At 22.2% G+C, this 72,089-nt stretch overlaps 5 protein-coding genes and 1 long non-coding RNA gene across 7 annotated transcripts; 1 reads left to right on the top strand and 5 right to left on the bottom strand.

Moving 5' to 3' along the window:
• Positions 1-527: 527 nt before the first annotated feature.
• LOC135120705 (uncharacterized) lies at positions 528-1,698 on the bottom strand (the record flags this gene model as incomplete). The annotated part of the gene is made up of 1 exon (XM_064045044.1): positions 528-1,698. A coding segment is annotated over exon 1 (1,171 nt), but the record flags the coding sequence as incomplete, so codon positions are not given.
• A 9,321-nt stretch (positions 1,699-11,019) lies between these two features.
• Positions 11,020-13,195, bottom strand: LOC135120708 (uncharacterized). Of its 2 annotated transcripts, none has more exons than XM_064045049.1 (10): positions 13,156-13,195; positions 13,032-13,105; positions 12,887-12,980; positions 12,772-12,804; positions 11,863-11,930; positions 11,759-11,808; positions 11,450-11,513; positions 11,327-11,377; positions 11,147-11,195; positions 11,020-11,092 (listed from the first exon to the last, which is right to left on the bottom strand). In XM_064045049.1, exons 1-10 carry the CDS (start codon positions 13,184-13,186, stop codon positions 11,034-11,036), a joined length of 573 nt encoding a protein of 190 aa, XP_063901119.1. In that variant the 5' UTR covers positions 13,187-13,195; the 3' UTR covers positions 11,020-11,033. The 2 variants fall into 2 exon arrangements, with proteins under 2 accessions (XP_063901119.1, XP_063901118.1); XM_064045048.1 differs by having other exon boundaries at positions 11,863-11,933.
• An 8,776-nt stretch (positions 13,196-21,971) lies between these two features.
• On the top strand, positions 21,972-37,170 carry LOC135120709 (serine/threonine-protein kinase polo-like). The gene is made up of 16 exons (XM_064045050.1): positions 21,972-22,033; positions 22,123-22,265; positions 22,928-22,988; positions 23,296-23,426; positions 24,046-24,141; positions 25,575-25,669; positions 27,837-27,975; positions 28,114-28,199; positions 28,605-28,907; positions 28,963-29,103; positions 30,251-30,331; positions 31,261-31,324; positions 31,858-31,981; positions 33,484-33,609; positions 35,007-35,116; positions 37,098-37,170. The coding sequence occupies exons 2-16, from the start codon at positions 22,123-22,125 to the stop codon at positions 37,168-37,170; spliced, it is 1,773 nt and encodes a 590-aa protein (XP_063901120.1). The 5' UTR covers positions 21,972-22,033.
• A 2,189-nt stretch (positions 37,171-39,359) lies between these two features.
• LOC135120707 (adenylyl cyclase-associated protein 1-like) lies at positions 39,360-51,102 on the bottom strand. The gene is made up of 12 exons (XM_064045046.1): positions 51,088-51,102; positions 50,703-50,790; positions 50,510-50,643; positions 50,205-50,400; positions 48,618-48,827; positions 48,497-48,565; positions 48,143-48,271; positions 46,802-46,956; positions 46,028-46,105; positions 43,946-44,021; positions 42,699-42,824; positions 39,360-39,472 (listed from the first exon to the last, which is right to left on the bottom strand). Exons 2-12 carry the CDS (start codon positions 50,779-50,781, stop codon positions 39,369-39,371), a joined length of 1,356 nt encoding a protein of 451 aa, XP_063901116.1. The 5' UTR covers positions 50,782-50,790; positions 51,088-51,102; the 3' UTR covers positions 39,360-39,368.
• A 3,891-nt stretch (positions 51,103-54,993) lies between these two features.
• On the bottom strand, positions 54,994-68,891 carry LOC135120710 (uncharacterized). Its single transcript, XM_064045051.1, has 13 exons — positions 68,789-68,891; positions 68,569-68,684; positions 67,343-67,450; positions 63,974-64,063; positions 62,189-62,301; positions 61,284-61,353; positions 59,702-59,798; positions 58,104-58,198; positions 56,579-56,626; positions 56,441-56,530; positions 55,537-55,668; positions 55,144-55,268; positions 54,994-55,059 (listed from the first exon to the last, which is right to left on the bottom strand). Exons 3-13 carry the CDS (start codon positions 67,431-67,433, stop codon positions 54,994-54,996), a joined length of 1,017 nt encoding a protein of 338 aa, XP_063901121.1. The 5' UTR covers positions 67,434-67,450; positions 68,569-68,684; positions 68,789-68,891.
• A 97-nt stretch (positions 68,892-68,988) lies between these two features.
• On the bottom strand, positions 68,989-69,632 carry LOC135120702 (uncharacterized). Its single transcript, XR_010278698.1, has 4 exons — positions 69,586-69,632; positions 69,382-69,509; positions 69,260-69,307; positions 68,989-69,065 (listed from the first exon to the last, which is right to left on the bottom strand). It is a non-coding gene; the product is annotated as an uncharacterized LOC135120702 (long non-coding RNA).
• Positions 69,633-72,089: the final 2,457 nt, after the last annotated feature.

The raw sequence follows: 72,089 nt of genomic DNA on the forward strand, positions 1-72,089 counted from the left end.
GTTTTTTATTTAAAATACTACTCACGTTATTTGGACCGCAGAGTTGGTGCGCCAGCCCGTTGATCTTTTTTTAAACTTTTATGTATACATTATTTTAATAAGCAACTTTTTTTGGTAAATATATAAAAGGTAAAATTTAATTACTTATTTTTTTCATTAAGATACTGAAGCCCAGTGAAAAAAAGATTAAATCTTTTAATTACTTGCAGCAAATAAATCCGCCCACACCTCCTAGAAAATAAACATAAACACTTACATTTCACGAAACATTGCTCACAACTTGTTTTTTATAAATAAACACTTTCTAACTTATATTACTTTTAATATGTCTATAAAAAGCCACTAACGTTTATAACAAATTAAAACCAACTGTAAACTACATAAAACCAATTTTAAATTTTTACTTAAATTAAACGTTTTTAGTATTAACTAAAACCAGTATTATTGTTTCGCAAGTTTTCTTTATAAAAAAGTTAAGTATAACTAAGGCTATTGAATACTTTATTTAGCTGTTTTCCTTTTTTTACCTTTAACTGTGGAACTTGGATTTTTTATAATATATTCATCACCGTTTAAAGAACCTTTATCCCGCTTTACTGTTTCTTTTTTCTTTAAATTTTCAACCACTTCCTTCACGTTAATTTCTGAAGCGAGTTCAGCTTGGGCTATTTTAAATTCTTTGTTATACTTTTTCTGAACATCCATTGTTTCTGGCGGCTGAAAAACTCGTTCGCGTTCTTCTTTCTTTTCTTTAATTTTCTCCAGTTGTTTATTTTTCTTAGCTAAAATTTTAGCTTTTTTTCTTTCTTCCTCACGCATAAAGTATTCTCCGCTCTCTAGTTGCAAGTCCACCTTACTTAAGGTCGGAGCTGGTGGAAACGGCGAATATTTCTTCTTTTCTGTTATAGTATTATTGTTCTTTTTAGAGTTTTTTTTCTTAGAAGTAACGTTCTTCTTCTTAAATTTTGGAAGAAATCTATCCCAATTTTCATTTTTTAAATTAGGATCCTTGGCAAGTTCACGTTTAATCATTAACGCCTTAATGTTATATATAGGATGGATATTCCTCATACAATCTTCTACAATTCGTCGAACTTGCTTTAATCCTTGATAAGATCCGATACTTGATACAGTGTTTCCCTGGATTAGTACATAACAGTTAGTCAGCAGTTCAATGGCCTTTAAAGTAGAGCCTGATGGACCGAGGAGACGCTGCCGTCGTTTAACAAATCTTTCTTTGTTTCCCACAATATTACCAATCTTAATTATATCACAAGCGTAATCATCATTTAAAATTTTCACAGCATTTTGGAAAGGGACGGAACGAGCTAATAACTTTATAAGGTCTCTGGCTTTAAGAATGATAAAAGGGTCAAAAGTTTTCCTACTTGTTCTAACTGTCATGCTCCCTTCCACCAAGTCAAGCTCACATAATATACCGTATGGTTTCAGCGCCGCAGTAACAGCAGGCCATACTTCTCTTAAATATTTTTCTCTGTATTTTGGAAATAAAGTTGCAAACGAAGATTCTTCAAGCAAAGGATATTTACTATCTTCTTCTGTCCATGGCGTGATTTTCCAGTGATCAATCCCTTCGGTGTCCCAAGGCTTATCCTTCCTGTATTTCTTATTGCCTAAAGATTGAGAATCATTATGTTCACCATTTATACTTTTTTTAACTTCACATGAAATGCCCATGACGGCCTTAGTCTATTGCCGGCTTTAATTATTACAAAAAGCTTAAATTTCAAGAGAGTGGGTAGCTGCACGTGAACAAATTTATTTTCTAAATACAGGGTTAAATAAGACTTGCAAAATAAGTAAAAATATAGCACCTTATTTTTATTTTTTTAGCCCGTTTTAAAGGGAAACTACGGTCTCTTAGAATTTTAATTTGTAGACTTACATTCATTTTTTTCTGAACGCTTATTTTTACGATAATTGTAATTTCACTGGCTTTAATTCAAGTCTAATTACCACATATCGTATTTAACCTTACCTTAATACCAATTTTTTTTGTTAATACTATTATCACGTTACTACTATTGTTTTTAAATTATAGTGGAAAAAGTTTTTTTTTAAAATCTTTAAAAAACTCGGCCGTTTTCGTCGCTGGCTAAATAGTATTATTTGGAAGGTACTAAATATTTTATAGGTTTGTTTAGGGACATACATTAAAACAAAATTATATTTATGTCAAAGAAAAAAGAACCTTTATTAAACTCTGAGGCCTTTGTACAGTAAATAAAGACGATTTTTTGGAATCTTTATTAAATCGAAAACAAAAAACAGTAGTAAGATACTTAATTTTCGAAATATTAAAAAAATCGTAGTTATAAAAATTGGTATTGGTAAAATTTTCGCTTTACGCCAGATTTAAATTATATTTTTTACTTGTATGAACTTTTATTAATTAAACACTTAAGTAAAAGTTTTATTATCGTAAAGCTTAAACTATTAGATGAAAGCAACGAAGTGACAAAGTATTTGTTATAAGTCTTAAATGTTAACTTTTAAATTGTCACATAAAAAAAAAATTTTTAGTAAATAGTTTAATTTGAAACTCTTAGATTTGTTAATAACTAAGTTATAGAATAAAACAAATTACTATGAAGGTAGAGACAGCTATTTGAGTCAATAGACAACTGTAACTTTTTTTTCACAGGGAGAACAACTTTAAAGAATAAGTATAAAATCTTATTTTGATTTAATATTTAGTATGGTAACGAAAGAATAATATAAGTAAAAAACTAAAAACTTATAGTTTTAAATTAGGAATTTAAGTTGCTTGAAAACGAAAAGTCAAAGGAAAGAAGGTAATAAACAAGTGCATTAGTATATATATTAAGATAAGTAACAGAAAGGAGACTTAATTAGCAATATAAATGTTTTATAGAATGGAAACTTATTTTTATTAATACTATTACATCACATAGACTTGTTCTGAGAATATTGTAAACGCCTTATACGTAGAACACAGGGCATTAAAGTATTTTGACAATTTTAAACCACACTATATAAGAAGCTTATATAAAACAAGGGGAAATTTTTAAAACGACACAATCAAAGAAATATAATGAAGTAAGAATTTATTATAAAAGTTCAGGTTCTTATTATAATTTTAACTAATTTATGTACCACGCGCAGCAGCATATAAAACGAATGAAGTTTTTCGTGATAAGCATTTTTCCATGCATATAGTTATTTATTGTTTTTACTTACCTAAAATCAAATTATTACTAGTGACCTTTTGTAATAAAAAATCAGTTATGTAGAGCTATAATCCTAATTAACTACTAATAAAATATTTAATAATAATTTATTTTTAAAACATAACTTAAAATACTGAAAGTATACAAAAATATTTGTCAAATTATATATTCACACTTTATTAACAACAGAAAATTTTTCTTGTATTATTATTTTTGTTATATATATATTTTTAAACATCTGATATACTGCTATACCGCCAAGCATTTTCATTACCAGTTTAGTCAACCTGGTCTTCCATAACGTTTGCTGAGTAGTTTACTAAACGAAACCATGTTAAGCCAAGAGAAAGGGCAAAGAGTTAATTGGGGCTCGCTATTAATATTTCAAAGTTTGTAGCTCTTTTAGTACTAATTAATGTAAAACCTTGCTTAACATTTACAAGCTTTTAATAAATTCAAAAACTTTATTGCTTGACTCCTTTTCTTTTAAAAAAGATGATTGCGATGTGCACTAAGAAATTTCACGTACCTTTAAAGAGTTTTGGTTGCTTTTATTTAGTAACAAGAAAACTGAAAAACTGTAATGAGATAAAATATTCTGATACATTAATTCAGTGTCATAGCAAGTGTTATAGGTACAGTAGTTAAGAAAATTTCACTCATGTTATATTAAGAATAACAGCTAAACTTCGTAGGATACTCAATAAGAACTTAAATTTAAGCGCGTCGAATTCGGAGGATTCTTGTAAACGATTTGGTATAAAGCAACTTTTTAAAGTTTACAGTGTAACCGCTTTGGGTAAGCTAAATAGTGGTATCCTATTTAAATATTTTTATTAATAAATATTATCCATCTGAAAGAAACTTATAGTTTGTTATACCTTTTTACTTTTGGTTGTATTTATGCGTCCATAAAATTTGGACTGGGCATTGAAAATTGGATTAAGAATATGAGCGCGGTAATAAAACTTTTATCTTGTTACTTAGCCACTTTAGTACTTATTATGAAAAATTAAGGCCTCCAATTTTTTTAAAATGATAGAAGATATTTTTAAGGAACATTTAAATTTTGATTTGCAGCTTCGGCCTGATTTTATATTAACTTTCATTATTACAAGGTTTTTAAAAAAATGTATAGTAAATTAGTAGTTTTTCTTAAATGATTATATTATTAGCTTTACGGGGCCTTTTCGAATCTGGATTACTGCAATAATAACTCCTTCCATCTATCGCAAAAAAAACTTAATTAAAAATTTTTTTAAATCAAAAAAATAAACGTTTTTTGTTTGCTTATGTTCGTCAACGCTACTCTCGCCCGCTCAGCCAATCCGAAAATCCTTTGTTATTTACCATGGAGTAATTTTAAATATATTGTAATACTAGATTTTGTTGGCGCCTTTTATATACTAACTAAAATAAAATCAATTTAAAAAAAATAAGCTTTTGTACATTTCGAAATTAACAAATTCAGTAACTCCTTAAATATACTAAAGTTTATTTAATATTATAAATTTCTTTAATAATTCTGAGAGGCGCAAAAGAAATTTATTTATAAGCTGCTTACGCTAATGATCTTTCGCAGCGAATTAAACTCATCTTAATAACATTAATGAATTTACAAAAACTGAGAAAAATTTAAACAACTAGAAAAGCTGAAGCTGAATTGATGGATGAGAGGATTTGAAATTTCATAGTTTTAAGCTTCTTTTTTGTCTTCTCTATAATTTCTATTTTCTTTAACTTTCCCATAAGTTTTTTATATACCATAAGTTTTGTAAGTTTTTCTAACAAGTGTAATTAATCTAAAGGAGACGTGGCAGTTGGTTAAGCCAGTAAGCACAATTTTTAAACAATTTAAGAGTAAATTTTATCCTTATTACGCATATATCTAAATGTTTTTTTTATTTTATTTCATATTATAAATAAGTAAAAGATAGGCTATAATTTAAATCTTAAATGTTTAGTGGTTTATTTATATATGTTTATATACAAAAAAAGTCTTAATTTATTGTTATCACTATTTAACTGGAGAGAATAACAAACTAGTAGGACAATGGATATTAAGTTGAGGTTTAATAAAATCCTCATTTAATAAAAATTATTACTTGATACTTTTTTAAGAAAAAATAGTAAACTGATAGGACAATAGATACTCATCATAAGTAAGAAAAACTTTTAAACCCATATTTTAGCTACTTTATAAGACTAAAAAAAAACCTGGAATTTCAATAAATTAATTATTTTTTCGAAAAGGTTTCAGTAATTTCGTTGCTCTATTTAAAATATAATACACACACCATTTTTCTACTGTTGAGATTAGAAACAATTGAGTTAGCACAGATGTCAACGGTAAAAACCCGAAGATATTTATATTTAAGAGTGTCTTTCATAAATAAGTCTCCTTCCTCTTTCGTGCACCTATTTAGTTTCAAAAGGTTTATACTGACTAGCTTGATATTTAGCAAAGGCCTTCGCTCTTCCTAAATTATCGTGAATAATTTTAAGCGCTAGAAGGAATTGCCGAAGTTATGTTCTACTATTAAAATTTTTAATATTAAATAACAACGATTTCGAAAATATTAAAAAACCGAATTAAATATATTTTTTAGGTGCCGTACTTTACGTGTAATTTAACATTTTTTATTACGAAATTATGATAATATAATATATTTTTCCATGCTTTCGCCTCATCGCGATCAGTATATGCAGTTCTAATGCATGTTATACAATATCTAATAAATATTATACATATTTTTACCCTATACATATATTTACGCTCCTTACAGCCACTACCTGGGATATTACCAACAATATGTTCAAGCTGCCGATGTTAGGCCTTTATAGGGCGCACGCATACTTTTATAAGCGATGTTTATAGTGCAGGGTTCAATGTATTCTTCGCACACAACCAGTGATAAAGCATTTAAGTCACAGCTCTGTAATCTTAACCGCAGAAATTGTACATGTTGTTACTAGTCGCTTATGTTGACGTCCAAATACTTGGCCAGTCCTAGGAGATATTAACCAAGGTTAGAGGAGGGGTAGTGCAGTGCTTTCTTTTGATGAGAATTTACTTTGCTTTTCTTTCCATTAATGCCAGCACTAGTTGGCAAATGTTTCCAGCTATTAAAGCGTAAAATGTAGTATTAATTGGCGTTGTAATCGATGAGGATGTAAGGATTTATAGGAAGTGTAATGTCACGAGCACTGCGCTGCTTTTAACTTTTCGCGCCTGAGTCCGCGCTCACGTAGGTGCAAAAGATAACTGATAATTTTTTCGACAAAGCTAGAAAACCATATTCAGAGTCTCCAGTTGTTTGTTTCAACGAATTTAATGCAAATCCAGAGCTAATACCTTTAGCATACTTTATATAATTTTTGCTAAAGTCACGGAACCTTTCGACTCAAGAGGGTTACTATATCGGTCTTTAGGCCATTCAGCGGTGTTTCCCTAAGCTCCAAGCTAATTGGTCGATAAAATTGCCCCTCGGGGATAGCTGTATGTTAGCCCCCACCGAACTGCTTGGTGTGAACACATAACTATCCGCCTTTGTGTTAGTCCAAGGAAGGATTGGATGCTGAGTCCAATAACCTAAAAACTCAGTAGTGTCTAGTAACCCTTCATAGTACCTTGCGTTAACCTTGAGAGGATTCCTGAAGCCTTTGTATAGCTAGAAGAGTGAGTCTGTAGAATGGCAGTCAGCTTATTAGTATCGCAGTGGTACTTTTTTATTAGTTTAATTACTATGACTAAAAAGCGCGTGGTGTATTATGTACTAGATTAAGGTACGCTGGGAGTTATAGTGATGCTGTAACTCACGCTTCACTAGCGAAGCAATTGTTCAGAGTACAGTTCACCACCCTTGAAGTTATGGTGATGCTGTGGCTCAACACGAAGGAGATTCATAAAGAGGTAGCAAAAACTCCATTTTAACTATTGCCAAAGTTAGAAAACCAAGATTACTTCTATCTAGGGGAAGACAAGAATTTAACTTAAATTAGATAAATTTCTCTAATTTAAGTATAATTTATTAGCGCTTTAAAATTTTGATTAGTTGTACAGCTAAGAAGGATGTGAGCCAAACTTATAAGCCTAAGAGGGAGCCTAAGTGCAATTCGCCAAGAGCTTTTTCACCTTAAATTTTCTCTCGAAATACAATGGTGCCAGCTAACAATTAAATTCAACTTTAATACAATTTTAACACAAGTTTAGTATTTGGCGAAAAAAAGGTGAGTTTTAGCAACTTTAGATAAAGTTATCGTAGGTGCTAAAACTCCCCTCAAAGCCAATGTTTACAATAATGGATCTGCTGACTTGTTGGTTAGAGTGTAGTTGCGACAGGCAGTACAGCTGACTGTTAGCTTAGTCAAAAGCTTTCGTCCATAGTAACCCGCTACTTTTTTTGTAGAATCTAGTAGAAACTTTCAAGTAGGCTATCAGTTCTCTGGATTGTATACAAAACAAGCAACGTGCGCGTGAGCTACACAGCAGGATTCAGTAGGGTAAAATTTTACTCTAAGTCACTAGGCGCGAAGCGCATGGGGGTAAACGAGTGGTCGATAGGTCTGGACAGCGATTTTTAGACTTTTTAACTTACTTGAAGCTATAATAATGCTGTAGCTCACGCTTCGCTACCGAAGCAATGGCTCTTTAAATGAGTTTAAGCTCAAGGTAATCCGGAGAATTAAACAATAAACACCTCTGACTAGGGCTACTAACTTAGACTTTACTCGGTCAGCTGGCAATCTGTCTAACTGAAAACCACCCTAACAAGGCCCAGCCTTGGCTCCTAATATTAACCTTCTTGACGAACCATGCGTGAGCAATTTACAACTTTAGATAAATGTTGGTTGAGGTTTCATTGAATAAGTAGAGCATTTCCCGTGAACTAACCTTTTTAGATTGTTAGTTCATTATTTTGTTCTACTAAAGTAACAATTTTTCATCATTTTTACCATAGTTAACATCTACATTCGCTACCACTTTAGCAATTTCCTTAGCTTTGAAGAGCCGTGGTGAGAGCAAGGAGCTCTGTGGAACAGCAGCTGTTGGTGGATGGTATGGCGATGGCGCGGTCCCGACCTTCACTAAGAAGATGCGTACGCAAAGAAACGACGTTATTACCTCGTGGAGGGCTAGCGTACCCAGTGCCCGTAATTTGTGTAAAAAAAAACCATCGTGCTATACGCGGTCGAAGGCCTACTTCGAGAAAACGACACCGGGGATTTCTTTTAATTAAAATCCAAAAGCAGTTTGTGCGTTTATTTAAACTTCCCGTCGGTGTAGTAAAACATTCTCCACTATTTTACTTTCTACTAAAATTAGGCTAATGGCACGATACTCGCTAATAGCCTAAGATCTTTGTTCCTGAAAAAAAGCTTTTTATTTGCAAACTCTTCACTACTTAGACACCTTTAGTTCAGATTTAAGTAGCATCACGACAGTTGCTGTATTTTGATTGTGTTAGGAAGAAGTTAAGAGACATTTCAGAAGTTGCAAAACTGGAAAGATGGTTTCCTTAACCAACACCGGCAACTTTTTTAACATTTCATTAGTATTGCCGTTGGGATCGCGTGCTTTCCGTCGTGAAAGTGCAGAAGTATAACAGTGATCGCAACAGCTATACTCGGTTTAGAAGTTCGTTGCTATCAATTAAGGAGGCTTGCCATATAATGCCTTCGTCTTCTTCCCTAAGGTAGCCCAAGTTAAAGGAACGCACTAAACTTCAAGGTAACCGGCAAAGGGCGTCGCCATATCTTCGTCAGCTGCTACAGTTTCGCCTCCCAGCCACCGTTGTGAAGTCGCCAGCTCTTTTCAACCGGGCATTTTAGTCAATACGCAAGCTCGTGGCTTGCTGTCGCGTTATGAGCAATCGTCGGTGTGTCCTCAAACTATCAATCGCATCTTCTAATAGGGGAAAGGAGGGGGAGAGACGGTTTGAAGGAAAGCGATGCTTTAACCGCAGCTGTAAATTTAGTCCTGCCCGTGAACATCCGGTTCAGAGTTTTGCCGTAGTTTCGCCCTCACCTGATCTTAATAAGACGTATAGATGATCCAATGAGAGCTCATTCAGCTCGCCGATCAGTACTGGCTGGCAGTTGTCTTTAAAACGACTATGCCGAGCATATCCGAAGTTCTCGTTAATGCCATGGCGTGGACGTTGAAGCTAAAGGATATATTTTTGTGTAAGGCTAAATATTGTCTGTCCTTAATGCCCATTTGGATTCATAACCTATTACAGTCAAATGGTTCTGTAACGCATATCTCTCTAAATAGCGGACTACCTCATTTTCGGTTTTACTATTCCATGGAGGATGTGCGCAATAAAATCATCCACTGCAGGTACCTAAGAAGGATTTTTAATTATGATAATCAAGTCTACGCAACTTTATGCTTTATTTGGTGGTTAATGTACCGAAATAAAATTAACATTCGCACAAAAAAATATAGAAGATAACTTCATTAGCTTCAAGGGGTTGCCGCCTTTTAGGCATAGTTTTGTTCAATATAAGAGATAAAATTTAAAAATAGGACAGTGTTTTACCATCCTTGTGACTTTTTCTGTTGTTTAATTACAAGAAAATCAACAGTTATTGTATTTAGATATTAAAAAAGCGTTGATACAGTACGGTATGGAGGACTCATTTATAAATTAATTATATACAAGTTGACAAAATACCTTATGCGCGTACTGTATATAATGCTTTGCAATAGATCATTGTTGTACGAATAGGAGAAGAGTTGTCCGCCATAGGATCCTTAAAGCAGAAGTCCCTTAAAGCTCTCCCACTGTCATCTTTCTTTTTCTCTCTTTGTGCATTCCACATTCCCCTCCTACCGACAGAGCTCCATACGCTGACGGCACTGCATTGTATTGTTGTTAAAATCAACTTGCACTAGCTATTAAATATTTGTAGGCCTATCTTTATACACTTGAAAATGATTTGCAAAGTGAAAATTTTCGATGAACTCTACCGAATGCCTTGCGTTGATCATAAGAAAAGGAAAAAAAGAGTAAAATTTTAAAGCCCTAAAGCTATCGCAAACAGATTTCCTTGGTGCAAGCAAATAAAATACCTTGGTGTAGTTATTAACTCTAGACTTACCTAGAAGCCTCATATTAATTATCTTGTTAAAAAATTGAGTATATCTTCTGCTTTATATCCTTTATATGCAAAAGAAGCCATTTGTATATTAATAACAAACTTCTCATATATAAAACTGTTCATACCTGTTATAAGCTACTCATCTGCCTCATGGTTTTACTGCTCGACTTTTTTGCCTATAAACAGACATCAGATTTTTCAAAACAATCTCTTTATAGGTTTACAGACACATCTTGCTTTCTGCGAAATTTTCAACTACTTCATGCAAATTTTTTTTTAGAACCTCTTTTAGGGCGATAAAAATGACTTATTCTCAAGGAAGAACACCCACCAATATAAAAATTAACGCTTTAAACTATATACACGCATATTACAAAAATATTAACGACCTAAACATTTTTTGTTTAAATTTAAGAAAACGAGTATTGTAACGACTTTAGAACATTTACCAGATGATAATGATGTTTTAAATTTCAGGAAAAAAAAAATTGTTAACGCCAAAGTTACAAAAACATCGCTAACTTTATGTTATGAGAGACGATCAGAAAGGCCTTTGTAAAGGGGGCCGCCCACCTCAATGCTTTTCTTCCATTATAACGACTGTAGTATGTCAAAACGATAAATCAATAAAATAAATATTATAATAATAAGGAACTGTTTTTTTTTTATTATATCGTATATTAATAAAATTGTTTTTCTTTTCATCTTATGGCATTACTGGCTGTTGACTAAATTTTTAATCATCGCACAAGTTATTAAGTGAAACAAACTCGCTAAAAAATTGAATTTTTAGTAAAATTTGTACAACTGGGAACAACAAAGCTCACAAGAATTTGAACTTTTACAGTGATTCCGGGCCTCATTTAATTGTACATCCTTAAAAGACGTTTTTATTAATTAGCTTAAGAAAAAAATAAATTTTTATAGAAAAATGAAATTAAGACTATTTTCTAAAGGGAATCCTCATTTACGTTATATTTACAATAACTATAAAATGATATACTTACAATTTCAGTTCCGTTTAATTTTGAGCAGTTGGATACCATTAACGTCGTGCGCTATTATTATTATTATATGTATAATAATTACATCTTTCTTTTTATTACTAATTATTGAGTATAATAGCTCACAGATTTGTTTCTTTTCGTTATTATAGCAGACAATTGTGGATTGCCAATCAGCGTAAGATGACCTCTAAAATATAGTAATAAAAATACATATTATAAAATTTTTACTTTATTATTATTACTATATATACGTATTAAATATATTAATTATTTTATATTTTTAATTTATTATTATTATAATTATTATTTATTAAAGTAATTAATTAAATTTTTATAATATTTTTAATTAATTATTATAATCATTATAATTATTATTTATAAGAGTAATAAATATATTTATTTTTATAATAATAATAATTATATATAATATACCTTTTAAACTTTGGCACGGAAACTTTATTTAAGTTTTTGCAGTTTTTTATCTATAAGAAATTCATTTAAATTGCGTACAAAAGTTACATTAAAATTAAGAAAACCATAACCCCTCCCGATTCCAAAGACTGTAGCTTTAAAGACTTTAAAGCAATATTATGCCTCAAGGAAACTACTATAACATAAATAAGAAAACAGCCGATTTAATTACGTTGACTTCTTGGTTTTATACAAATTTTCTATTTTTTTAAAATAATAGAAAATATATAGTTTTATACTTTTTAGAACTAATCAGTTATTAAAATTCTATTATATAACCAAGTAAACAACCGTTTCAAATTCGTTGAGTTTTGATTTTATAGAGGTTGTTATATGTAGTGGAAATTAAAATTATTTACAGTTATTATTTAGACAAAAATAATAATTATACTTTTTCATAATTTTTAATACTAATTATTTATATAGATTATTAATTAATTATATATATTTATACTTTTTTAAACTAATTTATTGCTGATTTAGTTAGTTAGTTGACCTTTTAATTTTATACAGTTTTCTATAATATAATAATTAAGAATAAAAAATTTTTTATAAAATAATTATTATATATTCTTAAACATTTTAAAACAAATTATTTTTATTAAATTAGTGTTAAAATATATTTTTCCAAACTAATTTATTATCGATTTATTATGTTGACTTTTCCAATTATTCCGGCTTTTTAAAGTATAATAGTTATCAAAATTAATAACTATCATCTTTATTAGCTTATATTACTTTAAAATTTTCATACTTATCTAAATAATTTATAGTTAGGAATTACTAAAGTATAAATAAATATACAGGCGTTTCAGCTAAGTTGAACTTTGTTGTATTATGTAGCTTTTTTAGATAGTAGTAAATAAAAGTGTAATAATCTTAATTATAACTTATAGTATCTTATATAATTTCACAAATTTTAAATTAAAAAATATATATTATCAAATAATACTATAATTGTAATGTTAATATACCTGAAAATTTCAGTTGTAAAAGCTCTATACCTTCTATTATATTAAAGTTTAAAATAATTAAAAACAATAAAAATTGATAGTAAAAATGGAAAAGTAAGAGCGTTACATAAATTACTCAAATCCGTATTATGCAAAAAAGTAGCATGACGAACAGTTTTTGCGTTAGAGCTGAAATTATGAAGCCCAATTGTGTTTATTATGTTAACTCGCTATAAAATATACATAATGAAAATAATAACTATTTAAAAATTTATAAATACTTCTATAGCTTGAGTCTTTGGAAGGTTGATAGTATGAAGATTTTTAGTATTTGTTATTTGAATAATTTCTACAGCTGTAATTAAAATTTACTAAACTGTCGTTACTGCCATAAATTGGGCTAACAATTTAGATTGGACATCTGTATATTTCCCATTGTAAAGGTTGTTTGGTCTACATAAAGACTTCTCACTTTTTTAAGCTTCGGAAGAGCCACTTTTTTAAGCCCTGTTTAAAATTTATTCATTTCTATTAAATTTATATCCTATCAATAGTCAAATTTCCTTTGGAATTGGTAATCGATAAAGTATCGCACATCCGTAATTGGGGCATTTGAAGACTTATATTACCCTTAGATCGTATTCTGTCAAAGTTTAGTTTCTCTAAATTTTCTAAAGCCGAGGCGTATAAATTTGAAATACTCGAGTCTGAAATTGAAATCGTATTCGCATTTTTTATGGAAGTCAAATTTACATCCCTTAAAAAGTGGAAGTTATTAAAAAATAGTAATAAAATTTTTTTATATTATATAGTATATATAAATACTCAAAAGTGGATCCGATAATATTCATATGTTTTATATAATTAAGTGAGTTAAAATTTAATGACTTCATTAGTTCGGAGTGAAATCCTTTAATCCGAAGAATTTCTATAACTTCGACGCCAGGAAAACTGAAATAAGAATCAATATAGATTAAAATCTTGCTTGGCCGTTCATGATAATGCTAAGATGAAATCAAAACTTTCTTTTTAAAGTAATAAGAAATTAAACAGTTTCTTATATATATAATATGAAGTATTACTCGCGTAACTGCTAACGAATCTTCGATTTAAAATTAAAAGAAAAATTATATTATATTTCAATAGAATAATATATGGATTTGACGAGACCTTAAAAATAAAAATATTAATGTTCTGCTCAATGAATTGTTCTCAATCGAAATTATTAACATTCCCAATTCTTTAAGAACCGGACAGGATATGTTTGTGTATCCAGTAATTCCTTGAAATATAATATTACTCATATAGCACTTATTCGTACTATAAAGTAACCAAATTATTTTTTAGTTCAGTTACAGCTCACTTTGAAAGTTTTTTTAAACAAGTTATCAATTCAACTGTTAATTAATTTAACTATATACTTAACTATATATTTGTCTCCTACACTTAATTTTTACTTCATCTCTGATAGTTTGTCTTATAAACTTTTAATATTACTAAATGTGAACCTGAATTAACAATTTCAAGTTCTTGGATCTTTCTAACGAGAGGCAACTCACTACATATATTTATAAAAATTAAAGATAATTAAAAAATTAGTAACAGTAAGAAACTCCACATAAATCCTTTGACATTACTAATCGTCAACTTTTCGAATCGGCTGCACAAACAATTTTTACAAAAAGCCTTGGTTTCAATCATTGTAAAATCGCAATTAATAGTTGCTTGAAGCAACGGCGTTAAGTCAATATTGCTTAAAGTACATAAATGTATGTTTATATTGTAAGTCCCTCCATAAATCCAAAACAACTTACTTTAATAGAGTAGAAACCATAAATAAAACAACAAAGTATAGACTCAACATAAAAGTTATGGAGTGGTCTTTAAGGACTACTTCACCAAATAGTTGTAATACTTTCCTCACATACTTTCTAGAATTAAACTTTTCACTATCTTATAAATTAAGGTTAATTAAGATTTATAGTAATACTCACATAAAAACTTACTGCTTTCTATAAAAGCTAACTTTTCTAACATTCTATCCCGTTCACATATTCTTTCGGTAAATAATTTACGCCACAATCCGTCCTGCGTCATCTGTACGGGTAGAGAACTATTTTACAAAACTGGTAATTAATCAATCAAAAAGAAGCAAGGTTACACAAGCGTTTCTTAAAAATTCATATAAGAATAGTTAAATATATATATAATACAAAAAAAATTTTAATTGTAATTAATTACTCCCTCGTAACTTCTTATTTTACAGTAATCTGACCTTTAAATAAATCGCTCTGAACGATTTGGTTATAACTTAATATAGCCTATTGATGATAAATTTAGAAAAATACTTAGACTTTGAATAAAAAACGCTGCGCAACAAAGCAGGGACGCCCTGTCGGGATACAAAAGGATACGATATAGTTTATAACGCACTACACCTCCACCCCCTTTGCAGTTCACCGATATATCTTTAACTGATAATTGCTTGTCATATCACGAATTATAATAAAACTGATTGGCTATAGAAATTTTTACCATTTACTATCAGCGATTGGTATAAAAAAAGTTGATCTTTTAGTAGTTATATATATGTTACGTAATTATTATTAAAATGTAATATATTCATGTTATCCGCTACGTAATATAGATATAATTATTAAATCTTTAACTACTAAGTTTTCATTTTTATATATATATTTTTTGTTTATGTATAGTTTGTGTACAAGGCTAAAATATTTTATCAAATATTTTAAGTAACAGTAAAAATAGTTAGCATTTTGAGCCTTACCAACCTTTTTTTAAAGACCTTATTATTAGTCTCATCAATAAAGATCTTACTAATCGAAGTCATTTCTCTGAAAGTTAAAAATTGACTACAGTCAATTTTTTGATTAGAAGAATTGTTTAAAAGAATAAAGCTTTACAAAGTTAAAAGTGGTTCAAGAAGATTTGTACATAAATAATTGTGTAACTGGCACAACAGTGTGAAAACTAATTATGAATATAAGCTTTTTTTGTTGTATTTATTATGGCAAAACATAAAATTAACTTTATACGCCTTTACAAAGATAAATTGTCACTATATCACCTTTTAAAAATATAGATCCAACCACTACTGTTACACTAACTACGACAAACCTAAGAGCATAATCTTATTTGTTGCATCTGTCTTAAGCATGGTTTAACCTTAAAGGTTGTCATGACGATTGCAGTCAGTGCGCGTAGTCGAATGAAAGATTAATAGTTAGTTAAAAAGTATAGTTTAACGTTATATTTTTTTTTTTTACGAGCGTTATTTTGTAAAAGACCGAGTTTGTAGAAAATGGCTTATGCTAAGTATTAAGCAATAAAATTTTCTTAAAAGATAAGGATTTAATTTAAATAATATATCTAATAAAACAATACTAATCAAATATATAATTTATTGCATAAATGCAATCAACTGGGAGCTGTTGAATGCTAGGCAAATTTGTCATTTCTTTTCTCACGCTTTTTCTTTTGTTTTTTTCCTTATTTTTCTGTGGTTATTTTAATCTTGTTTCCTTAATTTATTTATTTATTTTTTTTATTCCTATTTCATTCTATATATTTACTTAATTCAAAGCTTGAAGAAACCAACACTAAGCTTGCACTTTTGGTGTCCGCGTGGTACTTTATCGTAGTCTTTTTTTTTGGCTCAGCTAAAGAGAGCTGAAGCCTAACATATTCTCTGTTCGTGTCCCTCTTTCTTGCTTTTAAAATTTTTTGCGAATTTTATTTATTACTTTTTAACTTTGAAGGCTAAGCTATATAGTTAAGGTAGTTACTTTTAATAAAAAAAATTTTTTAATAGCATCTTTACTCGAATTTATTTAATTTTATACATACATTTTTTTAAAGTTTATTAATTTGCTTTTAAAGAGGGTTATAATTTAACTTTAACTTCAACTCTTACGTTTTGAAAATTTAACTTTCATTTTCTGGGTCACACCTAAGTTTCTTTAATTATTCCTAGTAAATTTTTTTAATATATTTTGGCTTTATTGAATTAACATTGTATGTCTTAAGTCTAAAAAATTGTTTTAAGTAGTAATTTTGTCTATAATGTAATTCTTTGTGTTGCGAAAAAAATTTTAAAGGGCGTTAACTTACTTTCATTCTAACGTTTACAATAAAACATGATTTAAGTTCTTCTCCTACGCAGTTTTCCACCTTTTTTAAATCTTTATTTTTGATAAAGTAACTTATATGCTAATTTTTAAGGACTTCTATAAGTATAGTTGTTATATATGTTTAATTCCTCTTTTATTTAGTTAGCAGTTTTGTTGTTTCACCAAAAAATATCATGCAAGTAGTAAATTACAATAATGAATTAGTTATACTGTTAAAAACATTATGTACTACAATTAATTTTTTTAAAGAGATTTCTTTCCTTGTGTAAAAAAATTGATTTTTCTTTTTCTTAAATATGACTTTAATAATATTCAAGATAACTTCTTAATAAGAAAGATTGCATTTTTTATATATGACTAAATTACGTTTTATTTTAAAATTCATAAATTAAGCTTCACCCAAAAGCGATCTTATACAGCTAAAAATAATTACTATTTATAAATATAAGTATAACAATATTTATAACCTACTGTTAACTAGTAAAGGTTAAATTTTTTTTTAATTAAAATTATAGTACGTTAATTAACTCACTTGTGTGTCTCAATTATCAGACAATAATAGTGAAGGGGCCTCATACAAGCAAATAAGTATATCGTATCTAAAACGTTAAGAATTTTAGACCCTTAGCAATTTTTAAAAGTTTCAATAAAAGTAGAACATTGCAATCTTTCATTTACAACTAAAGATAGAGGCTGAAAGCTCAAAAGTACCACTTTGTATATATGAATGCTGAGTAAGAAAAAATAAGTGAAAGTTAAAGTTTAGCTTAACCCAAGAATTTCCGTAACAACGCATTTACGTTCCACAAAAACCGCAAAATGTAAAAAAGTAGGTTTCAATTTTAATCTATATATAAATTAAATTCAAGTAAGTTGAATAACCTTTACTTCGAAACTTATTCAGTTAGGTTTTTCTAAGTACTAAATAATTGTCTTGGCTTTAACCACTATTAGCTTAAAATTTTATCAAAAAGAATTTCATCATCAAAAATGTTAAAATTTTAACCTTTAAATTGTTAACATTTTATGATATAAAAATTTATTTTTTTTTAAGTTAGAGAGGGTATATATTTTTTTTAAATATTAAAAGGTTCATTAGTTAATTTTCGGCTATGTTTCCGGAAAATAAGGCAGAATGCTGTTTTTATAAAGTTAAACACCTTCAATTTTTCGTAATTTGCAAACATGGTATGGTAGAAAAATGGAGGGAAGATAAAAGCATCCCTATAGTGGACGTCCTAGCTAAGCATCAAATTTTATGTTTCAGAGGAAACATTAAAGGGGAGCCTCAAAAACCTGAAAAATCTGAACTTTTGTATAATATTGTAGAAATGTTTTATTGTTGTAGTTATTAAACCAATATTATTATATAATTTTAGATCTTATTTCCGTACTACTAACAATGACGTTGTTATCCGAACAATTCTCGAAAACGGGCGCCTGTCTTATGAGGCATTTGAAAAAAACCAATTTGAAAAGGTTTAAGGCTATCACTATTTCGTCAAATAATCTTTTTTGAAGGAAACTAATTTTTTGTATTACAAATAAATGTCTTTATAATGATTAACTTAATTTACTTGCAAAAAACTAAAATAGGCATTATTGATTTCTGTACTTCATGTTAACAATTAAATCATTAAAATTTTATGTTCTCCAGTAGCATAAAACTGAATGAATAGACTAGAGCTTGTACCATTTTTTTTTAAAATAACTACAGTTAAAGTCTTTTAAAAATTAATAAAATTAAATAAATTAAAAAAGTAAGAGAAGCTTTCACCTCTAAAAATTTTTTAATCAACAAAAATTTTACTTTTGAAAAGTTATAGTATACATTTAAAGAGAAAAAAGAATCTATAGAATAACAAGAGACCGATTTTTTTTTTTTAACAAGAAAGGAAAGAAAATTTTAAGTTTTTGGTTGTATGAAAAGGCAAGAAACGGTAAAATTTTTAAAATTTCATTATTTTTTAAAATTTATATTATAGTAAACATCGAATATACCAATATTTTTGCAAGAACAATTCTTGGTTTAAATTAACTTCAAACTGTTTAAAATAATGAATAATTTCATTTGTTAGTAACCATTCATATTCATTTTTTTAAAACCAACTGAGTATATAAGACCGAAATCCTAGTAACGAGCATACGTGAAAAGTTTATATGCAATTAAAAACTTTTTTATGTAATTTTTTACTTTCCTAATAATTCTTTATTAAGTTCTTAACATTTATAAAACGACTTTATAAGATAAGAAAATAGTGATATTTAGAAAACTGTTCTATATAATTTTAGCTAAATATTTTAATAGTTAAACAAAAATTTTTAATATGTGCAAGAAAAAATATGGAATGTTCGCAAAAATTAAAGAGAATCTTAACAAATTTTAGGCACGATTCTACTCTTTATACAAACAAAACACCATAACTATTTTTTTTTTTCAATGAACTGGGGATAAAGTTAATAATAGAAGCCTTTACACTTCAGCTATGCATAATAAAATATTTAAACTGAAAAATTAAAAAAAATTAATCATGCTTTTTCATTTGATATAAATTATAACAACGTAGCCATATTAGGCAATAAGGTTTCGCCAATAACAAATCGTATTAAAAAAAATTTATGTCGTTGGTATCATTTTAATTATAGCCAACTAGTGAGTTTTTGCTAATGGTTGATTGATAATTAACATAATAAAAATTAAATATAGTTAATAGTGCTACTATACTTTATTACTATATAAAGTACTAATTTATTACCACCTTTGTCCTTAGTTTGCTCAGTTTATGCTAATATCGATTCAACTACTCTTTTTCTCCGTCACTCTGACTCATCCTTAATATTATAAAATAAAAAACTATTTTAAGTAATAAGTTGTACCCTATTTAGCGATTTCCTATTGCGGAGGCTTAGATTTTTCGCTTTGATAAACATCGCATTAAAAAAAGGTGAAATTATTATTTAGGACTCAGAAACAACTCTTTTAACAGAATATATTATTTATTAATTTTAACAATAATTATTATATAGTAATAGTAAAATTAATATTAATACTACCAGTTTTAGAAATTATGTATTAGTGTATTAGTTTAAGCGCAAGATTGCACGGTCACTCTGCTTAGAATTCGTAAATTTTTGATGAAAATTATTTTGAAGGGCCTGCCATCTTTAACAATTTCATTAGAACCGTAAGCAATCTTTATAGTTATATAACCATATTTACATTCATTATTCCGCTTTAAATGTTCTGCGATTCATGCCATAATTATTGGGCCCGGGACGCTGACGCTAGTGGATCTGGCTTTCAGCTTCAACTTGTGTTTTTAAGATAATTATAGCGTGTTTCAGTAAAACGGATGTTGCGTTTATTTTTAAGCAACTCAGTTATTTTAGTATGGGGGACCCAGTGGGTGTCTACGAGATCTCTTTTGCTTAATTTTTATATCAAATAATATTGGGAGGTTTTACATAAAATTTTTTTAAGCGCCTCAATTGCCATCGTAATATTTTTTCTCTGATCAATATTCAGTAGATAAAACGTGTCCGTAGTCTTCGCCATGTAACTTGATTTGTTTTACGCAGGGTTTTTGGCACTTAAATATTTACGTAGCACGATTAAGCAAGTCGAACTGCTAGTAGGGCATGAATCTTAGAAAGTAAAAGTGGCTCCCTAGGAAACGCTGGTAAATCGTGTTTCCTCACGTTGTTCCATCTAGTTATATAAAAACTTTGAAGAACTATGGTAATGTAAGATGGTATTAGTACAATAGCAATGCTTTTTCCAGTTGCGAAGTTGCGAGAGTTAAATGTGACGTAAGAAAAGACAAGAGTTTTCTTAACAGAGTACGCCTAATTTTCGGAAAGCATTAAGAAAGTACTTAAACCTTTCATAGACTTAACGTGGTCCGTTATGTGGATAGCTAAAAATTACCGCAATGATGTTAAAATGTTGCAGTTGGTGCTGAATAACTTTTTTTACCCGTGTGACGGAAGTAATTTAGAAATAACGGTAAATTTATGCTAAGAAATGTCAGGCCTTTTGAGAAATATTTGTAGATAAGTTAGAGGGGCCTCTCATCAGACGAAGTTTGCATGTGTCAAAAATCTATAAGCTAGGGCTAGTAGAAGGTATTACTTTTTTCTTGCTCCTCCATTGTAACTTAGCTAAGAAGGTCTCTTCTTATATATTCCACTAGCGTCAAAGTATATTAACGAGGATAATAGGTGATGAGCGCGTCGTGAAGTATTTCTGCGCACGACAGGGCGCATGTCTGCCGCGACGCCTCCAAAATTTAGAGGAAAGTCAAAGTGGCTTATTGGTATATAAAACGGTACAGTTCCTCGTAACTCACAGGCGCAATATTAATAAGATAGTACAGTTGTCTATGCTCCTTTTAGCATATCTTCTTCGACCTCGAAATTTCTGCATTCGTAAGAGTAAATAGTGCATGACTGCCCTCGTTTGAAATATTAGTGTTTAGCCTTACCTTAATTTGCGCGCGCGCCCTACCCAATGTAGCGCAATTATCCTATAACTACCGAGCTCAACAGGCGTATAGTTCATTCTACTAACTTTTATATAATAACAACGCGGGTGGGCTCCCGGCCCTATTTCTGTTCTATCTACAGAAAATACCAATTCGAGCTAATTTTTATTTTCAGTGGAAGCATTTTATTATTTTTGTAAATAAAATGCCTAAACAACTGGATATCGAGTGCCCCGATATTTTGTACAATGAAAAAGATGGGAGGCGGTTTAAAAGAGGCCCAGAAATAGGAAAAGTATATTTATTCATAAAGAAATAATTATTTAATTATATAAAAAATTGATACTGAATTATATTAAATTAAATGGATTTGTTGTAAGTGAGATTGAATAATTTTATTGTATAAAACATTAATACTGAAATATATTAAATTAAAGGAATTTATTGTGAGATTGAATAAAGTTAGAGTGTCTCCAACTTACAATCTTTTTACCTTTGGCTTAAAAGCAATTTATTACTATGTTTTTCTAAAAATTTTAGGGTGGCTTTGCTAAATGTTTTATGGTAACCGATGTAGATAGCGGACAACTTTGGGCCTGCAAAGTTATTGCTCTAAGTTCCTTAAAAGATAGCCGAACTTTAAGCAAAGTTTGGGATAATTTTATATAATTATTTCTTAAGACTTCGAAAAGTTATACTATTTTACATAAATATAATATTTTATGTATGAATCACAGATGCGCTCTGAAATAGCCATTCACAGAAGTTTATGTCACAATAATATAGTGAAGTTAAACACTTTTTTTCAGGACACTGCAAATATCTATCTTCTTATGGAACTTTGTTCAAACCAAACTTTAATGGAATTGTTAAAAAAAAGGTATTAGCTATTAAAATATATTTTTTTTAAAGAGTATTGTTTATAATTATACTTGAATTTAGAAATTTTAAATATGTAGTAAATTTTTTACTTCTCAATAATAAAAGTAAATTGTAAAATATTTGTTAGCGATGTTATAATTATATTCCTGGTGAATTTCTTTCTTGTTAAGAAATATACGAATTTTATATACTTTTTATATTTAAATTTTATGCACGCTGTTAAGCGATTATTATTTTTTTTATATACACTATTTTTATAATGTAAAATATTTTTCCCGCATATACTAAATATTTATTAGGCATTACCAATAATTGAATTCTAAACAAATTTCGCTGCAATAAACAAATTTTATTCTTTTAAATTTTCTATAAAATTTAAATTTTTTTTATTTCGTTACCATAATTTGTTGATGGTAGTAAAATTATTTATTTAATGTTATTCAGTATCACTTCACCAAAATTTATGTTTCCGAAAATTATTCTTTAATAAATTATTTTGGAATGGTTATTTAGTTGCCTGTAGCCAATCAAAATATATCAACAATGAAAAACTTTTATTATTATTTTTTTATTTTTTTTTATTATAATAAAAAATTATAAATAACTTCTTTGTTTGAACTTCTTTTTTGCGACTTTAATATTATAATTTATTTCTTTAAGGCAGCGGCTTACAGAATTGGAAGTGCGCTACTTTATGCTTTACTTAATAAAAGCAGTAAAAGTAAATTTTTTTAACTAGTCTTATTAAAAAATATTACCTTTCCGTTAATTTTTCTATTTTATTATTTTTTATTATTTTATTTATTTATTTATTTTTTCTATAATCTAATGCTTTTTTATAAATTTGTATAAAATTTTTCTTATTTTTCTATCTATTTTTTAATATCCTGTTACTTTAAATTTATTTATATAACTTTTTTTAATTTATTTATTTTTTATATATATATACATTATTTTTTTTATACTATTATTTATTTGCGTTTTTAATATTTTATTATTATCTTTATTTACTTTTAATATACTTTTAGTATCTCCACGAAAATAAAGTAATTCATCGAGATCTAAAACTTGGCAATATTTTCCTAAACGAATTAATGGAAGTAAAAATCGGCGACTTTGGACTCGCAACGCACCTTCAAAATCCTTCTGACCGCCGGCGGTGCTTAAGATTATTTTTATAAAAATAATTATAATTATTTATACTATTTTATTGTAATTTTTACTATTTTTACAACATTCTATAGTTATTAAAATAATTACTATTATTATTACTTTTACTATTACTATAAATATTATCATTACTTTTATTATTATTACAGTAGCTATTACTATTATTAATATTATTATTGAAATTACTATTACTATTATTATTATATTTAAAATTACTAATAATTGTGTTATTCTTCTTTCCTCGTTATAAAATGATATACTTTCGAGACTTAAACTAAGAAAAAATTTACTTATATACTTTTACTATAAGGAAAACTTTTACCTACGTGTTTTTAAAATATATATATATAAAGTACGTTTATTATCCTATGTAAGTTATTATATCTTTATATAAAGTTTGTATGTATATTTTATATAAAATTATGAATTTATTATATATTTCTTAAAAGTTTTTAAGTGTATTTTTATTATTATTATAAGTTTATTATATATTTATGAAAAGTATGAAATATTGTTATTAGTTTGTTATATATTTTATAGAACGTAAGAATTATTATTAGTTTTTTTATATACTTATACAAGTTTGTTTATATTTTATATGAAAACAGCACTTTATGCGGTACTCCGAACTATATTGCGCCAGAAATCTTAAATAAGATTGGTCATCGCTATGAAGTGGACATCTGGTCTCTCGGCGTTATTTTGTAAGTGCTTTACTTATTATTATTTTATTTATATTTATATTATTATGAAAAATAATTTTATAAATATTATTTACTTTTTACTTTTTTATGCAATTATCGAAATAAAAAATATTTTAAAAATATATTTAACTTTTTACTTTTTTTATATTATTATTAGTTTTTATAAATATTTTTAACTTTTTACTTTTTATATTAATTAGAATAATATATATTCTTATACCTTTACTTTCCATGTTATAATTAGAATAAAATATATCTTTATAAATAGTTTATATCTTAACTTTTTATATTATTATTATATTAAAAAATATCATATATTTATAACTTTTTATTTATTTATCTTATTATTAAAATAAAAATATTTATATAAATATTTTTTTACTTTTTACTTTTTATATTATTTTCAAAATAAATATATTACTATATAATTTTTTTTTATATTTTTATTAAATAAATATATTATTATAGATTTTTTTACTTTTTTTTATTACTACCAAGAAAAAATATTTTTCAAAGAAATTGTTGTAACTTTTTACTATTTATTATTATATTATTAAATTCAAATAATATCTTTTATAAATTCTTTTATACATATTATTATATATTCCTTCTTTTTACATTTTATATATTGTAATAAAAAAAATTTTAACAAATATTAACTTTTTACTAGTTATTTTTAATTTTTGTATAATTTGTATAATTTGTTTACAAGTAAAGGGGTGGTATTATAAATATTTTGTTTTTACTTATATATTTTATTATAACTAATATTTCCAAAATATATAATTTTTTACTATTAGTTTTTTATTCTTTTTTATAATAACTTTTATATTTTTTACTAATAGACTTTATTATAATATATTGTTTAATATTATTTTTTTTCTTTTTTGCATATTTTATTGTAATAGAATATATTTTTGTATGCGTTTTCAATATTTTTACTATTTATTTTTATTTATTATACTTTTTATTATAAATTTTATATTTTTTAATAATAAACTTTAATACAATATTTTTTTTACTTATTATTATAAAATTTTTTTTATCTTATAAATTTTTTATACTTTAATAATAACTTTTATACCTTTTTTCATAAAAAAAAACTTTATTACAATATTTTTTTTTTACTTTTTATATATTTTATTATAATTAAATATATTTTTCATAATGTTAGCTTTATACTATATTTTATTTTTTATACTTTTCATAATAACTTTTATATATTTTTTATAGTAAACTTTAATAAAATATCTTTTTACTTTTTGTAATACATTTTTTAACTTTTATATATATTTATATTATTTTTTATTATTTTTACTTTATTATATCTTTTTATTTATTATATATTTTATTTTAAACAATATGTTAACTTTTTACTATTTATTTTTATTTTCTATACTTTTTATAATAATTTTTCTATTTATTTAATAAAGATATACGATGCTCGTAGGAAAACCTCCGTTTGAAACTAACAGCGTGAAGGCCACTTGTAACTTAATAAAAGAAAATAAATATTCAATACCGCAAAGTGCTTCCTTTTATTATTTTGTTATTATGAATATATTTATACTTTTTTATTATATTGCTTATATATATTACAACCTTTTTATATAAATTATATGGATATATTACTATTATTAATATTATTGTTTTAAAATTCATAAATATCTCATTTTTCCGCTCTTTTTTATTATTTTTTATTATTATTCATTTTTATATATACTTATTTTTACTATTGTTGTTACTATTTTTATATATTTATTATTATTACCAGTATTTTTTTTTACACCTTTAATATATTTTTCAATTCATTAATACTTTATATTTTGTATTTGTATACTTTTTTTTTTACATAATTTATTTATATTAACATTTTTTTTCTTGTTTTTGTATATTTTTATATCTATTAATTATCCTTACTAATTTTTTTAAATAAATTTATTTATTAATACTCTTATTATTCGATTTCTTATATTTATTATTATTATTATTATTTCCGTTTATAACTATTACTGTTATTTTTTAATATCTCGTGTATTTATTTTATTTATTCATACTTTTATATTTATTATTTTTTTATAATTCATATATGCCAAATATTTATTATTTTATAAGAATTATATATATATTTTAATTTTTTTTACTTTTTTACGATATTTCTTACATTTATTATATTATTTTATTTAGAATTTATGTTGCGCTTTATTTATTTATACTTTTTTCATATATTATATATTTTTATTATTATTATTTTATTAAAATATATTTCATTTATCGAAGTTTTTTGTGATATTTATTATCACTACTTTATTTTTTTTGAAAATTCTTATGTATATATATAATAAATATATACTTTTTATTATATTTCTGATATTATTATTTCTTTTATTTCTAAATACTTATGTATATATTTAATTTATTTATAATTTTCTATATACTTTTCATATTTATTAGTATTAATTTATTTCAATATTTATTTTTTAGTTCATTGTATTATTTATATAATTTATTAATTTTTTTTAAATTCTTGTGTATATATATATAAAATATATTTATTCTTTTTTTTATATTACTCATAGTTCTCAGTACTATTAATTTTTTTAATAATATTTTTTTGTTTATATCTATAAATTTGATAAATATATACTTTTTTATTTTGACTCCTTTATATTTTATTATTTATTAGTTCACAATTAAATATTTTTTATATTTAATAAATTTATACTTTTTTTTTCTTATATTCTTTTTTTTAAAATTCATGTATATATATAATATATTAATACTTTTATACTGATACTTTTTTGTAATATATCTTATATTTAGTAGCATTTAATTTTTTTAATAAAAAACTTATATCTATGTTTGTTATTTATACATTTTCGGATGATTTTTAATATCTATATATATTTATGGTTTACATATTTCTTATATATTTTTTTTAATTATTTTTTATTTCATACATTTTTAATATTTTTACATTTTATTTTAGATTATATATATTTGATTTTTCAAAATTACTTTTATTCATATATTTAATAAAACTTATATAATATATTTTATATATTATTTTATTTTGTTCTTTATAATATTGTTCATATCTATTATCATTTTATTATTTATTTTTTTCATAATATTATAATTTACATTTTTTCTTAATGTATTTTATATTTATTCTATTACTATTTTTTTATTTGTTATTATATAATTTATATGTATATTTATATATTATTTTATTTATTAAATGTTTTTATATTTATTATAATATCTATATTCATTTTTTTACCTTTTTATTTAATCTTATATATTTCCTTTATTACTTTATACTTTTTATTGTAATATTATGTGATTTTTACTAAATATTTATATATTAATTTTTTTTAAATTCTTTATATATTATTTACTATAATTTTTATACTTTTTTTTTAATTATGTTATATTTATTTTTTCTTTATGATACTCTTTTAGATTTATTTATTGATTAATACTTTTTTACTGAATTATATAATATGAATAAAAAATTTACATATATATTTATTTCTTCTATTATGTTGTATATATATTTTATTATTTTTAGTTTATATATATTTACTATTTATTAGTATTTCATTATAATATTTATTATTATTATTTTCTTTTATTTTTTAAAATTCAAAAATATTTACTAATAAATATTTGTTTTTATATATTTTTTTTAGATATAAATATTTCACAGGAAGCCTCAAGTTTAATACAATGCATGCTTAGCAACGATCCCAACTCGCGCCCTTCTCTATGCGATATCGCCAGCCATCCCTTTTTTTATTCGGGAAAACTCCCACGTTGCTTACCACTAACGTCTTTATTATTATTATTATTATTATTATTATTATTATTATTATTATTATTATTATTATTATTATTATTATTATTATTATTATTATTATTATTATTATTATTATTATTATTATTATTATTAATCAAAATGTTTATTAGTACGCTGTCTTCCCCACCAGAATTTTCAACCAATGATTTGCTTCAATTGTTTCCTCAACACGTGCTTCTTTCGGACTTTACAAAAAGTCTATTATATAATAATTTTTTAGGATATTATTATTCCCATTTTCAAACTCTAAAGCCCAAAACTTTCGGCATACAATATTTTTAAAACTGTTATTTTTATTTAGTTTTATTATGTTCATTGTTTATTATTATTTTTTAATATTAAATTTTTTAAATTTATCAAAATTATTTATTATTCAATATTTTCTTTATCAATTTTATCAACTATATTTATTTACTATTATGTTTATTTATATATTATTATAATTGTTTTTATTATATATTTATTATTCTAATGTTTATTTATTTATTATTATTATTGATGTTTATATAAAATATTTATTATCATATTGTTTATTTCGTTATTACTAATATATTTTTATTTTAATTATTTATTATTTTTGTTAACTATTTATTGTAAACAGACACTACAGCGGCTGTGCAGTTAAAAAACTCACGTAAACTTATTGGAAAAGATATAATGAAATCTTCTCTAGAGCCTGTTGGAGAAGAAGAAGATTTACCTAAAAATAAACAGGAAAAAAATAGTTTAGCTGAAGAAGAATCTAACGAGAATATCAATAGTGATAATAATAATGTTTATAGTAATAAAAAATATAATAATAATATTAATAATTACGGTTACGTAAATTCCAATAATCATCGAAATACACGTGACAAACAACTCACGAGGAAAAAACAATCTGTGAATCTCATTGGTTTACATAGTTAAGACTTTTTTACTAATTTGCACCCGATAATATTCACTTTACGTTTTATAAGGACCAGAAGTTCAACCCGCTAATGGAGTTCTGCCACTGGAAACGAAGCCATTTATGAACGACCAAGTAGATAAGCTAGTCGAATTAATTGATTCGTTGGTTCTTTCCGACTCGACCAGTTTTAAACCTCCATTAATTTTAAGTGAGTTTTCTAAGTCGTGATTTAGTTTTTTGGCGTACCAAATAATGACTTGTTAACACCACTTTATTCAACCCTCGGTCGTTTTAGTTTATTCTTTTCTTATTCTAACTATAATTAATTTTTTTTTGAGCATAAACTAATATACATTTTTTTTAAAAAGTATTAATAAATATTAATATTATAAAATATAGTTATAAAATGAAAAAAGTTAGTAATAAAAACTTAACATATTTTATAGTAAAGTTTTCATTAAAAATGAGAATATGTATAAATATATAAAAGTTATAAAAATAAATAAAAGAAAGTTAATGAATATTTAAAAATTTCAATAAACTAAAAAGTAAAAGTCCTGAAACAAATTAAACACTAAATTTCATATTAATAATAACATTATAAGTTTAATTAATAAACAATTAAAGTTTGTAAATTGAATTATAGTAATCATGATTGTGCAATAATTAATATTACCTTTAATATAATAAAAGTAAAATAATAAATATATAAATATTAGAATTTTGATAATATAATAAAAGAAATTATACTTGTGTAAATATACATGTTATTTATAATATAATAAAAGTAAATAATAATAATTGTGCAAATATTAGTGTTTTTATGACATAAAAGTAAACTAGTAAAAATTTTTAATAGGAAAATTGTTAATAATATCATAAAAGTAAATAATAATTGCGTAAATATAAATATTGATTATAAAATGATAAAAGTAAAAAACAAGACATGCAACTATAAATATTTATAATGAAAGTATATGCAAATTTAAGTATTTCTGTGGTAAAAGTAGAAAATAATGGTTGTATAAATTGGAATATTATTTGTATAAAAGTATAAATTTAAAATTGTGTAAGTATTTATATATTTTATAAAATAATTCTTTTTATAAACTTTTTTTTATTATTAAAAAACGATTAAGTTATAAATAAAGTTATTTTTTTATATTGAAATATATATTTAAATAAAATAATAATGTACTATTAAATTCTTTTTAAAAAAGTATGAATAAAATATTTTATTAATAATAAAAATGAGAGTCAACTAAAAAATCCTATAATATATTATTTATTACATAACAATAAAAAAACTTTTTTATTAACCTTTAAAATTATTTTCATTATAAAACTTTTATTAGATAAAGAAGACGTACCGCCGTTGCTCTGGGTCTCTCGCTGGCTCGATTATTCGTCGAAATACGGGCTCGGCTATGAACTTAGTACGAAACAAGTGGCTTCTTATCTTTATTATTACTGTGATTTTTATTTTCAATATACTATTATTGCCATTATTATTACTGTTCTTTTTATTTTTAATAATATTGTCATATTATTATTACTGTTATTTTTACTATAAAATTTTTTAAAAATATTATTTTTAGTATGAAAGTTAAAATCTACTATAATTTATATTATAAATATTATCATTACCAATACTTTCATAATTAATCTTTTTATTATTATTGCTGTTAATTTTATTATTATTGTTATTCCTCTTACGTTTTTTATTAATATTTTTATTGGTCCTATTATAATTATTATTATTACCAATTTTATTATTACTGTTGCTATTATAATAATATTATCTCTACATTCTTTATAATTAGTAAAATATTTTATTTTATTATTATTTAACTTACATTACAATAATTATAATTTTGTTAGCTTGTAGTTTCTGCTTATTTTATTATGTTTTGATATCGGTACATATATATATTTCATGATATTATTATTATTCCTTTTATTTATATTATAAATATTATTATCGTTACTATTGTTATTTATAAATTTTTTTTAACTTGTAGCATACTATATTATTATTTAGTAATAATAATAATTAATATTATATATTACTATTTACTAAAAAATATTATTTATTTTATATATAATAATAATGTTTTGATATTATTACTTTTCTGGAATATTATCACTATTATATAAATATAATACAATTTGTTATTTATTTATCGTTAAAAGTATAATTTTTTCCCCTCTATAATTTTTATATTTTTCATTAATTTTTATGTAAATCGTTTAATATATATTTTTTAACATTAATAATAATGTGTTCATTTTATATATAATTAAAATTATTATGCATTATACTAATTATTATTACTATTATATATTGTTATTTATTAATTTTTAGGTGATGGTAGCATCGGCGTATCTTTTAATGATTCTACAAAGATTATATGTGATCCTAATAAATGGTTTATAATTTTTATTTTTTTTTTAATTATTATTATAAACTTTTTATTAACACTAAATATTTATAATATAAAAAGTCTTCAAAAAAATTCTTTTTTCTATACTTAAAAATGAACTTTTTATTTTTTTATGTTTGGATTGGTAATAAAAAAAATAAAAATTTTTTTTTAGAAAAATATTTTTTATGACATTTTCTAAATTGACCAATCAAAATTAATAAAAAATATATAGTGGTAGTCATTCAATTATTCTTAATAATAATATAAAAACTGCATTGAGACAAACAATAAAAATTTATATTTTTTATAATAATTTTATAATATATATAAGCAATAAATTTTATTATATTTTACAAGTTTTAAAAAGTAAAAATTTTTCTGTATTTTTTTTTGAAATATACTCTAGTGTGCATTAATATTTGTAAAAGAAAATGTTATAATACTTTTTTTTCATTGATTTAAAAAGTTGTGTAACCTTATTATTTAATATTTTTTATATTAAAAAAATAAAAGTATCAACATATTTTTTTTATTAGTATTTTCGAATACTACGATGGAGAAAAAGTTTCTGGTTCTCTAACTTCTTATCCAGAAACGCTTGAAAAAAAAGTAACTTTACTAAAATATTATAAACAGTATATCACTGAAAACCTCCTCATGGTAAACTATTTGTAACCATTTATTTATTTTCATCAATATATGGAACTTAATTATATTATTTGATTCAAATTATTATTGTAATGTTCACTTTTTTAAAACATAAAAAACCAAATTATACTTCCTAGACTTGTTTGTTATTTGCTGCATCCTAACAATTATTTGATGATAATAGTTTTAATACCGCTACAATAAAAGTTCATGGCCAACCTTTTGTAACGATTAATTTAATATTGAAAATTAATTATATTATTTGACTCAAATTATATTATTCATTTCACCTTTTTTTAAAAAGAATACTATTCAGACAAACTTTTGTTATTTGCTGTTTTTAACAAATAAAATTCTTTTTTTGATGTATTCGCTACAAAAAAGTTTACATACTGTTTATCCCTTTATTTTCGTGACTCGCTATCCATTAACTCTGCATGTATATTTTAAACTTGTCAAATTCTTTTTTGCTACCAATAATGTTTAAATAGATACATTAAAACTAGATGGCCACAGAAGCCCATAATGACATACTATTTATAAAAAAACATGAGTAAATTTCATGCCTAATAAAATAACTTGCAATTTTTAACTTACTTGTTACAAATTATATAATTAGTACTTTTGTATATTTCAACTTTCAAGTGTAGTTATAGCAGTTTTTATATTGATTAATTGTTACAGTTAATATAAACTCGGACTTTATTATTAGTTGTTGGAAGTTATAAACTTTCTTTGTCAAGATTCATTTACGTACCATAAATCTTTGATTTGCTACAGAAATATCACAAATTGTTATTTCTAACTATTTGTTACAAACTAAATTATTAGCGTTATTAGATACAATATATGGTCAATATTTGACCAGTTTAACTATTAGAGATTATCTTGATCTTTTTAATATTATTTGTTACAAAATTAATAAAAGGGGCCTGTAGCCTTTACTTTGTTACTATTTGATGCATTATCTGCAGCAAGTTTCTTATTGAGAATACTGAGTATTTTAATGCTTCCTTCGCTTTTTGTTAGTAATTAATTATTATGGTCCAATAAACTTAGCCATGTTAATTTAAAAAGAATAATAATTAGGGTCTTATTTTCTTCGTATTAATACAATATATATGTTTACCGATACATTTTATATTTAACTAAATGAAGTCGTACATTTTAATGCGCTTGGCATGTTTTTGGGAGTCCCGCCTAAATATAATATATATATTTTTTTTGTTGGTAAAACAAATATCTTTCAATGTTGGTAGTGATGTCTGCCGCTTTTTTAATAACTTTTAATAAAGTTTATAAACACCTTTATTATTATTTTTTTTTACAATAATAATTATTTTCTGCTTTACTAACTTATTTATATTTTATTTTTTTTATATCTCTTACAAAATAGTTACTCTTTATAATATGTATTATGCATATTTTTTACGCGAATTTCCAAATATGTTATTTTTTTTTTTAAAGTTACTTTTTTTTAATTTTTTTTATAATCTTTTGAATAATACTAATAGAGCGGAAGCAATATTCCTTCTATAGATGAAAAAAACCTTGAAAAAGGCGCCAACTTTGTTTTTTTAAAAAAGCACGTGCGCACGGATTGTGGAATGCTTTTTGTATTGAGTTCGGGAATCGTTCAAGTACTTATTATTACTATTAATATCATTACTATTCTATTATATTATTTCTATAATTATTGACATTTTTATTACTATATTTTGTTATACTTGTTATAATGTTTTAATTTTTTATATATTTCATTTATTATTTTATTTATATTTTTTCTATAATTATAATTATTAGTATCACCATTTCAGTTATAATTATTATTTATATTAATTATTATATTTCTATAATTATTTTGTCTATAACTGTAAGAAATCTTCGTACTTTAATATTATTTTTTATAATTACCTATAATTTTTATTGCAATATTAATAATAGTACTTCCCCTCTTCAATAATAATTTTTTACTTAAAAGTAATTTTTACTTTCTATTTTATTTTACTTAATATTTTTTTAAAAGTATAATTTTTATAATATTATTTATTATATATTTAATTACTATTTTTTTTAAAGTAGATTTTACTTATAATTGCTTTTTTTTTTACATTTTTATTATTTGCAAGATTTAAACCTTTTATAGTACTTTTTATACTTTAATTATTATTAATAATTTTCATTTGTTTTCATTGTTTTTTTACTTGTAGATAAAAAAAAATCAATAAAACTCTTTAATTATTTTTTATAGATTTTTTATTTATACAACTATAATATTCATTTCTAGAATACAAAAAAAATATTTATAACTTTATTTTATTGTTTACAAATTTATAAAACTTAAAACTTTTTAATTTGAATAAATATAAAAAAAATATTTAAATAAAAATTTATTAAACAGTAATGAATATGAATATTATTTTTTTTATTTTTATAATTATTTATTTACTATTATTATTATTAAGACTTTTTCTTATTTGATAAATATTTTAATGCTAACTAATAAAAGAAATATACAAAGTAATAATAACTATAAAAATTATAATTTATTTATTCTATTCATTATTAATAGTACTTATAATTATTATTTTACTTTTTCTTAATAAATAAATATAAAAGTACTAACTGACGAAAGGTAATAATTACTATAAAGATAATATGATTTTATTTAACTTTATATTTCTAATCTTTATTAATATAATGTATTATTATTATAACTTTTTCTTATATAAAAAATATAAGCGAGTGCCAATCAATAAAAGAATATATAAAATAATAATAATTTTAAAAGTTATTATACTTTATTTACTTTATACATTTTTTATATTAATATCACTTAAATCTTTTTGGTTATTACTTTATTTATAACTTTTTGTTATAAATAAATGTAAAAGCTATATTCCATTAAAAAAATATATAAAACAATATCATATAAAAGTTATAATATTTTATGTACTTTGTATTACTATTTATATTAATATTAACTTTTTTTTAATTATTATTATTATAACTTTTTTTATAAAATTTATAAAAAAAGGTGAACTTTTTCGATCACACAAAAGTTATTATAGCGGGTGAAAGTCGTACTGTTATTTATATTAATGAAGAAAGTTCTTTTCATATATATCGGCTTGAGAGTATAGCAAAGTAATATATATAAGATATATAAAATAGTTAAAGAATTACATAAAAGTAAAGCTTACTATCTACTGATGAATATGAAAAATTTAATAAATATTATGTATTTATTAATAGTAAAGTAAAATTATTTAATATAAAAAAGCATATTTTTTTTATTAATTTCAAAGAATATAATAAAATAAAGCATATTATTTACTAGTAAGTAGAAAAAACTTTGAGTATTGCGTTGTTATTAATTATAAAGTATAATTATATAATATAAAAAAGTAAATTTTTATAAATTGTTAAAAAATATAATAAAAGTAAAGCCCAATAAAAAATAATTATATTTAAAAGCATTGTATTCATATCAATAAAGTATAAAATGTAAAAAAGTAAACTTTCTAAATTTTATAAAAATAAAATTGAAGCATATAACCTACTGATAAATACGAAAAATTTAATAAATATAAATAAAAGCATTATAACTTAAAGTAACAAATTTAATCAAAAATAATTTAGTAACAAAATATATTAAGTTTTATTATATTAAACTTTATTTTAATATTTTTTGATAAATCTGAAATTTGTATCTATAATGCAAAAAGATTTATTTTTTTTTAAATAAATCAAAATTAAATAATTTGAAATTAAATTTTTTTTAGATTTAAATTAATAAAATTATTTAATTTGAAAATTTATAAAACTGTTTCCGGAAAAAATATTGAAACTTATATTTATTAACATAATAACCTACAAAATTAATACAAAAAATAAAATTATTAAAATTTAATTATAAGTTTAGAAAGTGAAGTAAATTTAAATTACGATAACTAAATAATTTATAATTAATTTAGCAAAAAAAGAGCAATAAAAAAATTGTTTAATAAACTAAATCTATGAATAGTTTTTTAAAACAATAAAAAACTGGAAAAATAATAATCAATTAATAAATTCTAAATTAAAGATTTTAGTAATAATTTTAGAGTGAGGTAAATTTAAAATATTCCATAAAAAATTAATATTTAATTTAGCAAAAATGGCAGTTTAAGAAATGGAAGCAATAAAAAATTGTTAATAATAATAAACTCTAAGAAATTTTTAATACAATAATGAAAGGGAAAAAATCATTAATAAAAACTAAATTTTGGAAATTAGTAATTATTTTAAAAATGAAGTAAATTTAAAATAATATAACTTTTAAATAATTTATATTTAATTAAGCAAAGGTGTAATTTAAAGTATAAGGGAGCAATAAAAATAAAAGTTTAATACTTCATAACTAAAAAATTTTTTAAATACAATAAAAAGCTGTAAAAGAAAAAAAATATAAATTGGAATTTATAAGAACTAATTTACTTAAAAAAAATTAATTTTTAAGAAAGTAATAAACGAAAACTACTAAAAAATAATTTTGTTAAATAAATACAGTTTAGTACAACTTTATTAAATATTTTTAATATATAAATTTGTTTATTTATTTTTTGAAGTTTTAAAATAGCGTATAAGAATTAATTTTTAAGTTTTCTTAATTACTTTTTTAAGAAAAAATTGTAACTTTTTATATTAAAAATTTAAATTTAAGAGATTTATAAATAACTTGAAAGAAAAATAAATATTAAAGAATTATGACTCACGAATTTAATTTTATAAGTATTTTTGAAAAAAATATATAAACTCCAACTAATATTTTATATAATAAGCAACAATTTAAAAACCAATAATTATTATGTTTTTTATAATTTAAAATTAATCTTTAATTTCTTATTAATTTTTCTTCGCTGGAAATGTTGCTAAAGTTATACAATAATCTTAACCTTTTTAATTTTTCTATATGTATTTTTATATAAAACAAAAAAATTCACTTTTTTTACAAAAATTATATTTTAACTTCAAAAATTAGCTAAAAATTAATAAATTTTTTAAGTACTTTTTATTAGTAATTTAATAGATTAATAAATTATTATCTCACACTCAAATAAATTTTAATTCTTTTATATAATAATAGAGAGACAGCTCCAAAAGTTTACTCAAGGCTCCGTTATATTAAAAAAATTATGGAGAAAATAAAAAAACTTTGATACAAGTTTTCTTTAGAATAAATTTCATTTATTTAAGATTTATTACATTATAGTTTTTTTTGTATATTACATAAGATCGCATTTTTATTAAATTTTGGAAAATCTTTTATTTTTAATATTTTAATTTACAAAAAAAAGAAGAGAAATCTTATATTATTAGTGACATTTCATACTTACATAAGAAACGTAATTTCGTGTTACAAAAATAAGGACTTCAAAATATTGTGTTTGCGAGGAATTAAATTACATTTTATCAAGCAGCTTCGCATTCTTTTTCTTTGTCGGAACTCATTTTTATGAAATTTTATTTGACACCAAAAGAAAAGAAATATCTTTTATTGACATTTTTTTTTATTCCTTAGTAGCATAATTTATTTTTTGCAAAAAGAGAACTTTCAATATATTGTTTGTGGTAAGTTATATTGTATTTAAAAATTAGCTTTCGAAGAGATATAAATAAAAAATATAATAGTTATTACACATAAAATTACACAGCGCCCGAGTTGCCCCCTTCTAACTTTATGTTTTTGTAAAACACTACTAAATATCTAAAAATTATAAATAAAAAGTAGGATTCGTTAAAGATTATCACTTTTCTGTTATATTAAAAAAAGTACATTTCGAATTTGTAGCAATTCAAAGTTTTCACATTTGCAAAGTTGGCAGTTTTATATATTTCAATAGTAGTCTCTACCGACAGGAAAATATTTTGAGCACTATCATGTATAAAGATTCCTAATAAATTAATCATTTTAATTTCTTTGATTTAACATCAATCAGTTTATGATTTTTAAAGAGATCATTATTATTGGTCAACCTTTAGGATCTCTACACGTTTTGAAAAAAAGGCTTATAATTATTTTTAATTTTTTGTTAAAACAAACAATATATTTTTGCGATATAAACTAATTCGAAAAACTATAACACTTAAAAGTTTTTAACTGCGCAGAATTTTAAACTTTACAGCTTTTATGGAAATCTGAGGAAGAAAACAGCATCAAGAAAATTGGAAGTATATATATATATACTGGAAGCGAATTTGCAGGTTTTATTCTTTATGTAATAAAAAACTTGCGGGGTATAAAAATCTTATTTAAAAAATTATTTAAGTGTTTGTATCAATTAAATTATAAGCATCAATGTTATATCGTCAGCCAAGGTTTTTTCTATCAAAGTTATCAAAAGTTATCATTCCATTTAACTTTTGAATAAAGAAAACCTTTGAATTTTTTTTTCTCTTCTACCTTTAAGTATAAAAAAGTGTTATCTAATTAGTTATAAGTAAATATTTTTTAACTAGTGAAAGGATGTTTTTTTAATCGAAAAATCATTATTTTCGCAAAAACAAAATAATTTTAAAAATAATTAAATTTTGACTCTAGTAACTAACTTAACTTTTATTTACTTTGTAACTTCTCTATATTCTAAACATCTTTAATAAAGCGTGTTTGTTAAAAAACTTTACCATTTTTTTGTTAATAAATTCTTATAATAAATAAGTTTAATAGGTTCTATGAAAAACAACATTATCTTTTTGGTTAACTATAGTTAATATATATTTAACAAAACAAACTTTTTAATTAGGTAAAGAGTACTCCAAGTTTGATTTCCGGCACAAAAGCGCGAGTCTCAGGAATCGTGAAAATTTTATTTCTTTAAAAAAAGGTTTTTTTTAATTTAGTTTTTGTAATTCGCTACGCATCCAATAAATAGTTGGATTGAAGATTGCATGTATTACATACCATGTGAAACCAACGACCTCAATTATTAACTTGTTAATACGCGCATGCGGACAAGCAAGGTGTAAAACCATTAAATAACGCACTTGCTTAATAAATAATAACCATTTGGGCGGGTGTAGTGCGAAGTAATTCAATAAAGAGTTCTACTCCTACCTTCCTTTTATTATATATAATTAGGGTGCTATATACTAAAATTGTAAGAACTAAGCGAAGTTGGAAGTTTAGAACTACAAATTTGACATAATAAGAAATTTGAAGTATTTTGACTGATAGTAATAAATTTTACTAAATTTTTGTTTACTGCCTTTATACTTTATAATTTCTCTGAGAATTTTAAAATTGAAAATTAGCGGATTGATTGAAACTTTTATTTATATTCCAAACAAAATTATATATATAAATAAATTAAGTAAAAACTTATCTTTTTTATTATATAATTCCATTTTGATTTTCAGCTCAACCGTGGGTTACAGGCGCCGTGCAAAATTTCTTTTCTTTGGCACACCAAACATTTTTGAACTGTTCAGGAAGAGAGTACTCAACAGGATCTTCAGTTTCCGCTTAATAATATCAATAAAAAATAAATATTCTCAAAAAATCCTTAAATTCAGTGAAAAAATATATTTTAATTAAGTTATTTATAATTATTAGTTAAATTAATAACTGTTTTATAGTAGAACTGTCATATTTATTATTTAATTAGTTTTATATTTAATTACTATAATAAAAAATTTATTATATTTATAATTTTAATATTAATATAAATACTATTATTAATAAAAACTGGTAGAAATAAAACCTTATAACAGAAGTAAAATATTTATTTTATTCCAAAGCAAAACATTTATTATTAAATCTTTTTGTATTTATTTGAAGTTCTTTAAAATTATTTATTTTATATATATTCACTTTACTATTATTTCTTATAAAAATATATTAAAAAATATTTTTTTATAAATTCCTAATGTTTTCTTCTTTACTATTTTTATATGGAACTCATTAATTAATTGAATGTCTATTCATTATTTCTTAAAATAAATATAATATTGATAATATTTTTCTATTTTTTATATATTTCCTATATTGTATTTTATATAAATAATATTTATAAGTATAGAATTTTATTTTTTACTTCTTATTAATATTTTTAACAATTATATTAAATATAAAAATATAAATTTAAAAATATTTTATTTATTTATTTATTACTATTTTTGTGTAAAACCTAAAGTTAAAAGTAATATACTATTTTATATATAAATAAAATATTTATTATATCAGTTATTTTTTATTTTTATACAAAATTATAATAAATAATACAAGTAGTTATTATTTTTGTATTTACTAAATATAATAATTATAATTGTTAAATTTGTACCCAAAAAGCACTAAATATAAATTCAAATTTTTATACAAGTATTTAATCTTTTTTTTTAAATCGCTAATATAAATCGATACAAAGAAATACACTTTTATTATTATAGTAATAACTAATAAAAATGATTAAAAAATATATATACTTCATAAATGTTGTAAGTAATAATATTTTTACATAGTAAACTAAAAAAAATATATATATAAGTTACATAAAAAAAATAGAAACTTTATAAATAGCGTAAATTTATTTATTATAAATAAAGTTATTTTTGAAAAAAATTAAATAAAAAAATTAAAAGTATTTATAAAAAATATATTATTTATGTACAATATAAAAAAGAAATAATTTTTTTAATAAATATTTAAATAAAAGTTTTATTTTTATAAATTCTAATAAAAAACACTTAAAAAGAAGTTATTTCAAAATTAAAAACAAAAAAAGTGTTAATAATTTAATTTTTAAAATTTTTAATAATACTACAAAAATTTAAATTTAAAGTATTTTTAAAAAAACTTTAGAAATAATAAATTTTTACTTTTCATTAAAATAAAAATTATTTTCAAAAGTTTTTAATAAAGATAAAAAGAAATTATTAAGAAAAATATATATTAAAAAATTTTAAACATGAAAATCAAAAAAAAATTTATAAAGAAAAAATTATTAAGTAAATTTTTTTATTCTAATTTTATTAAAAAACTTTAAAGATTCTACAAATTTATTTATTACTTTTTATTATTAATTAATGTTATTTAATTTTATAACTTCATTATTATTAAAAAAATAAATCTAATAATTTTTTTATTAGAGAAATATAAATTTTCCTTATTCTTTAATAAAATTTTATGATTTTTTATTTATAAATATAAAAGTTTATAGTTTATATATTATATTCAATTTAATATAAATATCCTCTATTATTTAATTTATTATGTACTTAATTATTTTTTGTTTGTAATTATTATTTAGTAAAGTTGTATATTATTCAATGTTTAATTAAAGTGAAGAATAATAAATTTTATTTTTTATATTTTCAATTTATCAATTCATATATCATTTATTAAAATATTTATAGTAAATTTGTATATTTTACAAAAAATAAAAATTTAAGATAATGACGCATAATAATATTTAATTAAAAAAATGTTTATCTTTTTTTTTTAATTTATAAAGTAAAAATTATTTATTAACTTTTCATTAATAAAATAATTTTATAGTAAAAGTTTTTATATTTTAATATAAATTTATTAAATTCTATGAAATGAAATAAAAATTATTTACTTAATTATTTTTCGTTTGATTATAATATTAAAAGAAAAAAATAAAAAATAATTATTAAAATTATTTATTCTATATTTTTAATATAAGACCAAAAAATTTAATAAGAAGCTTTAATAGTATTTTTGATTTCTATTATTTTTATTTTTTAATAATTTGCTTAATGTTTTGGTTTTTAATAATTATTTGTTAGTAATTTATTATAAGTAATATTTATTAAAATTATAAAAATTAAGAATTATCAGTTTTATTAATTTTATAAACTCATATTTACTAATAAAAAATTCTTAGAAAAATAAAAAATTGTTAAGTATTTAATTTTCATGTATTGTCAATTAAAAATAATCTTATCTAGTTTCTATTATTTAATAATTTCTTTTAAAATTTACGATTACAAAAAAATTATAAAAGTTAAATGGTCTGAATTTTGCTTTTTATTAGAATAAACATTAACTTTTTATAGCGATATTAGTTTATAATAAATTTAAAATAAATAAAACATTTTTTTAATTACTATTATACATATAATAATATTTACTTACAAAAATAAAACAGTTGTTATTAGCTTAAAAGAATTAACAAATTTCAAAATAATAGTTTTATATAATAACTTTATGCTTCTTTATAAGAAAGAGGAATTATATTTAAAGTTAACACAAAAATTATATACTCCTTAACTTATTTTTATTACTTTTCTTGTAAATATTTATTAAAATTCATAAAAAAAGTAAATTATTAGATGTCTATAATATAAATACAATAAAAATAAGTACCACTTTTTTTTACTAAAAAAAATTTTTTAATTTTTTAATTTTTTTCCAACTTATTTTATAAATAGTTTTATATGTAGCAATACTCTAATTACTGTTAATAATTATTAGTTACATACAAAAAAAAAAGTAATTTTTATAGTATATTATTCTATAAATTATTATCAATATTAATTTAATAAATATTTATTATATAACAATTCACTTTTTTTTTATTTTATTATTATTTTATTATATAAATAAATCATTTATTATAAATATTATATAAAATAAATTTATTTATCATAACAACTTTAAGTAAAGATAACTTCCTTATTATTATACGTTAATTCTCAGCACTACTTTTTATAAAAAAATTCTTACTTTCACCAGAAACGTTAACGTTTACTTCTGACGTCTTCGCTGTGATGATTTCGGTATTCAACGAAGTTTTACTTAAATAGATTTGGCAGCCGTCCACCTTATCGAGAGTAATCATTGGCGCAGAACCTCAATAATTTATATAAAGATAATAATAATGCTATTACTTATAAATATTATTAATTATTATACTTTTCAAGCGGCGTATTTCAATTATTTAAAAGCCAAATCAAGAAATAAAAGTTTCATAAAATTTAGTTATTAAAGATTTTTGGTAGAAATTTATATGGCAAACATAAAATTTATTTATAATTCAATAATATTTTGGTATAAGAAAGTTTAAAATTGTATTCTACAGTTAAATATTAAATATTATTTATTTTAAAAATAATAATTGAAAATAAAAAAATTAATATAAAACTCTTGAATAAAATATTTTGTGTCTTTTTTAATAAAACTATTATTAACAATTTAACTCATTTAGTTATTTAAATTTACTTATGATCAACTATAAAAAAAGCTTTATTTTAATTTATTTAAGAACAGTTAATATATATAAAATATATAATATACTTTAATATAAATTATTGAAATATATATTTTATTATAATAAAATAATTATTGTACAATATTTTTATAATCTTATTTATTTTAAATATATAATTATAATAAATTTAATTTGTTTACTTTATATAATAAAATATTATTTCTAACATGAATAAAGAAAATTTTAAATTTTAAGTATTTCAAAAAATGTTATTCAAAATCTAAGAAATTAAAAAGTTCATATAAATTTATATTATTATTTAGTAAATTTCATTATAAATTTTTTTAAAAGAAATATTTATTATAATAAATTTAATATATATCTTCATCAAGGTAAAAATGCTTTATATTATATAAAAGAAACTGTTTACTTTTTACATAACAAAAATTTTATTATAAAACATGAAAAAAAATTTCTAATAAAATTGATTAATAAATTATTATTTAACTTGTAAAAATAAAAGTATAATTATATAATTATAATAGAGTGATAGTCAAACAATATTTGTTATTATACATCATTATATTAAATATATTAACTACTTCAATAGACTTGATAAAAAACTTTTTTTTTAAGTAATGAGAAACTATTTCAAAAACCTCAAAAAACTCATGATTTTTATCAGAAAAATATTATTAACATGAATAAATATTTTTAATAATTACTTTTTATAAAAAAATATTTTTTATATAAACAAACAAACCCAACACTTGAACTTGGCAGGATACAGAATTATTTACTTCCACACAAGAAATGACCGTGTGAAAAACTATAGCAACCTGTTCAGATTTAATAAAATAAATAACCAATAATAAATTTAGTAAATTTTCGCAACCAATTAGTTTTAAGAATTTAAAATTATATTCGAATTTATCCAATAAGAAACCTTAAAGGGCACCAATAATTTTTAATAACCGAAAAAAAAGTTTTTATATTGGTTATATTTCATAGAGGGAACGTGAAGTTTTTTAAAAAAATAAATGTTGCCATAAATTATCTTGTAATTATATTAAAATTTATAATTACTAACAAAAATTTTTTATAATTAAATTAAATTATAAATAAATAACACGTAATACCTTTTAACTAATATAAATTTGTTTTATTCTTAGTATTAAGTGAAAAATACTTTCTTGTTAGTAACATATTTATAGTAATTTTATAGATAACTTTAATAACCCGTAATATTAAAGAAATATAAAACCTTAGAAAAGTTTATATATCAATAAGAAATATATAACTTTTTTAAGTAGCAATAAAAATAAAAATATGTTATATCCAAAAAAAACTATGACAAGTAGAAGTAATACTTATATATAGCAATAATTATTAAAAAAGAAACCTTAATAAATAAATTTATATCAAGTAAAAAAATAATAAAAATGATATTAAAATCAATAACACTTTCTTTAAATAGAGATTTTTTGTAAATTAATATAAAATAAAATGCTATAATCGTTTTGAAATAATTTTTAAAGCTATTCGTTAATTTTAAAAACTTATAATAAAAAAAATTATAATATTTTCATGAACTGCTAACTTTAAAAACTGTGAAGACAAGGATTTGGGTAGTATGAAAGTTGTTGTTTTATTTAAGAGCGTTTACAAGATATCTATTTTGTTTATAAATTTCATTATTTATACAGTCATTTATTATTATATTTATTAAATTTAATAAATATAAAATGTCTCATATTATAATAAACATAATTGATATTCATTATATTTTACTTGTAAAGTTTTAAAGATTTCTTATAATAATTTAGTAAAGTTCTAGTTTTTATTTTGAATTAACAACCCATAAAAGTTTTTTCTTTTGTATTTTGAATATTTAAAAGATTTAAAAATTATTTATAATTATTTAAAATTAAGTTTTAAAGTTAATAATAAAATAACTTTATTTATATATAAATCCCAGTTAAATATTATAACTGTTAATAGTAATTCATATAAATATTAGAATCTTTATTAAAATATAAAAATTTATATATTAATTAATAATTAATTAATTTTATAGATCTAATTTTTTAGTAATTTGTTTCTATAATAATATAATAAAACTTTTTTATTATAAAATATTTATACACAATACTTTTTATATGACAACTTTTATATTTATTTAAATTTATAACTTAATTTGAATAATAATATAATAATAAAACTTTTATACTTTATAATCAGTAATAATACTTTTAAATATAACCATTTTTATAATTAGTTTTCTTTAGATGATTTTTTATAATTTTATATGAAAATAATAACATTTAAACTATTATATCTAAATATTTTTATAAATTATTTTTATTGAATAATAAAATACAACAACTAATTGTTTCAATAGTACCTTTATAAATAAGTATTCACACAAGTATACTTATACTTTTAATATAGTGGAAAATTTTAATAATATTTATCAATATTTCAGTTAATAAATTTATTAAAAAAAATATTAAATTTTAACAATAAAAAATTTGGTTGAAATTTTTTTCATTTAAATAATAAAATAATATAAAAGATTTTATAATAGAATTTAATATATAAATTTAAAAAAGTTTGTTATTTTTATAGTAAAAAGTAACTTTATTATTGTACGCAAACTTCCATTTTATAAAAAAATTTTTAAGACAAATATTATATCATTTAAAAAATTCTTTTTCATATCATTAAATAAATCAAATAATGAAATCTGCTGTGTACTTAGTAAGTCTTATTATTATATTTGTTTCACTAATATTTATTAGTATTATTTATTAGTTTTATTTTCCTTGTATAAAAAAAACAGAACCTTTTTGCAATTATTAATAACAATATTATTGCATTTGCCTTTAACTTGAAGCGTGCAATTCTCACACTTGTAAAGTATCTAGTAATTATGATATTAATGATAATAAAATAAATTTGTTTTACTTTATTATATATAAAGTTGTTTAGTAAAAATCAATAATTTTTCAAACAATAACTTCTTTATAATTACCTTTATTATTTATTTTCATATTTATTTCATAATTATTAACTATTACTATTATAATTATTATACTTATATACTGATAAATAATAATATAATACTATAATATAATAAATTTGTTTTACTAATTATATTAAAGTTAATTTGTAAATCATAATTTTTATTAAACAGTAATAATCTTTTATTATTAACTTTATTATTTATTTTAATTCTTGTTTTATAATTATTAACTATTTTTATTAAAATAATTATACTTATATACAAATAAAGAAAATTTCTGTTATTGATATTTACTCGAAACAATAAAGCTTTTATGAGTTTATAATAGAATTAAAAAATATATTTTTTTAAACAATTACTTATATCGATATAAATTTACTAAAGTTTTATTAATACAAAATGTATTAATTTTTAAAACAATATTTTTCACAGTAATAATAAAAATTAAAAAAAATTCATCATACTTATTTACAAGTTTTTATATTACATTTTCATTGGAGTTTGGAACAAAAACTGAAGTTTATCATACAATACAGATTGGTTTAGAAGTTCAATATATTTATTATATAAAAAGTGATTGGCCTATAAAATTACGATATTCTCCTGAATGGTCGGTTCTGGAACTTTCAGCGAATGGTCTCCTTTATAAAACTCAAAATGGTGCTTTTTTCCTCTCACGTGCTCGTACGAAGCTTCAGAAGTTTTCGTATTGGTGGGTTTGGGAGTGGATGTTTCTTTCTTGGGCGTTTCTTTAAGTAAAGAAAATAGAAAATTAGAATAAAACATTAAAAAATAAAATAAAATTACGTATAAAATATTTTTAAAAAATAAGTAAAAACTTTTTATTATTAAGTATATATATAAAAAGTAACCATTTTTTTAAGAAGCATTGCTTTTTTTGTATAGACGGAAAATTATAAACTTTTTATTAAAAATGTATATATATAAAAAATTAACTAAATAAAAGTACATGTCCATTATAATAATAATAATAGTGAATTAGCGGAGTTATTTTATATTTGATCGGCCAGATAAAATAATTTATAAATTTCCCTTAAAACTTTCTTAAGTATAACCAAAGTGATTGTATTAATTGTTTATACTAAACCTGTTTAGTATAATAAATGAGTAATAAAAAAACATGAAACATGAACAACTTTTTACTGGCCAAAAAAAATTAGTAACGACAATAGAAATGGTGTAATGTCCAATAAAATTATGTAAATATGAAAGCAGATCGGATAAGAAAAAAATAGGAAATGACTTTAACATATAACGAATATCCTACAAGAAAAACAATAATAACGCCAATAATGCAGAATATAAAGTATAAATAAAATTTAAGTTTCTCTCTGTTACGCATTTAAAAACAAGTTGAAAATAGCCGAAGAGCTCCAGTCGCTATAAAAACCATTCGGAATTCTAATTGGTCATTTTCTACAAAAATTTACAAATGGACGAAAGGAAAAAAAAAACACAAGATTTCTTCCTTTATGCACACATGCAAATGGGTTTGCAGGGGTTCATTATTTCTATAGCATATTGGATTATTTTATCCAATTAAAAGCAAACATACGACTAGCATACTGCAGCGGGACGTTTCTATAAACTTTTTATTATTATTTTTAATTATTTTTATTCCTTTTTTATTTTATTGTTTTATATTATTCTTTATATTTTTAGAATATTTTATTGTCTCAAATGTTAGCATATTCCTTATTTTATAGCCTTAAATAATCACGTTAAACATTTTCTTTTAATAACAAAATTTTAATGCGAGCGCACATGTGCTAAAAATAGTTCTGAAAACTTTTAAATATTATTAACATTATAAATATAAAAATTAATAATTATTGTACGCTCTATTTATTCTTTCTTCTTTATTTTGTATAAAAATAATAATTATATTTGTATTAGTTTTAAAATAAGAATAACCAGAAGGAACTACAGAAGAAGCTCGCAAGGCTGGATTTTTGTGCGTCATTTGAGACTTGTCAACCTTTTTAAGTCCTTTAGTTATGTCTCCGCCTTTGTTAAGTGCTGAAAACAACTCAAAAGTTCCTCCTTTATAAATATTTATTATTGTTATTGTTATTATTATTATTATTAGTTTCTTTAAAAATAATTCTTCTCTATGTACTTTATTATTTCATATCTACGCTCTTCATTAATGTTTATTAATATTAACTTAAATAAAATAAAATTATAATAGATTTGTAGCCCATACTTGATTATATATAAGTAATGTGCTACTTATTATTATTAGTTTTATTATTATTATTATTAAACCAGAAGTTGCTTTAGCAGAAGTGGTCGAATTCGGCTTAACTTTTTCTTCACAGGATTTCGGAGAACAGCCTAAAATAATTTATGTTGATAAGATAATGAAAAATTTATGGAGTATATGAACCATTAGGATTATAAGAAAATCCTTTATCATGATATTCTTTAACGTAATTGGCTAATCCCGTCCATAAAGACTTAAATTCCTTTGCCCATTGGTTGTTTGGGTTTTCCTTAGATTTGTACTCTTGAAGAACTTTATTAGCAAAATAATCGGCCGGCTCGCTGGTAGTTTTTACAAAATTGAAGGGATCCTCCTGAGAGACCCACTCAAGTGCTATTATAAAATAAGTAAAATAATAGAAATATTAAAAAAATATTATATATATTTCCGTATATACAAACATAATAAAGTTTATAAGAAAGTAAACTAAAATCTAAAACTAATAAAAATATAATTATTAAAAATATTATATATATATTTTTATAAAACATAATAAAATAAAAATTTTTTTTATTAACAAGTTAAATTATAATATAAACTTTATAACGTAAATGAGAAAAAATTATAAACTTTGAAAATTTAGTATAAATATTTTTATATATAATAATAAATTCAATTAAAAAATTATTTATAAAATCCACTGTAAATTATAAAAAAGAAAAAAAAATAAACTTTTAAAAAAAATTAGAACAATTTTATATATTGACGTAATAAAGTTTATTATTAATTATATTAAAATATAGACTTTTCAATAAAAACTCAAAGATATATATAAACTTAAAAGTTCAGTATAAACATTTAATATATACAAAAATAATAAATTTCATTAATAAGTTATTTCAAATAACACTTAAAAACATATAAACAAAAAATATAAACTTTAATAAAACGTTACCAAAAATTCTTTATGTAGTTATAAAATATATAGTATTCCATATATAAAAAAATATAAACTTAAAAAAATTATAATTTCTATTTAATATAATGTAATGAAGTTTATTAAAAGTATATCATAGTATAAACTTCTTATATAAAAACCAAGAAAAAAATTTAAGAAAATATTATAAATATTTTTTTTATTTACAAAAATAACTAAAATCATAGTTGGAAATATATATTTTTTAATATAAAGATGACATAAAAATATTAATTGTAGGTTTTTTTATACATGTAGATAATAAAGTTTATTATGATATACTCTAGATTATTTATATGAAACTTTTAGAAAAATATATAAATAATTTTTTACATACAAAAATAATAAAATTTATTAATTAATTTATAAAAATATACATTTTAATTTTTAAAACGACAAAAAATATAAACTTTACTTTTGTGGTATTATTTTATAATAAAGTTTAATATAGCAACGAAAATATTTAAACTTTTCAAATAGTATAAATATTTTTCTATACAAAAGTAATAATATTTAAAACACTTTTAATTATAGAAAGATAAAAATAAATAAACTTTATATTTTCTTAAATAGTTATATAATGAAGTTTATTAAAATTTGTATTTATTATAATATAAATTTATATATAAGAAATAAACAAACTTTTAAAAAGTATAGATATTTTTATATAGGAAAGTAATAAACTTTATTAATAAACTAGTTAATAATATACCTTTAATTATAAACACGATATAAAATAAAAACTTTAGTTTTTATAATATTTCTTTAAAAAAGTTATGAGTAGAAGATACTACCAATTACAGAGTCCGTGACGGCTCTAATGTGGTTCTTCACATTTAAATCTTTACTTTGATAATTACAAATAGCAACAATTGCATCTTTTTGAGGCTTAAAAAGAGATGTCAATTCACTCTGATTTGGTTTTCTACAGTCACCTGCTGTAGCTATGAAGGCACGTTGTGCTAGAAACGCTTCTTTTACGAGTAAAGCCTTATTAAATTAATACTATAAGAAATATAGATATTGATTAAAATAGTTAAATTTTAAATAAAAATAAAAAATTAAATTTTAAAAAAAAAACAAAATAGAAATCAATAACTATTTCGTAAACGGGTGCGGCACATTTCTTTGAAGCCTCTACATATTTATCAACGGTAGAAGAAAGAAACTCATCGTAAGCAGAAATAAAAAAGTTTTTATTTGAGGCAGAAGTGGAAGTTGTAGAAGAAGGCGCTTTAAAATAAATCAAAGCCATCTTTGAAAAGTTAATTTTAAAAAATAATATAATATACGAGAAATTCCTGCGATAGACTCCAACTTTTCGGTGGCTTTTTCCAAACGAGAAATCAAATTAATCATTTCTTGAGTCATAATTAAACCCTTTAATAGAGTTAAAAGGAATTAAAATATATGTATAAGAAAAATTACTTTTCGTAAATTGGAATGTATATGTATATTGCGTACACAAAACAAAATAAAATATTTAATAATTTTGTAGCACTTTAAAGAATTAAAAAAAAAAGTAAATAAGGAAAAAAAAAACTATAAGTATATTGTCATTTAACAGATATTTCTCTTATACGTTCTTATAGCAAAAACACAGTAGTGAAGAAAATTTTAATGTCTTTAATTAGAAACCGAACTTGACCGCTAATATCAAAAAAGGTTTTTATTTACCGCTAACGAACTCCAATAAAAGCTTATTATAGAATTTTTCATGAAAGTAAATAATTTGATGGTCAATTTTCAGTGTTAATTTGTTAATTTCAACGCAGTGAGTGATACATTAAGTAATAATAAAAGCTTATCTGTTTCGTTTCTGAACTTATAATTCTCGTTCATTTTAAAGTTGTATTTTAATTTAAATTCTTTTCTCGTATTAATTAATGTAAAAGTATCTTTTAGCCTTTTCTCTTTAGTTTTTAATCATTTATTTGAAATGAATTTGCTTAAATCTTAAGCTTAGAAAAGTCTTGTTGAAATTACCGCAACTCCAAAAGAGGACGCCTCAGGCTGAGTAGGTAAATCCGTTAAAAGAGTACACAAGTTTGAGATGGCTGACAAATGTAGAAAAAGTTGTACAGCCTACCAGCTTGCAAGCTCAACTTATTTTGAAAAAGGTTATATATTATCCGCTCTTCCGTTTAGGCAAGCACTCTATCGAACAAGCAACTTTAATTAAACCAAGCAAGCGCGCACCAGGGATTCATAAGCATAAGGAGTTTTTAGTTTATTAAAACAAATAAGTTTTGTACACAAAAATAAACATTATTAGACTCAGTTTATTCATGATAGGAGTAATCTAAAAAATTTTACGCTTTTTCGGAATATATATACTTACTAAGAAGTGGCCCGACAAGGATCTAAAAATCCTTGTTATATATATAAATTGAAAAGAAGTCAGCCCTCTACTTCCTTTTTTATTAACTTAAATGAGTGATTTTGAGTAGTTTTGTATTATTTGTTTGTTTTTATATAACAAAAAATATTTAAAAATGTCGCGTTAAACTTATATCCCTTTTGACCTACGAAGTGCTCGGGCAAAATTATAGTAATTTAATAATGACTACTAATTTTTTCTTGTGTACGAGTATTCCTTACAAAAAAATAAGAAGAACAAAGAACATTAAAAGATTATTTTTAAAATAAACCAGCAAGGTAATATATGAAGTTTATTTTAAAGGAAATATATGGTTAACAGAAAATTATTAATAAGGACTAACGAATAATCAGGAATAATATTCCTGAACTACTATGTGTATACGTAAGTGATTCGGCCCATAAAGTTTCCGGCTAAGAAGAAACGACAAAGTTTTCAATATTTTTCAATGTGATCTTCGCTTTGCAACACTTATTATATCGGTAATTAACTTTTTAAACCCCCATTAAATAGTCTAAAGTTTTTTTTCATTATGAGCATAAACGGCCGATATTACTTCACTACCTTCGTTAATTCTCCTTTTCCTAAATCCAATTTCAGGTTTGAAAGAGGAGTCGCTAGGTCTGAAGTCTGGATTGTAAGGCGGATGGTTCAGTTCAGTAATGCCACACTCACGAACTGTAGCTTTAGCAAATGCGTCGGTATGAACCGGAGCACTGTTCTGGAGATAACTCATATCTCGCCCAAGCTTCCAAGCCGTTCTTCTTTAATGACATCAAGCAGTTTGTGTAATAAACTTGCGTATTACATCCCATTTGCGGTGGTATTCCTCTCTGAAAATCCGCTATCAAAGTGTCCTTGAAAGCGCAGAAAGTTGTGGTCATAATTTTGGGTTTGCCTTCTTGCTCTCTTGGTGGGCGTTTCAGCCCGACGACTCCCCTTTACTGATTTTCTTTTTGATAAAGTATCTTAATAAGGATCCATGGTTTTCTCTCTAGTAACCACGGACTAGATCACTCTTTATCATTTATCTTGGAAAAGCTTAAAATATTTATAATAGCAACCCAAACGCTGGTGTTTAGGAAGTTGGGCAAGAAGTTTGGGCACACACCTTGCGCTTACCTTTGTCATATGTACATGGTCTTGAATAAATGTGGTTTTTAAAAGATTTTTAAACGTTATTTAAGTGCACTGACACTATGTACTCTAGTAACCGAAGTATAGTAAAGATTATTCGGTCCAAAAACTATATTGTAAACATTAATTTCACTAGCCCAGAGGCGCTACCCAACGCGAGAAGCAAACCATCCGCAACCACGCGATAAAAGAAAAAGATATTTCGAACCGAGACAGAAGCTATAGCTAGCTTATATACATAATTTTACAACTTAGCCCTTCACTAAGTTATAGGCACTTACTGACAGCAGATTCTACAATTTCTTTAGTTTCTAACGGTGAACACCTAATACCTTTCATCTAAAAATTTTGTATTTTCCAAAGTGATCACCTTTACGTGGATTATCTTAAATAGAATTGCTTAACAAATTGGTTTGGCCATTCTTTCACTTGTAATAAAAGATGGCGAAAATTCGCCATAAACATATTTAAACGTTGTTTACCCCCTGCAGGTTTAACGCTCTCTTTAGTACAAAACATTTTAATTGATCTTACTTCAAGTTTAAACATTTTGCACAAATTCTTAACTCGACGTCCCCTAGTTGATTATTATTTTGACTTCTGAACAGATAACGGATTAAATTATTTTTTACAAGCTACTGAGAAATGAAAGTACTTAATAGTAATTTATCCGCATCTTTTTTAAGTAGGGAAGTCTGGGAATTTATAGACCACTTCAAGTACCTACAAGGCTACGGCAAAGAGATTCAGACCTTTATTGTTGGCGCAAGCTAGTTTAATTAAGTTACTCCGCTCTCTCTTTCAGTGTTACCTTAGAGGCGCTAAAGTTAGTAAGAACTACGCTTATATGAGCCGGAAATAATATTAATAAAAAGGTTTATTATGAAAAGTGGCCTCACGTGATGTTCAGTTGGCTTCAAGCTTTTAGTTATCAAATAATCATTGTTGTGGCAGTCACACTTATTTTACATTTATAAAATAGCTGCTATAACCTATTTACTTTTAAAATTTTTCTGACTATTTAAAATTTATGTTGAAAATATTATAGTATGTAAACATAAGCTAAGCATATTTTTTAAAAAAAATTTCCCTTATAAAATTATTGACAGAATTAAATTAAAAGACTTCTTATTTTGACTTTGAATATAAACCTACATTTTAAAATTATGTAATTTAAACACTTAATGAGAATGGCTAACTTAAAAGCCTTTATAAAAAAAATAAAGTTATATATGTAACGTCTAAGAAATATTTTTTTATAGATGTAATTTTTCGCCAAAAAAAAGTGTCTTTTATAAAATATGGTCTCGGATATTTGCTCAGTTGACTTTTAATAGTTTTTTGCCAAAAATTAAAATTTTAATAGTTAATTTCCCCCTTTTTTATAAGAATATCCTAAATCCACTTTTACAAAAGCTAAGCAAATTACAATAATTTTTCTTTTTATAGTTTAACGGCTTTAATTTTTTAGGCTTTTTCCTTCAATTTACCTAAGAATATCTACAACTTTAAAGTTTACAGAAAAAAATAAAAGGCACACTAAGAGATCCCTAACATTTAAAAAAAGGTGTACGTGATTTCAAAAAAGTCAGTTATTTTTAAACAGTAACAATATTTACGCTAAACAAAAAACCTATTGGGTTAAAGTTTCTCACTTTTAGTGGTCAAAAAATAAACTCCTTTGCGCCTTCTTTTAACAATTTTAATGAGGTAAAGTACAATATTTTTAATGATTATTTTTAATGTTTTTACCGCAAAAAAAATTATATATATACATATTAAAATTAAAGCCAAACAGGTGCATTTGGGATTTAAGTTTTTAAAAAACTAGTTAAAAAATTAACGTGTCACCCGCTCCCCCGGATCTCTGCATGCACACTTTATGTTTTATTTATCCTTCAAAGATAATTAAAATTAAAAAATTCAGTAGGCATTAAAATTTAAAAAATGACACAACTTCCCGGCAAATGTGGCAGAGCTTGAGCTTACCAAGATTTGGATTTTAATATTTTCGTAAACAAGTTAACATAAAATATAAAAAAGAAAAAGGTAAAAATAAATCAATTTTATTTAGCTGAAGATTTTGACGACTTCAAAACGATTCTTGTGAAATTTATAAAAAACTTTCTCAACTAAACCAAAAAATGAAGCAATTATTAAAACTACTCATTTAATTGAAAATAAAAAATAAATCTTAATAAGAATAGGGATAATACCCGAAGGTAATTAATAAAAGAGAGCAGCGCGGTGGCTAAAATTGAAGAGAAGAAACTCACAGCGTAAAACTTCCAACTATACTCGTTACCATAAAGGGCTTTTCTCAAGCCCCTTAATAAGTTGACTGTCAACAATAAAACATAGTGGTTACGTAAATTAGTAATTATATATATTAAAAAAAGCAATTTACAAAAAACAAAAACATACAAAATTATTATTATATGAAAATAATTATTTTAAAATATATATCAAATGAATATTATAAATAAATAATAAAAAAATTAATATAAATTTAATGTTGAAAAAATATATTAAATATTAGTAAAGAAAATAATTTCAATAAACAAATATAATAAATGTATAAAAATTATATATATATAAGCTTCAAGCACCTCCAAAAGCAACTTCTTTTTTCCATTCAACGCAGCAAGCATAAACCATAGTGCTCAATAGAGACAAGCAAAAGGAAAGAAAAGGCACACAATCCGTAATATACATAGAAAACTTAAGCTTTGTAAATATTCCTGTAAACATAAATAATTACAAAAAAAAAATTTCATGGTAATGATTGTACTATTTATATTATTTATATACAATAAATACATCAAAAAAAATTTATAATGCCATCACAGTTGAAAATGAAACTAAATGGAGTTTACTATTCGCTTTATGAGGTGTAAGCCTCTTAAGGCGTTTAACAACTTTTGGATACTATAACCAATGTTATTATAGTATTATCAGTATTATATCAAAAGCTAATAAATTAAGCCTCTCACTTATTAAAAAATAGCACGCTGTTTTATAGTTCTTATACAAAATATTTCTATTACTTCAGCAAAAAAGTTATATAAAAGTTTTGACTGCTTACTAATAACAATATTATCATATAATAATGTAAAAAAGCTGTAAATAACAAATAATATATTATTTTTTATAAGTTTTTCTATAACAATATCATTATAACTGTTAAAAACCCTTGTAATGAACTTTTTATAAAAAAGATTATTTAGTTGTTTTACTAATTATTTATATAATATATAAATATAGTTACATTATTAATACAAATATAACTAATAAGCTTTGAAAAATAAAAAGTTTTTTTGTAATATGAATAATTAGAAATAAATTTTAAACTTTTTTGAATGTTAAATAACGCTATAATAAATTTATCTTTATAGCTTTTATAAAAATAAATTTATTTATAAGTAAAGCTCTACTTCATTAATATAATCAATATTATTACTAAATTAAATTTATTTCTCCATAAAACTTACGAAAAAGTCTAAATATAAAAACCTAAGCCAATGGGAAACGCCGTCATGGTGGCCAGTATATTAGAAACAGCAAACAAATCCAGCGCGTTAAGGTCACAGCTGGCAAGAACGACTAATGGGATGTTGAAAACAAGCAGTAACGCACGTGATGCATAAAAACTAGCGCGGGGAGGAAGGCGAGGAGACAGCACGCCAGAAATCGAAGCGACTATGGCAATCATACAACTTAAACTTAGTGTAAAAGATGATTGATAATAATTGTATTATATTTATTATTAATATCAACACTCCAAAGGATAGAAGTATAAGTATGCTATTTATAAAAAGTATTCTTATATTGTAATTACAGAGCTTCATTAGCAGTATTAATGGATATAATAAATTTTCACAGCGTTACCCCCTTTTCTCTAAAACATTCTTTAAGAAGTACTACAAATCTTATTAAGTAAAAATTTTAAGTAAGGACCAGGTAAGTTCGATATTTTCAATATGAAAAAGGCCAGAATTTTTTTTTATAGGAATGTGTATTTTAATTAAAATAAGAAAAGTAAGTAAATAGCCCAAAAAATTAAATTTAGATAAATAAAAAATTGTAATAATGAATTTATTATAAGTAATTATAAATTTATATAATTCTTAAAACTGCAATTTTTTATAAATAAAAAAAAGTTATAATAAAACCAAACTAACAAACATTAAAAAAAATTATTAAAAAAAAGGCAAAGAAATTGTATTCTTTCAAACCTGTTTACTAACAAAATTTTTTTTCTAACGAAACTCTTTTCGATATTAAAAAAGTATAAACTATTTTTTATGCGGCTCAATATATAACTTACAAGAAAAAAGTCTTTATTGAAATATAAAAAAAGTAAAATAAATAATAATAATAATAAACGAAGTAATTTGATTATTTAATTTATGAGTTAATAATAAAATAACATGTATTTCATAAAGCCTCGTGTTCATCCTCACACGCGGTATGAAAAGGGTTTTAATTCTTTATTAATTTTAAAAAGCAAATGTAATTGTTTGGTACCAATTCCAAATAAATTAATATCATTACCAACTTTCTTTAAGAAAAATAAAGTCTGCAGGATACAATTTTTTTTTAATTTTAAAAGGTTTATAAAATATCTACGTTGATTTAGTCAATCGCAAGCCCAAAATGTATTATTATTTATGGTAGGTACTAAGGTGGGAACGAACTGACCAATAAGCGACAGTCTCCAATTTTTAGCTCTTTTGTAAATGCTGCCGATTGGTAACATCGAAGTCACCAGTAAGCTTATTCACTATTTTTAAAGCGATACAGAAAGATGGTTTAAAAAAAATATTAAATAGAAAATAGAATTTTACTGCAGCTTTTTTTTATATATTTTTAAAAGCAATACACTATAATTGAAACAAAAGAAAGGATGCCTATATTTCTACAAATAAAAAAAAAACTGTGAAATTCCAAAAAATAACTTTATTATTTACTATTAGTAAAATTGTAGTACAAAAGCTAAAAAATATTATATTACATAAAAGTGGCTAAAAAAAGTAATAAACATAAAAGCAATAATTCAATAATTTAAAGAATATAAAAATTAATAAATAAAATATGCAAAATCTTATTGGTTAATAAAAAAGAAGGAAAAAACAATAATTAATATTATATTATAAGAAGCATAACCAATACATACCAATTCCATTCTGCAAACTATCCAGTGCAGAAGTTCCCATAATAAAAGCAGAAACGACGAGCAAAAGTCCCATAAAAGACTTTACAACGAAGCCGCTAATGAATACAAAGTAAAAAAAAAATGAAAATGCATATGTAGAAAATATTTTAATATATACTAAACTTTTAATAAATATATATAAATATACTCAAAAGTTTATGTGTAAAAAAAAAAAACAGTTATAATATAATAAGTGTTAATTTATAAGTATATAAAATAACTTCTACCTAAAAAGTTTTAAATCAACTTGAAAGCTAATAAAAAAAATAAACCATTTCACACTTATTTATATTTATACGTAGAAATATATTAACATATTATTAACTTTGCTTAAGTTATAAAAAAAAACTGTAAAAACTTAATATATGTATAATATATTAATAAAATAGTAAATCTACTTAAAAATTATGTAACATATAAATATATATATTAACTTTTAATAAAAAGTTATAGATTTCTCATTTTTTTTTAAATATAATATTAATAATAATAATAAAGTAAATATTTAAAACTATAATATTTTTTGTAGTTCTTAATACTATTAGTAATAAATATAAAAAAAAAAGGATAAAATCAAAAACCACCAATGAATAATTGTTGATCTTAGATTCTACCAATTTTACGTCAAAGATAAAACAAACAATAAAAATAATATATCGTCTAGCAGTTAATTAATTTAGTCAATTTATTTAACATTTAGTAGCAGTTTAAAGAATAATTTGCATATAAAAATTTTTAATAGCAATAAAAATTATCAATTAGCACAATTAATACCAAAAACGATTATAATAGTAAAAACATGTAAAAAATAGTAAAATGGTTAAAGTAACGATTAGATAGTAATAATGATAAGTAATTATAATGATAACCACAATAATAATAATAAATAAATAAATAAAAAGTAATACGGATATAGAAAAAGCTTAAAAAATTAATACACTAAAAATACACCAGTTAATGCTTTTGATCCATAACAGCAATTCTATAAATAGTAATAAACAGCTATACAAAGAGTATATAAAAATTAAAAAAAAATTATTACTATTTATTTCTTTGCTATTTTATAAAAAAATTATAAACAAACAAAATTTTTAAATGTTACATAATCGTAAATTTTAATTAAATATTAATAAATTATAAATTACAAAAATAAAAAATTAAAAAAATTTATTTCTAATATAAAAAATTAATAAATTATTAAAAAAAATAAAAAAAATTTTTAATAAATTTTTTTCTTTTTAGAATATAATTGTATTAATATAAAATAGTTTATAAATATCAAAAAAACTAAACTATTTTCTTTTATATAATATTAATAAAATATAAAAATATAATAAATTATGAAATTAAAAAAAAGTATAGTTTTTACCAAATTTTTTTCTTTTTGTAAGATAATAATAAATTTCTATAAAAAAGATAATAAAAAAACTAGAAAAAAAATATTTTTTACTGAATTTTTTCTCTTTAAACCTAATATAAATAATTCATAATAAAAAAAATAAATTATAAAAAAAAAGTTTATATATAATTTATAATGAAATTTTGAAAAAAGATAATACGTTTTGTGGGGCTCGTATTCTGAATTTATAATGTAGAACACTCTCAATATTTCATTGGTATTTGCATCGGTACGTCCACTCAAAAGTCCAAAAAGTCCTTCACGTTTAAGGATATATAATAATAATTATGAAAATAATAAAAAATATATGAATATTTATTAAAATTATATAAAATACTACAAGAAGTATAACAATAATAATAAGTTATAAATAATTTATTATTAATAACAATAAAAAAATTATAAAGTTAAAATATTTAATTAAAAATGTAAAAAATTAAGAAAATTATAGAAAAATTATAAAAAAGCGTAACAATAATAAAAAGTTATAATTATTTTATTAGTTTATAACAAAAAATTAATAAAATTTAAAAATTTTGATAAAATATATTTAATTGTTATTTATATTATACAAAATACTTTAAAAAAGCATCACAACAATAAGTTATAATTTTTTATATTTTTATAAAATAGAAAATATACAAATTTCTATAAATAACAATAAAAAGTAAAAATAAAAATAAAAATAAAAAAAATAATTAATATATAATGAATAATAACTTTGTATAAAAATACTTATAAAAAAGCATATCATATAATAAATTATATTTTTATTAATTGATATATAACAATAAAAAATAAAAGAGTTAAATATATATTACTATATAAAAATACATAAAACTATATAAATTACTGATAAAAGCATAACAAAAAAATAATTAAAATATTTTTATTTATAAATAACTATACAAAAGTTAATAATATATGCGAAAATACCAAAAAAAGAAATAGAAAAATATGGAAAAAAAAATTAAAATGTATATATATAAAAGTCAATCAAACAAGCATTACAACTAAAATGAAAAAAAAATAGTTATTATTATAAATGATGAATAGATATAAACAGAAGCAGAACAAAAAATTAGTTTAAGTTTTTATATTCAAGATAATACTTATAAAAAAATAACAAAATATTATATATATAATATATAAAATTTATTAAATGTATATAAAACATTAGAAACAAGCATAACAAATAAAAAATGTTTAAAAAAAATAATAATAAAACATGAAAAGTAAATAAAATTATTAAAAATACTAATAAATAAAAAGTAGAACAAAAAATTCATTGAAGTTTTTATATTCAAGATATTAATAATTAATAATATAATAATAAAATATATAAAAGTTAATAAAAATAAGTTCATTTTTATATTCGATATACAAAAATAATAATAAAATATTAATTTTTATAAATTTATGAAAATACAAAAAAATATAGATCAAAAAATTCGTAAAATTTTTATTCTAAATAATAATTAATAAAAAAAATAAGCAGAGTATAATTATAGAATATATAGAAAAGCTAATAATAATAAAAAAGCAGAAGATAAAATTGTTTTAAAAAGTTTGCTTATAAAAAATTGAAATAATAACTTTCTGCGCTTTTCTATATTTAAATATATAATAAAAGTTTTTATTTAGTAATTTTTAATTTTTTAATTTATTTTTTATTATTATTTTTAAATAAATAATTTATTAATTCAAAATAATAATAAAAAGTAAAAAAAGTAAAAAAATACCAAACAAACAAAAAATAAATATAACAATAAAATTCATCAACGAAGAAATGAGCGCTCCTCTGCGGAGAATCTGTTTTAAAAATATAAAATATAAAAATATCTATTAAGTTAACTAGTAGAAGAGAAAATTCGCTACTAATTTAATATCATTGCCATAATGCTGTAAAAGTTATTAAGTATAATATTATTACTATTAAGCCTTAAAGGATACTTGCAAAATTATTATTAAGTTTTAAAAATTATTTATAAATAATTATTATTATTATAATGTGATAAGTTTTTAAGTTTTGAAAGATATTTATAAATTAATATTATTATAATGTTGTAAAAGTTTTTAATAAGCATGATCCTATCATATAAAGTCATATAAAGTTTTTAAATATCATTATTAATTATTTTTATAAGATGAAAAATTATCAAAATAAAACTTTTTTTTTTCATTATCATGATGTAAAATTATATATAAATAAATATTATAATTATGTAAAAGTTATTGAACTAAAAATTTTTCAATAAATTATAATTAATAGAACCAAAGTAAAACTTTGGAAAAATAATATTAAAAAATTAATTTTTACTAAAAAACTATAAACAATATATTTAAAAAAAACTTTTTAAAAATAAGATATAAAATTTTTTGATATTAAACAATTTTATAAATAATAAAAAATTAAACTTTTTAAAAATTAATAGAATGAAAACTTTTTGTGTTTTACTAAAATATTATAAATCTTAGACAAAAAGTAAAACTTTCTAATAATATAAAGAAATAAAAAACTTCTAGCTTACTATATATTAATATGTAAAAAGTAAACGTCTGATATCCTACATAAGTACTATAAATAATATATAAAAAATTAAAACTTTTTAAAATCCTTTATATCACAAAAAAAAGCATAAAAGACCTTTTTATTTTCGGAAGCCCACGCCTTCTGCCAGAAACTTTCGGAAAAGAGTGTCACGCAGAGAAAAGCAACGGGCATCACGAAAAGAGAAGAGTAGCCCCATTCATTGGCCCCTCAAGGTTTATTATTTAAGTTAATAGCCAAAAAAATATTAATATCTTAAAAAACAGAAAATCGAAGTTTCACGTTTATAATAATTAGAGGAAAGATAATACTAAAAGTATAAAGAAAAAATATATATAAACTATAAAAAATAGCTGCAATTTTTATTTAAAAAATAATAAAATAAATAGTATATATTTTAACCAAAACATCTCAGTTTAGCAAATAGAGGTATTTATTAAAAATGTGTTATCTAGCCAATAAAAATGAGAATAAATAATAGTTTTCAAACAATAAAAAAATTAACTGAGTGCCTTCTTTTTACTTTAATATTAAATTAAATAAAAAATTTCGTTTGCAGATTGAATTCATATGAAAGATATAAAAATATTTTTAAATATTTTTGTTAATTTGTAAGCCAGAAATACAATGAAAAAATTATAGCAATACTTTTAGTTAAAGCGATAAACCAACAGAATTAGTTAAAAAATACCAATCAAAACAGAAAAGTAAATAATATTCATTAATTATTTGTTGTAATTTTTAACCCATGAAAATTTACTTAGTAAATATCGCATTTTTAACTAGTAAAAATCTAAAAATTTATTAAACTTTCAAACGGACGAATTATTATAAACCAGTAAACTTTAATTAATAACAAGTCCTTTCGTAGCAAAAACAATTACAACGTTTCTATGACGTGCTTTTTAGTCAATAATACTAAATAGTACCAAGGTCATGTCTTCTCTAACCAACAAAAGGTTTTTTTTAATCATTTAAAATCAATCTTAACCAAACAAACACCGCTTGGGAGACGAAAAACTTTGTTTAGTATATTTAACCAATACAAAATGCAAGTTTTGTTAATAATGATTTCTAGTCAATAAGTAAAAAAAATAAATAACCAATAAAGTAGTTATAATTTGCCGGTATATCACAAAAACTTTTATGAATTCTATAAAAGTTCAGTTTGACTAATTGAAAAAATCATTTTTATAAATAATTTATTAAGCAGTGACTAAAGTGTGGTAACTTTAGTGCGAATAGTAATATTATTATTGCAAGCTGCAAAAGTTTTTAAACACAATTAATTCAATAAAAATTAATAAAAAAATCCAAAGTTATTTATAAATATTAACTAGTAAAAACTAAAATTTTCGAAAAATAAAGCCTTTAATTATAAAAATATAACTTAAATCATTAAAGGTTATAAATATTTAATAAAATTAGTTCAAAAATATAAAATACGGAAATCTATATAAAAATTCCGTCTTCACAACACGTGCGTACCAAACAGTAGCTTTTTTGCTATAAATATTTCAAATGCTCAACAAATAAAAAAACGTGGTCAACACATCATAAATCACTATAAACGCGAAAAAAAAATCTTTTTAACAATTAATAAAGTTTATTTAAATTAGTATTATTACTCATCTTTTTAAAAATTATTAGCAAAAAATATATAATAGTAGTTAATGAATTGTAACTATATAAATAATTTTATAAGTAAAAAAATAATTACGCATAATTTATAAACTAAATTTACTTGAATTTATTAAAAACAGCAAAAAACGGTATAAAAATTAGTTTTTCAAAAACAAAAAAAATATAAACAATTTAAAAAACTTGAAGCTAATAAAATTTTATACGTTTCTTTTAAAAATTATATTTAAAATTATAAACCCAAAAACTGGCTAATATTTTTTTCCTGAAGCGAAAATTTCAAAGTAATAAAAGTGTACATCGCCACAACAGAAAGTAAAACGAGTACGACTGAAGTATATAAAATTTTTTCTTAATAATTATATTTATAATAATTCATAATATTTTTGAATTTGATAATAATAATAAATAAGATTTTTATAATCAATATTTATATAAAAAATAATATATAGTAGTTATAAATAGAGTTATAAATAATAAGTAAATTGTTAATAAAGAAATATATATATTTTTTTTAGTATATAATAGTCTCTTTGTAACTTTTGGTGCAAATCAGAATTTTCAGAGAAAAAAAATAAAAAAAAGTTATAATTAGAATTCAGTAGTGTTTGTTTCAATGAAATTAAATAAATTTAACCAAATTTTTGATAAAAAATACAAAAATAAAAATATTTTAAGTAAAAAATTAAATCAGTTTATATAAATTATTAAAAATAGTTTCCCAAAATAAACTTAGTAAACTTATATTATCTTTTTAAAAAAGTAAAAGTTATTGCTTTTAACGTGCAATGTTTTATTTGATTAGCTGAAGTTTAGTAATCATTAAGAAAACCGTTTTTTTGATTGGCTAAATGTTCTAAAATTTAATCATTTTTTGATTTACTTCATTGAATTTACTTAAAAGATAAATAAAAATTAAATCATTTTTGCTTTAAGTAAAAATAAAACTTTTATAGTATTACTATTCAAATTATTAAAATCAGTAAAACAAATTTTACTATAAATTAAAAAGAACTTTCCATTTTAAAAAATTTCATACTTATTTTTTAACTTCTAAAATTTAACAACTTTCTTGATAATAAAAAAAATTATTATTATAATTTCTTTGAATTTCTTTATTAAAGTATATTATATTCCCAACTAAAAACATAAAAAATATATTAATTAGTAGTAAAGATATTAAAAAAATTAAAAATTTGAAAAAAGCTAAAATAATCAAAAATTTATAATTAATATATTTCAAGTTACTAACAATTTATAATAATTTTATTAAAGAAAACTAAAGTTGTTATATTTATAACTAATTTATATTTAAATAAATATAAAAAGTATTAGAAAATAAAGACCTTTATATTAAAAAAAATTGTTGTGCATTTTTTATAGTAAACAAAAATTGATAACTAAATTTTAATTACTACTTCGAATAGGAAAAGAAGTCTTTCATTATTATAATATTCTTTGGAACTTTTCCTTTATTACTACTTTTTTACGTTCAGTATTTAAATTTAGTATTTAATTTATTTTGATAAACTTTTTTTAAATATAATATAACATTTTATTGCCTTTATTATGTATTACTTTTCTTAAATCTCTTGTATAATTTATTTTTTAATTTTAAGGTTATATAAAATTTTATTAATATTAATTAATTTTTTTTTTATAAATTTTTAAAATCAGTATTTATTAATATAAAATAAATTTATAAATTCACAAATTAAATTTTCCATAACTATGAAATAATGAAGTTAATAATTTTAATTTTTTATAATTACTAATAATCTTCCTTTAAACTTGTATAAAACTTTTCAAAATAATTTCATAAAAAAATAAGAATAAATTATTTTTTCCTTTAAATTAATAATTTAAAATTAGTTTTTAATATTTTCTATTTATAATTTATAAAACTTTTTAAAAAAGTTTATTTAAAAATTTTTAATTAAAAAAAATTACTATTTACGTTCAAATATAAATAAAATGTAATTTTATTTACTTTTAAATAATAATTTGAGATTAACAGTTTCCAATTTTTTTTAATTACTAATAATTTTGTTGTAAAAGTAAAAATCTTTTTATAAAAGATTTTATAGAAAATTAAGGAAACGAATAATTTGCTACTTTTAATTAATGATTTAAAATTAATAAAAAAAAAATTATTACTAGTTTGTTTATAAGTTTCTTAAGGTTTAAAACAAAAAATGTTTAAAACTATTAATCTCAAATCATTTATTGGAAATTAATAAAAAACGTTTTAAATATTATTTTTTTCTACATTTCTATAATAAATTATATTAAAAAACTAATAAATTTTTTAAAAAAAATATTTTAACGATAATAATTAAATACTGAAAAATTTTAATCACAAAATTCAATTAAAAGATAAAAATATTAAATTTTTTAAAATAAATTATAATTTCTAAATTAAATTAACTTTTGAATTTCTATAAAAACTTTTTATAACGGTTATATAAATTTTTAAAATAAAAATTAGAGATTATTAATCTTCAAAACGTTAATCAAAAGTATAGAGATTAGGTTTTATTTATATTATATTATAAAAAAATAATAAACTTTCTTCTTTTTTTTAAAATTAATTTTTTTAAGAGTTTCATAAATTTTTAATACAATATTTTCACTATTAAAGCATTTTAAACTTCCAATCTCAAATTTTTAAAATATACGTTTTGTTTATATTTAAAGGTAAGTAATTTTTTTACTGTATACAAAAGTTTTATTATCGATAATTATATTAATCTCAAATAATGAATGAAAAATAGAATAAATACTTTTTATTTATATTAGAAATAAAACTTCTATAAAATATTATAATAATCTCAAATGAATAATTAAAAATAAAATAAATAATTAAAAATAAAATAAATTTGTTCTGATTAAATTTAAAATTAACTAATTTTCTTATAAAAAAAGCTTGTATATATAATTAAAGTATACTTATTATGGATAATTATATTTATCTCAAACCAATTATAAAAAGTAAAAATAAATTACTTGTAATATATATAAATTTTTTAATTAACAAGTTTCATAAATTTTAAAAACGAAATAAAATTTAATTAAAATATATTCAAAACTAATAATCTCAATTCATTATTTAAAAGTAAAAAAAAATTCGTTTTATTATATTAAAAAAAAGTTAAACTTCTGTTTCAGATTTATCTTTTAATTCTCTGTAATTATATAAATTTAAACATTTCAAATTTCTAGAACAAATTTATTTTTTTATTATTAGTTTAAAATCTTTAATATGTTAATTAATAAAAAGAAATACAACAGTACAAATTTTAAATTATTAATATATAATAAATTTTTAATTAAATAAAACACAAATCAATAGAAATTACTAAAAAAATAAACCACAAAATTTTATTAATAAAAAAATTACAATGAAAAAACTTTATATATATAATAAATTAGGGTTAACAAGTAAAATTCAAAAAAGAAATTAATATATTATACAAAATATTATAAATCAGTTGTAATTCAAAAAACTGCAAAAAAGTTTTAAAATTAATAAAATTTAAAAAAGTTAAAATTAATCATTTTTAATTATAAAAAAAAAACATGCAATCAAAACTTTTTAATTTCTCCAACCCGCAGCTTGAATCCGATCAGTCATTATAGAAATTTTGAGGCCACCAAAAAAAGTATAACCCATCGTGGTCGCAGAGATGATAATCAGCATTAAAATGTAAAAATTATCTAAATTATTTTATAAAAATTATAAAATGTATATGTTTCTATAATTAATAAAAACTTAAAACACAATTTATAGTTATGTATAAATTAATTTCGAAGTTTCCCACTGTGATTGTAGAGATGGTAATCAGGAGTAGGTTTATATTATTACATAAAAACACAAAGACAACATATAATTATAAATTAAATTTAAATCTATATAGTAATGTGGTATAAAATATTAAACAAATTTAAAACATTTAAATAAAATTAATTTAAAATTTTTATAATTACAAAAACATAAAACACAATTTAGAACTGAGATAAAATAAATTTCAAAATTGAATTAAAAACAATATATAACCAAAATTTATCTAAAAAATTATTGAAAAAAAATTAAATTAATTAAATAAAATATCTATAGCCAAAAATATAAAGTTGATAAGTAAATAGACAAACTGATGAAATAAACACAAATTTAATTAGTTACACTTGTTGACCATATATGTTTATAAGATTAATCTCAACATTTAGTAGATTCCCAAATAGTATATATATATATATTCTGTTAGTATAAAAAATTTAAAAAAAAATATTTTAAAATTTATAAATTACTAAAGTTAATTAATAGGTATACTCATTGACTTTATATTTATAAATATAATCTCAACATTTCGAAAAAATCTAAATAGTTTTTATAGAAAATCCAAAGTTAATCTAAAATAAATAGAATAAAAAAAATTTAAATAAAAATGAAATTAATATAAATAACTAAAGTATAAAAAAAACGCATAAAATAAATTAAAATAATTATAAAGTTGATAAGTCAAAACTGACGAAGAAAAAATTCAATTACTTTAAGTTTTACTAAAAGACTAAAAATTAAGTTACATAATAGTGTATAGGAAATTTCATATATAATCTACTAAAATTTTTATAAAAAGAAGGAGAAAGAAATATATATAAAAATATATATCTTTTTAAGTCTATTTGAAAAAATAAAGCTTAAAAGTTAAAATAAAGATGAAGGAAAAGATACAAATTTATTTTTTAGTATATTGACTAAAAATGTATATATTATTTATAATTGATTAAAAAATCTAAAGAGCAAATTGTATATAGTGAATTCAAAAGATTAGTACCGATGCGAAGCACATGTTTGCAAAGCTTAGTTATTATGTTTAATTCAACGACAATAGACACTGAAGTATGGAACAAACTTTGACAAACAACTAAGACCTGCGTTAAAAGTCCAAATCTTATTAAAAATATAAAAATTTAGCGAAATATCTATTAGAAATTATAAATTAGTTTATAATAAAAATAAATTTATTATAAAACGTTTAATTATATTTAGTATACCGGTTTTTGGCGTAATCGGAGAGAGAAAGGACGTTAGGATACTGTGATTGAGCCAACTCCCCAAAATAAGCAATAATAATAATAGGAAATGCGCAAGAAATCGAATACATAAAAGTTCCTAGTAAACCAGCTCTTTTTTAGAGGAATTTGGTAAAAAAAAAAAAAAAAGATAGTTGAGGTAAATACAAAGAGTACAAAAAAGCATAGCTGGCAGGCAAGGTAAGGAGCCAAGATCCCAAACTTGTTGCAAAATAGCTATAAGCAATAAGCCAAAGTCCTAAATTCCAGTAGAATAAAAGCAAAAAAGTTAGCTGCAATTCCATCTATTAAATAAAGTTAGAAGCCAGAAAAAACTGCTGATTAAATAATATAAGTTAAACAATTAATTATAAATAAATATAGTATAATAGGAAACTGCCAAGAACTTAAAAAATTATTAACTATTTATTAAAACTAGCAAGAGCTAATAACCTTGAGTACCCCTAGCGGTTATAAACTCTTCAGTACTCGAAGGAAGCTCTTTAGTAAAAAGAATAATAACAGTTAATAATAATAAAATTTAAGTATTAGGATTATTAAAGGGAGAGAAGTACTTTGGTAGCGGCAAAAGAAGCCAGCCAAAATCCCCATGAACACAATGGAGGCCACAGACACACCTAAACTTGTTTTAGCATAAACGCTTTCATAGAATTCCGGATCAGCGTTGAGACTAACTGCCCCTCTGATTAAAATCGAAAAGCAAAAACATTTAAATATGCCACAAAACATTTTGCGACAGCGAAGCAGTTCTCGCTTACTCTGAGGTAGCGTAGAAGTAGGCATATTCGTCACGAGAAATACCAACGCATGACATTTTTTTTCACCGGCATAATGCAAACCTCAGTGCCCCGCCATTGTACTCTTCCAAAAGAAAGTAAAATGAACAATAAAAAGTAATCATATATTAATATGTATGCATTATTAAAAGAGAATCGCATAGATAATTAATTTTTAAAATTTATTAGTTATAGTTCTGTTATTTATACAAACAGATATTATATTAAAACGCATTTTAGTGTTCATAACAATTAAACTGTTAATTAGAGTTCCAATTTTGATCAACCGATAATCTTATAAATTATGAAGTCTGTCTTGAGGACTAAAGCAAAGTAAAATGAGAACTTGAACCTAAACATTAAACCAGCAGTGGTAAAAAATTACTAAATAGATTACCACTGGAATAGGCTACTTGTTAGCAAACGTTTTAATATTTTACACCTAAGTTTTTTTAATATATCGGCTATTGGTATCAAATTTGTTTACTTGATTATTATATTATTTTGTTAGCTCTTTTTGTAAAATAAGAAGTGTGCTATACTTTTTAAATTTATTTAAAATTTACTTTGACTATATAAACACCCAACTTGAAACTTTTACGAATTATTTTAAAATTAACCCAAAAATTATGTTCTAGGGACAAAAATACCATGCTAAAGAAAAAGAATATTAACTTACATAGGCCAAAGGGATATAGATAATAGTAATGTAACTGGCTAGAAAACATCTACGGAGAAATATCTTCCCACAGATTTAATCAATGTCTTTTATATAACTAAAAACGATTTTGAGTACGGTAGATCTTTAAACAAGAGTCTATGCAAAAACCTACTTCACAGTTGCTACACACAAGGCAGGTTCAAAACGTATATATGCTTTCGTATCAGTTAAAGGATTTAAAAAAAGAGTATTAGAAAGGTTTTATTTTAGAACGAGTATGCCTAGAGCTTTAAAAGGCTAATGAAGACTACAGTATTTTAAGTTTTAATGATAATAAAGCACGTTCAAGAAAGCCAATCTCCGTAAAAGTAAGGGCTTGGAGAAACGTGAGCTGGAATGTTAAAATGCAGATAACCCCATATACGGAGTATTTGTGGATAGTGCAAAGCAACTAACTATTAACCAGTTCTTTTCTACTCGTTAGTCAAGAGGTACTTTACTAAACGAAGAAACTACGCGGAAGAGCGATTAAAAATAACATTGAACAAAAAATGTATAAAGATTATTGCTATGTTTCTTTGGTTCATTGGCATACTATGCCCCGTTTTGTAAGCTTTTAAGCAACGGTTATAAGTGTTGATTTTTCAGACCGGGAGCCCTCGAAAATAAATATAGAACAGTACTTTATATAACAGATTAATAAGATATACTATAGACTTTAATGTAATATAAATATGTGGTGAAGAACTAAAAGCACCGTAGAAATTTATATGATAATACTGGACTCTAGGAGAACCAAAACCAACTTTACAATAAGAACAAGAGTGGCTAGGCCACAAGATGCTTAGTTTCAGAATAGTGTTTTAGTAAAGGTATATTTTCATCAAAGAGCCAGCGCCCCATCCCACCTCCTTCCTCCCCCTCCCGCACACACACACTTAGTTTTTTTTGTAAAATTGTTGGATTTTTAAACTAAGTAGTTAGATAAGTATTAAATGCAGCACTGTGACTACCTCAAAACGATTTTGCTTTAAATTCGTCTGGTGTCTCACTAAGCTGGTTCGCTTCGTTATAAAGATCTGAAAGATTTTCACTTTCAACTAAATCTTTATTTTATAATCCAACGCGGTATCCAAAAATTACCTTTATTACTCACTTTATTAAATATAAGCCGTTTCGCCAATACTTTCATTATAAGAATCTCGATCAATTTGCACTCCAATAAATGAATTGTTCTATTAAAATTTTGTTTTCGGAATAAAATAAAAAAGTGAATAAATAAAATAAAGTTTAAAAAATAGAAAATATATAAATAAAATAAAAGATTATAAAAAAAGGAAAAAATATGAAATTCCTTCCATACTTTATTCAACCAAGTTCCTTAGTTCAAATCTTTTAAAAACTTCGGTTGATACAAGTTCATTCGCTAGTTTTAATAGCTCTCATTGAATTTAATATAAGATTTAAAAAGTATGAAAATTTCTGAAGTAGTGTTGAAACAAATTTCGCCAGGTTTCCTTCTTAATTAACTGCAGTGATACACTCATACCTAGCGTAGAAACTTTACTGCTAAAGTGAGTTCGATGAAGCCCGCTATTAGACAAATCAAGATGGGTGGGCCATAATCTCTTTACTGTCCCCTTTATTTCTGCCTAAATTTCCAGAATACCATAATTGCCTAAAAAATCTCAGCCATTACGTTGATGACACCGCCTTATGTTATAGTTTGAAACAGCCTGGTCGGTGCTTGTAAACATGTAATCTTGGTTGACAGTGCTTGAGATATGGTTTTAACACGATGGTTAATAGTTGACGGGTCCAAATG

This window comes from Zophobas morio, unplaced genomic scaffold (genome assembly GCF_036711695.1).
Source record: "Zophobas morio isolate AGI-343-1 ecotype UQ-CSIRO unplaced genomic scaffold, CSIRO_AGI_Zmor_V1 ptg000412l, whole genome shotgun sequence".
NCBI classification, from domain to species: Eukaryota; Metazoa; Arthropoda; class Insecta; order Coleoptera; family Tenebrionidae; genus Zophobas; species Zophobas morio.

Bases quoted from the DNA above. Each gene is read 5' to 3' on its own strand.
- LOC135120708 (XM_064045048.1), bottom strand. From the start codon at position 13,186: ATGGGAAATATACAGATGTCCAATCTAAATT. The intron at 12,805-12,886 runs GTAATTTATGTA...TTAATATAATAG, and splicing joins TTTGCATAATACGGATTTGA to AAGGTATAGAGCTTTTACAA. The intron at 11,378-11,449 runs GTGAGCTATTAT...TAATAATAATAG, and splicing joins TAACGAAAAGAAACAAATCT to CGCACGACGTTAATGGTATC.
- LOC135120709 (XM_064045050.1), top strand. From the start codon at position 22,123: ATGCGCTCTGAAATAGCCATTCACAGAAGTTTATGTCACAATAATATA. The intron at 23,427-24,045 runs GTGCTTAAGATT...ATATGAAAACAG, and splicing joins AATCCTTCTGACCGCCGGCG to CACTTTATGCGGTACTCCGA. The intron at 30,332-31,260 runs GTACGAAACAAG...ATTAATTTTTAG, and splicing joins CGGGCTCGGCTATGAACTTA to GTGATGGTAGCATCGGCGTA.
- LOC135120707 (XM_064045046.1), bottom strand. From the start codon at position 50,781: ATGACTCAAGAAATGATTAATTTGATTTCTCGTTTGGAAAAAGCCACC. The intron at 48,566-48,617 runs GTTCATATACTC...AAATTATTTTAG, and splicing joins ATTTTCTTATAATCCTAATG to GCTGTTCTCCGAAATCCTGT. The intron at 46,957-48,142 runs GTTATTCTTATT...CTTTACTTAAAG, and splicing joins TTCTTCTGTAGTTCCTTCTG to AAACGCCCAAGAAAGAAACA.
- LOC135120710 (XM_064045051.1), bottom strand. From the start codon at position 67,433: ATGCTGATTATCATCTCTGCGACCACGATGGGTTATACTTTTTTTGGT. The intron at 64,064-67,342 runs GTTGGAGAAATT...TATATACTTCAG, and splicing joins TGATCGGATTCAAGCTGCGG to TCGTACTCGTTTTACTTTCT. The intron at 61,354-62,188 runs GTCTTTTATGCT...TTTTTAAAACAG, and splicing joins GGGCTTCCGAAAATAAAAAG to ATTCTCCGCAGAGGAGCGCT.